General features: G+C 43.2%; 2 protein-coding genes and 1 long non-coding RNA gene across 4 annotated transcripts in view; 1 reads left to right on the top strand and 2 right to left on the bottom strand.

The window, feature by feature from the left end:
* Positions 1 to 39,668: 39,668 nt before the first annotated feature.
* On the bottom strand, positions 39,669 to 41,669 carry LOC126235316 (uncharacterized; the record flags this gene model as incomplete). Its single annotated transcript, XM_049944039.1, has 3 exons — positions 39,669 to 40,685; positions 40,851 to 41,042; positions 41,130 to 41,669. Coding segments are annotated over 3 exons (1,749 nt in total), but the record flags the coding sequence as incomplete, so codon positions are not given.
* Positions 41,670 to 46,139: 4,470 nt separating this feature from the next.
* LOC126234620 (uncharacterized) lies at positions 46,140 to 58,432 on the top strand. The gene is made up of 2 exons (XR_007544750.1): positions 46,140 to 46,209; positions 57,819 to 58,432. It is a non-coding gene; the product is annotated as an uncharacterized LOC126234620 (long non-coding RNA).
* Positions 58,433 to 61,083: 2,651 nt separating this feature from the next.
* The window catches only part of LOC126234621 (uncharacterized), a 55,665-nt gene continuing 44,659 nt past the window's right edge, over positions 61,084 to 72,089 (bottom strand). Inside the window, exons 7-8 of one of the 2 annotated variants that reach the window (XM_049943350.1) lie at positions 62,244 to 62,355; positions 61,084 to 62,107 (exon numbers count right to left, since the gene is read on the bottom strand). In XM_049943350.1, coding sequence (XP_049799307.1) covers positions 61,968 to 62,107; positions 62,244 to 62,355 — 252 coding nt within the window. In that variant the 3' untranslated portion in view covers positions 61,084 to 61,967. Of the gene's footprint in view, positions 62,108 to 62,243; positions 62,359 to 72,089 lie in introns of both variants that reach the window. The other variant, XM_049943349.1, reaches the window with a different exon arrangement.

Raw genomic sequence — 72,089 nt, forward strand, 5'->3', positions numbered from 1 at the left:
CGCCAGTTTTATTTCTCCTCTTGAGTAGTCCCCGCCGGAGATCCGAATGGGGGGCTATTTTACCTCCGGAATATTTTACCCAAGAGGACGCCATCATCATTTAACAATACAGTAAAGCTGCATACCCTCGGGAAAAATTACTGCTGTAGTTTCACCTTGCTTTCAGCCGTTCGCAGTACCAGCACAGCAAGGCCGTTTTGGTTAGTGTTACAAGGCCAGATCAGTCAATCATTCAGACTGTTGCCCCTGCAACTACTGAAAAGGCTCCTGCCCCTCTTCAGGAACCACACGTTTGCCTGGCCTCTCAACAGATACCCCTCCGTTGTGGTTGCACCTACGGTACGGCTGAGGCACACAAGCCTCCCCTCCAACGGCGAGGTCCATGGTTCATGGGGGAGGGGGGGGGTTCTCGTTAGTGTATCATAAATGAAACATTGTGCAGATGATATTATGTAGCACCTTACGCTGCTGTTAGATTTGTCCTTTATTGTACAAATGGTTTCAGTCAAAGACCATTTCCCAGCTGTAACTGCAGTGCATACATCTACCTCTGTATGGTTAAATAATATTTATAGAAGTTATATTTTAGACACTGCATATTTGGATGTACATATATAGTATGGTCAGAAACAGTCTTAAAAGCTTGTAAGTGTGTTGCAGGGTAGGTTGTGCTGAGAAATAAACATTAAGAAAAAAATTGTATACGTTGCGATGTTTCCGAGTTAATTAGCATTGAAGTTAGCCTGTAAGGCCACTACCAGCTCGCAGTGCCTTCTTGGCAAATTAAGTTCATGGCTTCGTGAGGTCTGCGTCACATTCGAACCAAACCATCAGCCCTTACCAGCTGACATTGGGGCTAGTCTGACCAGGCCACTGTTTTCCGATAGTCTAGGGTCCAATCGATATGATCACGGGCCCGATAGAGGCGCTGCAGGCGATGTCGTGCTGTTAGCAAAGGCACTCGCATCGGTCGTCAGCTGTCATAGGCTATTAACGTCAGATTTCGCCGCACTGTCCTAACGGGTTTGTTCGTCGTACGTCCCACATAAATTTCTACGGGTATTTCATGCAGTATGCATGTCTTTTAGCACTGACTGTGTTGTCCTTGGTGAGAGGTAATGCCTGAAAGTTGGAATTCTTGGCACATTCTACACACTATGGATCTCGAAATACAGGATTCCCTAACGATTTCCGAAATGGAATGTTCCATGCGTCTAGCTCCAACTACTATTCCCGTCGTGTGGCCATAGTCACGTCGGAAACCTTTTCACATGAATCACCTGAGTGCAAATAACAGTTTCGCCACTGCTCTGCCCTTTTATACCTTGTATACAGGTTACTACCGCCATCTGTGTATTTTCATATCGCTATCCCGTAACTTTTGTACTTAATTCATTAAATAAGAAATTACAAGCAGCAGGTATTTTCTGTGATTTGTCAAAGGCATTTGATTGTGTGAACCACAGCATCCTTTTAAATAAATTAGAATTCTATGGTGTCACGGGCAGTGCTGTAAACTGGTTCAAGTCATACCACGCTAACAGGAAACTAAGGGTGTCAGTGCAAGGAACTAGTGAATTAAGTCATCAATCACCATCAGAATGGGAAGAAATTACATGTGGTATCCCACAAGGACCCATCTTTGGGCCATTGCTTTTTCTTGTGTACATTAATGATCTCTCATCAGTTACACTGACAGAAGCAGAGTTCGTTTTGTTTTCAGATGACACAAGTATTGCAATAAATAGTATGTCGAGTGTATTCTAGAAAGATCTGCTAATGATATTTTCATGGATGTTAATAAATGGTTTAAAGCCAACTCACTGACATTAAACTTCCAAAAGACTCACTATATGCAATTCAGAACCTGTAAGAGGTTTCCACCCAGCATATGCATAAAGTATGAAGAAGAACAGATAGAAGAGGTTGACAGTCTTAAATTCCTGGGATTACAACTTGATAATAAATTCAGTTGGGAGGAGCACACCACAGAATTGCAGAAACACCTTAACAAATCTGTATTTGCAATTCGAGTGTTAGCTGACATAGGCGACATAAAAATGAAAAAGCTTGCATACTTTGCCTACATTCATTCCATAATAATATGTTGGGGTAACTTTTCAAGTCAAACAAAAGTTTTCAGAGTCCAAAATCTTGTAATATGCGTTATTTGTGGAGTAAATTCACAGACGACCTGTAGAAACCTCTTCAAAGAACCGGGTATACTAACTTCTGCCTCTCAGTATTTTTACTCCTTAATGAAATTTATCCTAAATAATATATCTCTTTTTCCAACAAACAGCTCAGTTCATACATACAATACCAGGATCAAAAATGATCTGCACAAGGACTTAAAAGCACTTACTTTGGTTCAAAAAGGGGTCCACTACTCAGGAACACTTATCTTCAATAATTTGCCAGCAAACATAAAAAATTTAGTTACAAATAAATATCAGTTTAAAAGGAGCCTGAAAGACTTACTAGTGGCCAACTCCTTCTACTCCATTGACGAATTTTTTAATAGAAACAAATGATGTATTGTATATATTCATACTATTAGTATTGTTATTGCAGCTTTAAAAAAATTTACATGTTCCACATCCACGAGGATCTCCTCAGCACGGATCTATGGAAGGAAAAGCTAATCTAATCTAATCTAAAACTCATTGTGCGCGTGTGTATCAGCTTAATGTGTTACAAAATGTTATTCTACAATTTGTAAAAGTTATAGAACACAATCAACAACAAAAAAATGTCGCAGAACAAAGGACCAACCAAAGCAAAACAAAGTATGATTGACCACATGTTGCCAGAAGGAAATTTCATAAAACAAAAGGGGCTATAAAATGTAGTGTTGCACACAATGACGCTTACTGTGGTACTGACAATGACACATAGAGAACATTTGTCACCTGGAGATTGTGTGTCGTTCCCCTGACAAACTGTTCAGAGTATTACTTAAAAATATGATTTTCTTCTCCTTCTTCCACATCTTTCCTTAGTAGTGAAGCCTTGAAAAGTAGCTGCAGCTACGTTTTCTACCTCCTTCTTCATTTTCTTTACCGAGCGATTGGTATATAAGTAGCGGTTCTTACAACAGTCTCAGGCACAGTTTTTAACGAGAGTTTTGTTTCCTAGTATGCCACCTGTAATTTAATGGCGTTGCATATAATCACATTTGCCTGTTTATGAAGAACTTTGCCTGAAACTATGGCGAGCAGAGACTGTGGCGCAGTATTACGTACCAAGAGAGAGCAACGAGGAAGCTCTTTTAAGAGCGGAAGTCGGCAGGCGACAGTCGAATGGAGCGGCCGCCCCGCCGGAATAACAGGAAAAAAATTGGAAATTTGTGGTAAGTTCCTATGGGACCAAACTGCTGAGGTCATCGATCCCTAGGCTTACATACTACTTAATCTAACTTAAACTAACTTAAGCTAAGGACAACACACACCCGCATGCCCGAGGGAGGACTCGAACCTCCGACGGGGAGAGCCGCGCGAACCGTGGCAAAACGCCTAAGACCTCACGGCTACCCCGCGCGGCCGGAATAACAGGTGGACTCGTCCAGCGCTATGGACGAGAATACATTTCTGTAATGGCGCCCCGTTATTTTGCGAGGGCTCTACTCAGAATGGCAGATCCAACGAGACCTACGCTCCACGCTGGCACAAGACCTAAAAGTACCCAAGAAGAATTGGAAAAAAGGTGACCATGGCTGTTGTCCCCTAGATTAATGCTTTCTCTCAGAAGATCGAACGGATTCTCAGAAAACATCTGGTTGAGACAATCTTCTGTTGCTGACTAAAACTGTGGTGCTGTAGTCTGTCTGCAAACTGAAAAGTGTGAAGGCGAGTCCCCACTCCGTCTCAAGGATCGCTGACAAGCTGTAGAACAAAGTTATACTGAACCATCCGCGCAGCGCCTTTTGAATCAGTGGTGATGAATTGCACATCTGGGGAGCTTTTATTTTCCACCAAGTAGATAAATTCTGTGTAGAGGACAGAAGTTAGTAACTGAAATAATTATCGTAAGAAACGCACAATAGCAGACTGTACGTAAATCTCAGCATCTCCTAGACGGGATAGGAATCCGAAGAAGACAAGAAACAAAGAAAGACAGATTAAAGACTAACTGGGGGAGACTCATGACGAGCTCGCCCCACTTCCGGTTCCTATTTTATGCCTACAAGAAAAAGTCTTTCCTTTGGTATGCGACCGTAAATGCATGCTTGTTCTCATACTGAACTGTTTGAGTCTTAAAAGTAGGCCTGTTTAATAAAATATTTAGTGAAATGGAAAACAAATTTCACGTACACCACACCATTTTATGTAACTTTATTGTAATGCCACATAACGCCTTAAATGTATGCTCTGTACAGTAATACCTTCACTAATTAGGACTTCACCATGTCAGGATTCGCGATATTTCCAACTGGTTTTCAGTCGCGAAGAGAAACGTTTCCTTTCTACACCGGACGTTATTCGCGCCCAGCTCATTTGTTGTAAATTTATTTCGTTCATCATAATTGATGTTTTTGGAAAACCTGCAGCTGTGGCATTCATGACTTAAATAATGAAGCACTGCACCAGTTACGTATTGTTTCATGCGTTTTGAGAATTTATTCTCGTTTCCAGGTGCAGATACGTAGGTATTTTATATTATGTACGCCTGTGCGTTGCGTTCAGCCTCTCTTGTTATGCAGTCGTCTTTTTGCGGTATTACCACACTCGACAACGCGGACATCATTTATTGTAAGTTGTAGAACGCATCCCTTCCCTTTCCATTTGCTTCAACCGTGGCTAATAATGAATAATGTATATACACGCTCCAGTCACATTAATGTGGCTATCGCCTTTCTTCGACGTCAACGAGCAATAACTAATAACAGAACGGAGGTAGCAGCACTAGCAGTGGAGGGTATAGCAAACATGTGTGGGGGGACGCAGAAAACAGTGCAGTCGTTTTCTTAATGCAGAAACAGTGTGATTTATTCGACGTCCAAAAAAGGCATGGTCATTGGCTTTTTGGGACAAGTATGGAAATACTTCCGAAACATCTAAGTTTTTTAACTGTTTGTGCACCGCTATAGTTATAGTGTGGATGGCAAAATAGCACCATCCAAAACGGGCGTCGAGGCAACTATGATGCACCACAGCGCATAGCTGACAAGGGTAAATGATGGGTGTAGACATGTGTACGGGCAGATAGAAGTGCAACTGCTGAGCAACTGACCACCAAGACGAACCGAGGGGCTACCAACAGTGTCTCCTCAATGCGAACATTGCTGCTTATAGGCCTCCGCAGCAGGCGCCAGGTTCACGCACCCATGTTGACTGCTTTTCTTTGGCGAAGAAGGCTGGAAACTGCAAGCCAGTAGCGCAAGTGGATGTACACTGAGTGGCGACAGTTGACCTTTTCAGATGAATCATGCTTTATGCTCCATCAGACAGATGGCCGTTGGCGTGTGCAACGTGAAATGTCTGAAACGAAGCATCCTGGAACAATCGTCGGAAGGGTCCAGGCCAGAGGACATTCCCTGGGTCATCTCGTCATTTTGGAAGGCGCAACTAATCAACACAAGAATGCATCTATACATGGGACCTTGTCCTCCACTACATATAGCTTGTTTTTATTCAGCATAATGGCTTCTACCAGCAGGACAATTCAATGTGTCACACAGCTTTCAGTGTATATGCATGGCACCAGGACTAGTTTACCGTATTCTCCTGGCCACAAAATTCCCCGGATTTTTACCCAGTCGAGGATCTGTGAGACCATTTCATTCTCAACCAAGAAACATAGAGCAGCGGGCCCTGTCATGGCACCACATCCCTGTTCGTACTCTCCAGAATCCCATTGACTCTCTTCGTGCACTTCTTGCAGTGTTCCACATTGAAAAAGGTGGCTATTTAGGCTTTTAACGTGTGGTCACATTAATGTGACAGGAAAATGTACCATTTTTGGTTACAAGCAAGCATCAAAGTCAAAAACTACTTCACATGATGAGTTTAGCTAAATTCCATGTAATCGCTTAAAAGTGCATGGCGACTATACCATTAATAACACAGTAAGGGAGAAGGAGAGTCTTTGGTCAGTGTGAAGAGTTCGTGCAACGACATTAGCTTGAGATAGTTTTCTCTTAACAATAGTGTTCATGTTCATGGGCTTTTCTTCTGTTTCGTGGAGCCAGTAGCAAAGTGTATACTATCTAAACTTGCTGCTTTCGTTACAGAGCTATGAGTATATCTACTCAAATCCACCATATTGGTGACCCCTCATTACTCATGTTCAAGCGATCGAGTTATCACACAATTACGGTCCTAGTGAACTATAGGTACAAGACATTGACTTCTATGATGTGTCGTTTAGTGTTTCAAAATAGTAGGAACATATAGCACTATGCGTGAAATAAGAAAATGACGTTTTTATGTCTCGTGTTGTGGGTAACAACAATGGCCCTTCTGAACACAAACAAGTGTGTCGACTGCTGACCTTACAGGCGATTTCAGTAATGAGTGCAGCCCATTTTCATACCACCAAAACACTGTTCCACAGACCATCTCGGATAGACATAGTGGCATGCCATCAGATTACCTGGGGAGAGCCACATCGGGAACATTTCAGGCTCGCCAGCTCATATCGTCAAGCTGACCCCACCTGGCTAAGTCACGTGAGAAGATTCTGGGATTTTCTTCCGAGTTATGATAGAACATGGGGAGCTCGTCTGCTATCACTCTCCGACTTCACGTGCCTGTACATCTACAACACAATTCCTATGGAGCATTTATTCAACCAGAAACTCACCCCAAACTGCCACCAACTGGTGACATGGTTCGTGATCATCTTACGTTGACATCATCAGTAATATAATTCAGAACCTTCCGTTGACGACAAACTTGAAGTGGCAAAGACAGTGCTGCTCCACCGGCTAGTCAAGACACCGAAGCAACAACTATGTCAAGTCATTCAAAACAAACTGTTAGACACCGCCAGAGGTACATATGGCAACAATTTCGCAAGAGGACCAAATGGTGGAACGCAAATTAATTTTGGCTGGTAGTCTTTTAACTATGTTATATCACTGACCATACATGGCGTTCCTGGACGATAATGACAACCATCAGCACAGTCGAGGATCATGCCACGGTATGTGCCCACAGGTAGATGAACAAACCCAAGCATTCACAGACGCTACCAAGGATGACTGCGTCAGCAACTGCCGTGAGAGCTGTGACCTTCAGCAAGTCAATACGAACTCGGTCCCCACTGTAGACAAAATTCCACGCCCAGGCAAGCCAGTGTGGCCTCACCAGTGTTGGTCGATGCACGCTTTGGCGACAAGGGACACAACCAAAACTTGAAACACGATTCCTAATAGGCGTCCTGGATCGCAGGGCTCGTTTAAGTCCCCTACAATCATGACATGTGGGCCAAACTATTTTCGCACCAATTCCATGTGATGATGGCAGACTCTACGCACTGGATCGGTCTGCTGCCCAATTATTTCTCAGAAGTTAGCAGCCCCCCACTTATAAGAACTCTTTGACAGAATGTACTACACGAATAGTCAGACTTATTGCTGCAAACGATTCTCCTATTGTGTTCATGGAACTGTCACTCTAATAGTTGACCTGAGTCTGTGTGATGCAGTCCCACGGCAGCTTTTGTTGCAGATGACGGAGAATCTATCTTGTCGGCCAACTCTCTTCGTCATTTCCATCTCTCTCTCTAGATCTGACATGCAGGAACCTGACGCACCACAGCAGTGGAGAATGTGTGACTGACACCATTGGTGCCTTGCAACAATATCCACGGCAGCCATCAACAGTACCCACCTGTCAGCCATCATACTCTGTCGCTGCTTATGATAGCCATCAATGACTCCTCCATTACTGCCAGGCAATGGAAACAGATTTATGTCAGATCACACAGTGTTATGCAAAATTCAGAAAAGAGACCATCAGCTTACACGAGGAGAATCACAAACTTTCGACCGCTGATGAGCTCAGTGCTGTGGATTCGTGTCTGCAACACCTCACACACAAACAGTCACATCATTGCAGCGTCGTCATCATGAATGGCACTGCGATCATCGATACTTTGACAGCGGACGCAGACACTCACACACACACACACATCACTGGGACAGACTGCAACACATCTCCCACCAATGACAAAGGTCAGTGGAGTGAATTTTTCTCACAGTGCTTGAGCTCCTTCCATGTGCGACCCCCTCCCCCACTCCTCAGTACTCATGGGTGTGCTTGCAACAGAGTGCTATCTGACACGGAACTGAAAATAAGACCTATACTACACTCAGCGACTACTTGCCCCAGAAGGATTTCATGCAACTAAGTTGGCTATCGACGAGTTACTGCTAATCAGAATCGTCAGACAGTCCGCCCTTGGGTCTTACCCATCAATCTTGTCTCGAAAGAGGATGGCATGTATCGATTATATGGCGATATCAGGTTCAAAAAATGGTTCAAATGGCTCTGAGCACTATGGGACTTAACATCTATGGTCATCAGTCCCCTAGAACTTAGAACTACTTAAACCTAACTAACCTAAGGACAGCACACAACATCCAGCCATCACGAGGCAGAGAAAATCCCTGACCCCGCCGGGAATCGAACCCGGGAACCCGGGCGTGGGAAGCGAGAACGCTACCGCACGACCACGAGATGCGGGCGGCGATATCAGGCATTCAGCCCTTGTACAATACTCAATAACGTTAAAGGATCACCCATAACTTAGCAGGTGCTTCTGTGTTCAGTGTTTTAAACTGTAGAAAAGCCTACTTGCATATCTCTGTGTACAAACAGGACATTACGAAGATAGTGATCACCACCCCATTTGGGCGTTATGAATTTCTGTTCATATTCTACGCCCTGAAAAATGCCGCGCAAGCTTGACAGCAATTCACACAAAATATTCTCTTCAAATTCCTTTTCTGTTATGCATATCTAGGAGGAATTTTAGTATTTTCCCCTTCCCTGCATGAACATGAGGAACATCTCACAGTCATTTTTGGAGCACTGAAACACTCCTGTGTTGTGATCAACAACAACAAATGCCAACTGCAAATATCCAAAGTGACCTATCTTGGTCATTCCGTTAGCATTGACAGCATCTGACTAATTGTGCAATGCGTGGAACTAATCCACCAACTGCTGCAGTGTCAGAATGACTACGAATGACACCAATTTTTCAGCATGGTGAATTTCTACCAATGGCGCTTACCCTATGCAGTTGCCATTCAGGCTTCATTGACGAATGCAATGGCAGGAAAATATGCATGCAACACAAGAAATCTTGTATGGTACCTGCAGATGCAGCAAACATTGAATGACATTAAAGTCAATGTATTTCATGCTACAATACTGGCACACTCATTGCAGACCATTTCCCTGTTAGACACACCTAACGTGAGCAATATGGTTATAGAGCAATGCTTCAATGGAGTATAGCAGGAGTATAGCTACCGTCGTGTACTTTATTTTATTTTTCCAAGGAAACTATCTGAGTCTCAGTGCATGCAGTCAGCATATCATAGGGATCTGTTGGAGGTACATGCAGCGTTGTGTCACTTCAAAGGCAACATAGAGGGCAGACAACTTACCATTTGTATCAATCACTGGCCACTAGCGGATTTCATTCGCAGCCCATTGAAAGATTGCAGTGATGGCATTTGCGAAACTAGGATTGTATTACACAGTTTACGACTGATGTCCAATACCTCCATAGCGCAGACAATATCATTCCAGACCATCTCTCCTAGGTAAACATACCCTTGGTGGATATCGACTATGATGCGTGTGCCAAATTACAACAATGGGACGAACAAACAGATAGCCTTGCAGATAACGTAAGTAGGTTGAAAATAGTGCACGACTCTGTGCCTGACTCTTCCGCACAAGTCTGATGCAATGTGTCACAAAATTGTCCCACTCAACGTGAGGAAAACTATTCTTGACTAAATGGCTCTGAGTACTATGGGACTCAACCTCTTAGGTCATAAGTCCCCTAGAACTTAGAACTACTTAAACCTAACTAACCTAAGGACATCACACACACCCATGCCCGAGACAGGATTCGAACCTGCGACCGTAGCAGTCTCGCGGTTCCGGACTGCAGCGCCAGAACCGCTCGGCCACAACGGCCGGCACTATTCTTGACTGACTACGTGGACTGTCATACCCATGAGTACCTCCCGCAACAAAACTAATAATGGACCATTTTGTACTGCCAAACATCAAATGAGACTGCAAAACTTAAGACATAAACTTGTACAGCTTGTCAACAATGTGAGATAGGATGACATACACAGCCAAAACATAGTCAGTTTGTGGTATCTAAGGGCCACTTTCAAAATATTCACCTCGAATTACTCAAACCCCTTCCAAAATCAGAAGGCTTCTATTATGTCCTCTCTCCAGTTGGTCACTCCCTGGGTCGAAGCCACACCTAACCCAGATGTCACGGCAGAAACTGCAGCAAGAACATTTGTGGAAGTACAGATCTCACGTCTCAGCTGTCCTGCCTGGATCACGACCAACGAAGTCGACCGTTCAAGTCATCACTGTTTACCAAACTCTGTAGTCTTTGCCGTGTCCAGCACTTCCACACCACAGTGTATCATCCTACAACCAATGGGATGGTGCAGCACTGGCGCCACAAAATATAAACAGTGCGATTCGACAGAATCTTTGCCGTGGGTACTTTCGGTGTGTGCTCGGCATACAGGGTGTTCATTTAAACTAAAGACATTGAAATATTTCGAAAACTACGCATAGGATAAAAAAAGGTATAAGTCCAATTCCTTTGTGTTGGAGGTTGACATCCAATGACACCACACTCAACCCCCTACCATAACCCACGGATGTGTGACAGGGGGCAACTTTGAAATCTTCAGTGGGAACTCTCGTTTTTTATTGCAGATTACGATTCTAGCTCAAAATCTACATACGTTTTCTCTGAAACAGTTTCTTTGTTTCACCACAGATGGCGCTGTAATCGGATATAATGGGTACATAATCGTATTTCACGACATGCTACTCAATGGCCCTTGAATATCCAATGGTACGTGGGACCCCGCCTCCGTGCTGCACAGGCCAGTTTTCCATAACTTCTAATTGGAAATCTCATTCACAACGTTGTATTCCTCCGACATATCGAAAAAGGTACTAGGAGGCTACTCGACACGTCACAGTGGCTGTGGCTCCAGACGAAAGAAACCCTACTTTCCCAATTAGAGTAAGTGGTCAAACGTAAAACCGCCAACTTCAATAAACTTAGTGATCAGCTTTTCAAGTGACCGTACACAGGACAGAAGCATATTTGCGGGAATGTTATAACAGGCGTTTCTGATGTGGTCGACCATGTCTTCATGGCCTGTTGGCACTTGCTAGTACACCTCATTTTTCAAATATCCTCACAGAAAGAAATCCGACGACGTCAAATCTGGCGACCTAGCGGGCCGATTAATAGGACCAGCTCTGTCAAACCACCGACCAGTGTAAACACAGTTTAATACCTCCTGTGCTTCAATTGCATAATGCGCTCGGCAACGGTCATGCTGAAACCCCATACATTCTCCAACGTTCAGGGCTGCATCCTGCAGTAGTACCGGTAGTTCCTGTTCCAAAAACGATTGACATTTGCGTCCATTCAACGAGCCGTCGATAAAATACAGACCAATAAGTTTGTTCCTCATGATGCCACACCATACATTAACCAACCAAGAACGTTGATGATCCGCTTTCCAAAAAGAGTTGAGAAACGCTATCATGGTTTGTGAATGTAGAATCATCGGAAAATATTACCTCGACAAAGAACGTGTGGATCGTTTGCATTTGTTGATGTGCCCATTCACAAAACTCTACTCGGTAATGGAAATCGGCGCCATGAAATTCTTGGTGCAGAGACACGTGGTACGGATGGTACTTGTGACGAGCAGTATTGTGACAATACTACCTACGGACATACTGGAATCGTGGTGTAATTGCCTGCCGCTTATCCATGGATTGTGGTGTACTGCTGCTAATACAGCTATTTCATTAGCTTCTTCTCTAACACGTTTGCTTCCTTTCTTTCCGCTGGTTTGTACGCTACCGTCAGACATAAAGGCCTTCAGAGCCTTGTAAAAGAACGAACGAAAGAGATATTTCTCTGGAAAACTCTCGGCATACAAGGCAACAACAGCCTCAATGCTTCTCCGACATTTTTTGTAAATCAGGATCAATTCTGTTTCTTCTTCCGTAGTTGTAATATTCATCGTCCACTTGCACATCTGTTCTCTAAATGATACGTAGGTGAGCAGGCAATAAACACTGCGTAAGTATTGTAATATTTAGAGCCCCTGTCTGTTCTACGGCTGCACAATACATGAGTTCCTTGCAGTGTACTGGCTGTTATGATACGTCGTAGTTCACTACACGGCCATGGTGGCACATTGAGTAATCCCCTGTTCGATATATCGGAGGAATACAACGTTGCGATAGGGATTTCCAGTTAGAAGTTATGAAATACTGGCCTGTCGTACCCTCGCAGCGTGGAGGTGGGATCCCACGTGCCATTGGGTACTTAAGGTCCATTGAGTAGTACGTCGTAAATTACGATTCTTCCGAAGAATATGCTTAAGGTAAAACGTATGTAGATTTTTCCGTGGAATCTTAATCTGCAATAAAAAAACTAGGGTTCGCACTGGAGATTTCAAAGTCACCTCCCGCCACCAGCGCTGAGTGAGTGGCCGGTCGAGTCGTTGAATGTCCCCTTCCGAGCCTAACAAATTGAAATTATAACTTTTTTGATCCAATGTGTAGTGTTCGAGATATTTCAATGTCTTCAGTTAAAATGAACACTCTGTATAAGGTAGACCTCCATATTACATTAGCAGAAATCTATACTGCGAGCCACTCATTTCACCAGCTGACTTCATCTTGCCAACAAAACCGCAAACAGAAGAGTAACTACCCATTCTCGTCCACAAAGTGAAACAGCACATGGCAAGCCTCAGAACATCACCACTGCACACACACGGCTCAGCCAAAATTTTAATATGTCCAGCTCTAAAACACTGTGACTGTGTCATGTTAAAGGTTGATATAATCTGCCCAGCTCTGCAGCCACTATATTCAGGCGTCCACAGAGTGACATTCTCTTCCACGGGAAACCAATTTCTATGCAGTGAATCGTCTTAAACCTACATAGATTCTAAAGAATACCAGTGTCATAAGTACGATACACACAAACGGCATTTCTCACGCCTCTCGGGAGTATGCCTGCAATTCTGACACGTTGAACCAAAACAACACTTTCATAGTGATACTTGATATGCAATAATTTCAACCAGAAGACGTGACAATGAAACTTGTCGACGACTTCATTATCGTCGAAGAACACTACGCAAAATAACAGGTCGATGATGGGTCGCTCTCCAGACAATTCACTCGTGGATACAAACTCCCCTACTATGTCGAACTAATCACAATAATGTCACGATTATTAGCTGAAGAAGTCGTTACCATCGCTGCTACTAAAATACCGCTCCAACACATACAAACAGAAGATGAGGCAGCCCAACTGACCCTACAGAGTAGTCCCCCAACCACATTGCAATGCAGACCAGGCCGACCGCTCCGACTACCCTCCCACCATACACAATATCACCTGAGTTGAAAGAGGGGTAAGGACAGTAACACGCACACTCTTTCTGTCTCTCATCGAGACACGATCCAGCAGTGCTCCGTTCAACTGTCAGCTACAGTACTGCTGAGCGAAGATTGCATCATCTACAATGACTCGGGCGGCTTCTCTCCCCCTCTCACCTACTCCTGTGCTGGGAAGGCGGGGGGGGGGGGGGGGGGCAGGGGCTTCTGTGGCGACTCCACCATCTATACCATATCAAGGGAGGACATTCTTTGGTCAGTGTCGAGAGCACAAAATTGGCAAGTGTATCTTTGGTTCAGTTAGTTCACTCCAATACTAGTTTGTGTGTGCATGGGCTTTTTTCTGCGGTGCCAGTAATAGAGTGCGTATTATCTAAACTTGCTGCTTTAGTTATTCTGCTACGAATATTCATATCTGGATCCACCATTACAGTATTAAAATATCCCACAGCGCAATACATTAACCAAAATGAGTTTTATAAGTAAATATAAATCTTTAAATTTAGAGGATGAAAAGATGGTGCTCGATGAAATGTAAGGTGGTGCTTGTGCCCTGATTGTTACGACACTGTGTGGCATCGGCTTTTTATGACATTAAGAAAAATCAAAATAAATTTTGGACTTTGTGCTAAAACCAGACGAACTACCAGGAAAATCAAAACGGACAAATGGAGCAAATTTGAACAGCAGTGATAATGCTTTATAACCATGGTACAAACAAAAACGCTCTGTAGAGAAACGTCGATTTCGTTTAACCACTACCTATGTTATGCTCTAAATTACAGCTTCAGGTAACCACTTTAGAAAATATTTTCTATACTAGGAGCTTTAGTAATTCCTGTGACTCGCCCCAATTATTCCGAATTAGTGAGAGTTCACTATGTCATATCCTGAAAAATATGCAGCTGATGCTGGTGCCAATTAGCAGGAAGATAGTTAACGAAATAGCTGCTTTTGACTTTCATGTTCTAGACGAAAGAGCTGATGAACAGCATGTAAGATTTCCCATTAGGATATTTTGAATCTATTTTCTTTTCTTTCCAAGGAAATGCTTAACAAATCATCAAAATAGCTTTTGAGGATATTTATAAGACTGCCAATGGCTGAACCATCTTGTGGTCATGATTACAGCAAACTAAAGATAATAAAAAAAACTGCTTAAAGTCGAGTATGGGTGGAAACAGACTGTCAAATTTAGCTTTTTTTTCTCTAGAAAACGACATAGCTGCTAAAATTTACTTCAGTGACAGAAGCAATGAGTCTGCTTTGCTCAAAGCGAGAAAACTGGAGGTAAAATCATAATAAAAATACAATGCCTGGAAAACGGATATTTTTTCCTCTTAACTATAGCATATTTTCCTTTCTATCTACTTAATAATTTATAAGGAACAAGTAAAATCTGTTCCTCATTTTACATCAAACTAAAACCAATTCACAGTACCTGCCATAAACAATAGGAAAGAGTTTCTAAATCTGCATTCCTAAATGCAGAAAGGCGGTTTTCCAGAGTTTGAGGGACATTTTTTCAGGAACACGGGATCACTTCAGGAAGGTTCTGCAAAAACAGGCTAGCCAAATACGAACCAACCGATAAACTGTGACTGCATTACATTTTCAGCAACGCCTAAAAACCCACCCCCAGTTTGATTTAGGAGAAGAATGAGATATTCGCAAAGAGGCCAGTGGAGCACAAACAGCTTTCATGTTCATGGTAAACAAATCCTCCGTAGTAGAAAAATACTTTATTCACTGAAGTCCTGCTATTCGCTATCGTAGTTTTGCGGTCTTAGCCCCATCATGAGATGCATCTGAAATCTGAAGTAAAACAACAGTCGTAATCTTCTCCTTTAAAGAATTAATAAACTTTATAAATTAAAGATTAACATTTAAAAACTGAAAAACAAATAAAATGACTAAAAACAACCTATGTAGGAGTAGTAGGACGTCATGTACATGCCCAAACAACTAGTAGGCTGCAATACGACACTGGTCTTGCGATTTGATACGAAAGGCTTCAGGCGACTATAAGTTTACGCCCTGGCAGCAATCACTTTAACTTGTAAGCCTTCCACATGTCTGTCTGGCCATGCATCTACTAAATTGTTTCTGCTCCTTGACAGTGGTTACTGTTGCTAGTATGCATTGGAGGTAATCACTTTTATCAGAGTCTTACGTAAAACTTGAATGCTGAAATAATTTAATGAAATGGCTATTATTCTCGTCAGTTATTAATGGCAGATTAATGTATCAACATGGGATTAATCTTTTATAAAAATACGGCAAAATTTTATTGATCTCAAAAAAGAACAACAACACAAGTTAAGCGAGATGACAAATAAATCATGAACTGTTGGCAACACAAAGAGGCACGACGAAGGACATCAGTCCACTGGGTGGCGACTGGTTGCAAAGACTACGGTTTATCTGTTTACTCTGGCTCAAGGCAAGGATAACGCAATCTGAAATTATTTAAGACTGAATAGATTTTGATGGATTTATTCTACATAGAAGTTATACTACATTGGGGCAGCTGAGCACAAATAGCAAGACAGTGATTCTGTTAGCCCTAGCGATATGATGGCCATGATGCAAGCGTCTGCAGAGTAGCAATGTGCAGTGCCTGTTATTCATTGTCGTGGGCACGAAATATGCAAATTCGCGAGCTGGCGACATGTTAGGCAGATCGCAATTACTCTCTGATGAAGCCTAGAAATCTCAGCAGAATCCACACTCTCATTTTCTGGTCATACCGTGGACCAATATGACACACTCATGTGGCAATACACACAAGGAGATTTAACATCAAGGCAGCAGATCTGATACTAATAAGATTGCCCTCAGCACAGTGATTTGTCCGAGATGACTGAGGTCTAAATGGTTTGTACAGCTAACACTTCACCACAGGCTGCCCAGTCAAGACAAATGTCAGTGCGAGGACACACTCAGGATGAATGTCCCAAGTGCAACCCACTCATAACAAGAGTCAAGACCAGAATTCTCTCCAGACTGGAGTCTGAATCAGAAGACCAAGCTTCTCTGCCCCTCCCTTTCCATCAAACATCGGTAAACTCGCCAAAAGCGCTCACGTAACCACCACCACAAGGGTCTTGTGCCAATCACAAGACTCCATGAGCTCCATGTCTCCCCTGTAACTCATCTGCTCCACCCGCCGTCTAATCCTAATCAAAGCTAATAATATTATTTTCTTGTCTGGAGAAGCAGCTAATACCTGACTCGTAAATTCTCACAAGGGAGCAGAAGACGTTATGCTCCCGTCTTGTTTTCCCCGTGGCCACTTTAGGCAGCATATTTTGAGTTTCCATTTAGGCCTAAAGTGAACAGCACATTTATCACAGAGATCATTATCCAGACGGGCCAAATGTGACAGCATGTCCGACCAGAGGCCTCAACTAAACCAAGTGTCCCAACATAGACAATTTCAGTGGCACCATGAATATTGCGTTCCGTTCTAAATTTCTTTTGAAGACCTGAGGCTTCCCAAAAAAAAACTTGTAACTCGAGAATTCTTATGCCTGCCATCCTCTATATAATGGGCATTTAGGACACTGTCGAAATGCCTTGGCCTGGTGATGTACTTCTCTCTTGCTTCCGTGTCCCTGCCATGGCCAAAGGCGCCTAACAGGTAGATCCAGGTAGGCAGTATTTTTAGCCTCTCCAGTCGAAAACATTGTCTGCATGTGAGTGTGAGAAATTCTTGGAACCAGCGTTCTGTCCCCAGTAAGTGCTTAGAGATCTTCCTCTCCCTAATAGCTGCACACGGCTTGCAAGCCCCAAATGTCTGCCCCTTTCCAAACTGAACACCTTTCTTTTGAAAATGGCGAATAAAGTTGAATTCTCTGTATACTTGGGCATAGTAGACACTGGGAAAAATAATAAAAAAAACTCTGCCATAAAAAATGTAGCGGGAAAACAACTAGCACAATCGTGAGGGTCAGGTTTTATTTCGCCAAAATTATTCTCTGACTTCCTGCCATTTGTTTGATATTATACGTTACCTGAGGAACAGTTATGAATAAAAAATTATTCTTTAATTACTTTTACTTATTAGTTATTATAAAAAATGTTACATAGATTGCAAATCACATTCTGTGGCATAAAAATTAATATTAATTTTTTTAAATTTATTTTGTAACACAAAGTCATGGTTCAGACTGTTTCACTTTTCGTGAAATAATTTGAAACAATCCCTTCCTTTTACAAGACATAAGTACTGATTGCATTTCATGCACTTTGTTCTGGAACTGCAGCGCTCATACTGACATGTTCGTGGCGACAACATATCATCCACTGTCGACCAGTCTTCATACCCATCATATCTCTTGTCCAAACCTTGTTTCGGACGGGGTTTGTAAACTTTTGCCTTTGTGGAGGTACTTAACGTATCATCTAACGGTGTTTCAAACTCTTCAGCTGTTCTCTTTCTGTCTGTACAAGACAAAAGAGCCTCAGCTAGAGACATTCTAAATTTCAACAGATCCATAATGTTCTTTTTGGCAGTCTGGTTTTCACGACAGTGCTCTCTGTAGAGAAACCAGCAGTTGACCACTGAAAGGTCTATGAAATGCAGTAAGCACTTGAGTGACTATTTTCAGGTTCTGAACCACGTTCGGTAACATTCAACCTGCTGGTCATGAACGTCTACGCCACCCATATTGGCATTGTACTGCTGAATTACAAAAGGGCAATCTACATCAAGATAATGACCCTCCTGCTTACACCACCTTTGAACTTTACATTTTGGCTCAATGCCGGCACAAGTGGGTGCTATCATGACCCTCTGACTGTCCTGCCACTCAGTAATTCAAATGGCTCTGAGCACTATGGGACTTAACAGCTGAGGTCATCAGTCCCCTAGAACTTAGAACTACTTAAACCTAACCAACCTAAGGACATCACACAACACCCAGTCATCATGAGGCAGAGAAAATCCCTGACCCCGCCGGGCATCGAACCCGGGAAAACCACTCAGTAATTACTTCGGCTTCATCTGCTGTAACATATAAATGACACTCCCCTCTTTTCATTCTTTCCTCTTTCAAACTAACATTCTTAATACTTTTTACCATTATTGTGCCAGTAGCCTCAATTCCTTTCTCCTTAAGCTTTGCTTAGAGAGGAATTGTGGTAAAGTACCTAACAAAATAAACAAAACTTCCTTGTGGGAGAGTCTGTGTTAGTCGTAAAATAACAGAAGGGCCTAATCCTAATGACTTATAACCCAGAGGTGTAGTAGCCCCCTGATAAATTTCAAAACCAACACTATACCTGATGCTGAGGTCATGATAAAGTTTTTAAGACCTTGGTTTTCCTTCAAAATATTGCTTCAGTTTACAACGCCCAGTAAAAGGGATCATTTGCTCATCAATACTATAGTAGTTAAAGCTACGAGGCAAACTGTGACATCTTCTTCTTACTGTGTCGATCACTGGCTGAACTTTCCACAGTCTATTAGTTTTAGCCTCTTCAGGTGGTTTTATAGTATAAACAAAGTTCACATTATTCCTGAGTGCAAGGAACCGGTCTCTAGACATAGTGTCACTAATAGCTGATAAAGAAATAGATTTCTTCCAGTACATGGGTAGCCTAGGATACCTTATGTACCCTATCATAAAATTTATCCCAAAAAACACCTTGAGTTCAAGAGCTGTAGTCCCTAGGGATTTCCCTGTCTTTGCAACACTATACATATTTGTATATTTTGCTGCCTCTTCAAAAAACTTTTCACTGAAATATTCACAGAAATATTCAGCAGGAGTTCGAATTGGTGAAGGACTCTAGAATTAAAAAGAAGATATTTTAGTAAGAAAACGGGAATGAGACACGAAATAGGTAACTCAGATCGCACCTTTTTGTCACTGACCTCAACAGCACTGTAACTAATGTTTGGTGGATGAAACTTCTGAACAAAATTTGATCTCCGAAAAAGCAGTGGTCTGACACCTTCTGTGACACTGTGTGAACTCCTGCACTCTTCAGGAACCTCAGGAACTTCTTCGGCACTTAAATCATCAACAGACGAGTCGTCTGCCTGCTGAATATTTGAAGGAGAAGGAACAAACTCATCGTCATCATCTGACAAAATGCCACTCAAATCCGAATCCTCTAATAAAGAATGGATTTGATTGTCTGATAAACCTGCATACAATAACGGGAATGTGCATAAAAACTTTACCATTCAAAACTGTATGAAAAGCAGTAATATAAGGAGGCCAATGACACAATCAACAACACCCACTCGAGGATGAAGTTACACAGTCAGCACCTAACCCGCACAATCGTGCTAGTACAAATTTAACGCACAATTACTGTGCAAAGATATGAAGTTACTAATAATTATCAATATCACAACGTTGTACATACTATTACAAATAACCAGATCCAGCAAATCGCCGAAACAATTCAATTTAACTTAATTATGAGCTACTAACCAGGCGCCGGCATAAAGCTCACTTCTCGATCAACTTGACCAACATGTGCTGCAATCTGTTGGCACCGAATAGCAACATAAACATGAGAAACGCGTAGTGCACAACCGGAACGATCGTTGCAGGTCGGCTGGAAGCAAGGCAAGAGATTCAGTTTGTCGTAAAAAAATAAAAACCGAACCCGCACGATCGTGTGGGTTCGGGTGGAAACGGCTACTGCAAGGTTTACTATTAATTAACCTACTTGTTCCCAACTCCAGAAGATGGAATTCAAAGGATAGCCATCATAAGGAGCCCAATGCATTAGCAATGTTCATGCTTTCCACCAATGACTGGTCATGTTGATAACTTCCTGTCATCTCACAAAAATATCTGTGATGCAATAACAACAAAAGTGTAGCCTCGAATATAAAAATAAGAGAAAGAGTGACTCGTTCTCTCTCACTCCCCCCCTCCCCCCCCCCTCCCACCTATGGTTGATTTCTGCATGTATAGTGTCTCAGTTCAAAATGTTATAGTGTGACATGTAACAGAGTAGTATTGAGATCTCGCAATGAGAACGTTAGAGTTGGGCGCGAATTTGCCAACCAAGACAGTGCATGAAAAAATAATTCAGCACATGTGTCACTCACTCACACAAAGCTGCATTTGTACATCACACTTTTCAAATAGAATTTACATAAATGCTTGACAAATTTCGTTCACTAGAGTAGCTATAGCAAAAAGAAAATCATTTTCACAAGAAAATATACAAATTTGCATGAGAATAAGGGTCACAAAACATCCTATTGCTCCGTCCACAAGGGTCCCTCTGGAGACAATATAAATTTATAAACTCACACATATAGAACATGGCACTAAACACCCACACAAATGGTCTCTGGACTGTCTGGAGCATCAGGGAGCAGCAAGGTTGCGCCAGAGTGAGGGTTGCAGTTCAATCAGCACTTGATGTAAGAACAGCATCAGATGGTTCTGGTTCCCCATCATGTCCATGGCAGCACCAGTAAGGCATCTCTGACCCTGTCTTGTCTCTCGACCTGGTAGCTGAAGGGGGGCAGTCTTCCCTTGGATTACGTGGTGAGACAGCATTGCATCGGGTGTGCAGCCTGTCTCCTAGCGATGATTTCTTGCCTCTCAATGTGTCACTGGACAGCAGGTGATGTCTCCGCAGTCACCAGTGCCCATCTGCGTCATGGTGTATGACTGCAGGAGCCACCCATCTGGATCAGGCCAAATGATTCTGCACGCTAGAGGGGTGTGTCTTCCTGGGAGATTCCTCCGGGCCTTGTTGGGGCACTGGCTTATCGACTTATCTGCAGGTTCTTTGAAGGCATGGCATGAGATCAGGGGTGAGCCTCCCAATCAAAATTGCTCAGTGGGTGGTTGCCACTGGCCGTCTGTTCCTCAGCACCAGGCCGTGCATCAGGCCGTCGAGGGAGTGACATGACATCAATGGAGAGCTCCCTTGTCCAGCAGCTGCCTCCATTCATAGCCACTCAGGGTAGGCTGGTTTATGGCAACCACGGTGTGTGGCATAGTTCCCCCTCCACCTTCACTTTTGTTTGGCTGTGAAGGTGGTCAGTTGGCCCCCAGCTGTCCCAGCATTCTTTCAGCGCTGCCAACCGGTCCTCCACTCGGCATGTTTCTGTGCCACCCATGCCACAGGCATTCTCCCTCAAGCTTCCACATGGTCTTCGTCGCTGGCCACAGGGTGCTGCATCAACAGTGGGTTCGACAGCTCACAAGATCTGCACAGTCGTTGTAGTATGCTTCAGTGCGAGGTTTTACATAGATTTTTATAAATAATCTCTTATGAATAGCACCAACATAAAAATAGGGTTTTTGAATGAATACAGTATGAAAATAGGAAATATATTCACTAAACATGACATCCTTAACAGTTACAATTGTCTTAAAAATGTGGTGTGAAGTGTCTCTGGTCTGTGTGTGAAGTTGTGTTAGTTCCATTTCCCATCATGCGTACCCCTATGATAGGCTGGCACTGCATCCATTCATCACTCAACGTTTTCATTCCATACAACACTTAGTATTAATTTATTTTCTTTACCTAACGCCTGTCAACTTCACCTTTAAGCCCTTTCTACTCTTACATTATGACCATGCTACAAGTTCTCCTCCTGTTTTTAGTACTTCCGGAAGCGTTGTCACCCGATGCCGAAGTGGTCTGAAACCACACTTCCATTTGTCTTCTGCATAGATGCTCTGTCTTATCAGAACTGCTTCTGTATTCGCAGATCTGAAACTTATGAATGTCATTACTTCTCACATGTGTGTTACTTTACATGTAACAAAAAATGCCTCCAGTTTTTTTCTTGATGGATCGCTGCTGTAATGAAATACGAAAAGGTAAATTAGTCTCCGATATAAGCTGATCCTAATCCTCACTAGTGGTCCCCTTCTTACTACTGCCTTCCCTTTCTTGAACCTGAGGTGCGTCACACCACCGTGATTCGCACTATACGTGCTCACACCTCATAATACATTTTGCTCATGGCGCTCTCATGGCGCCAGTAAAACATAAACACTCGAGAAAGGCTTCAGCATACGACTGGCGATGGCCCAGAATCCCAGCAGAATTAACGTCTCCATGCAACTAATGCATGGGCAGCTAATACCATTCATAACACACCCGAAAATCGAGACAAACATGTGCAGTCGTATGGCCAAAATCTCATTATTGCTAAACAGTGGAAACCAACACACACTAGTCTTTTGGGCAGTACATAAGATACCACAGAAAAGGACAGAAATAATCTCACAGACCATAGTGGCGTTATAGAAGACACTGCTATGGGAATTATACAGCTGAATTAGATGTTCATAATGTGATCGTTTCTTGACTGACATTCTTATTCTCCTTGGAGCGTGATAATGGACGATGACAATGCGGTCCCAGGACATAATAGTCATTTGTAACAGAGATAAAATGCTCGTTCGACCCAGAGCTTAATTCAGTCAATGTGCAGTGGTTATCACGCCATAAAAAGCTGTCACTTTATACGAGGAGCTGTCACTTATGACCAATCTCTATTCAATCCTGACTTTGATTTTCAAGCAGGCAGTGAATGTGTTGATATGAAGATGTAACAACCGCGCAACTCATTTGACCACGTTTCTCAAGGAGCCATACCGTAGCTAATAAATGGCATTTACAAATACATCAATTACAAAAATTCAGTTATATAGATTGCACTACACGGTATCACTTAGAATTTGCTAGTCTATTGAAGTTGCATGTACAAACTGTTTCTAACACAAATGAACTACTATAAAGAGCAATTCTACAAGTGGTTTTACATGAAGAATGTGGTGAATACCAAGAGATTTCCTTGATTTCAAGGTTTCCAGTTCCAGTGTGATTATGTGAGTGATCCTGCGGATTTGAAAAGATAGGGTAGAATCTGTGGCACAGCTGTTTCTGCTCGTTAGACAGACGTTTGCCTTTCTACCCCAGATCTATTTTCGTTTCACTACCACCTCACGTAGTCTGCTGAGAGCCAGGTCAACAATTTGCTTGTGTTGCATTAGGGTTCTAGAGGGGAAGTCTACGACTTCACAGATAAGATCTCTGTGTTGTCCTCAAGAACAGCCACTGTCGCTATCTTAGTGGCTCCATATGACAACTAATTCATCGTATCCTGGAAGTCGAGAAGGAAAACATCCCAAGCGGCGTGTCGTTTCGTGCAGTATATACGGCAAGTATGCATATATTGGATTAATCCTTTGTTTTCTTAATATAGCTTTCCATCTCTCTGACCGAAACTGGGGTCCACTGTCGGAGATAATCCTGGCTGCATGACCTACCTGGGTTAGGAAATCTTTGCGCAAGGCGCAGCACACTGTCTGTTTGGTTATCTTTTTCAGGGGGGTTGAGGTGACAGATGTCATCTCCACTACTACCAGGATGTACCTATATCCCCGCAGTGTGCGCACAAGAGGGCGCATTAAATCGGTTTCAGCGGGATGTTTTAGTTTATATGGAATTATGGGATGAATAGGTGCCTCCATTGTCACCGTATCATATTTTGGTTTTTGACAGTTTTACATACTGCCGAAACCCTCCGAATTCGTCTGTCCATATCTTTAAAGTGGCACAGTGTGCGTAATTTCAGATAGCATTTCCTGGCTCCAAAATGTGCAGAGATAAGGTGAGTGTGCCAGATGACCTTGCTCACAAATTCATCTGGAATGCAAATACGTCAGGGTGCTCGTTCCCCTTCACTGCAAAAGAACAAGATTCCCTTTCTCAGAATGTAGAATTGCCTGATGTTAGTTTCCGTCCTGACCTTTAACCTCTTCTTTAGAGCAAACAGAACTGGGTCCTTGTCTAGTTCCCTGCTGATGTCCTTCAGGCTCGTGGTGACATGATTCTCGAGCGCCACTTTTTTAATATAATACATGCTGTAGTGTTCTTCTTTCGTGGGTTTACGCTATTTGTTTCTAATTCTACAGGTGAACGAGACAGAACATGCGCAATGATGTTCTCCTCCCCTGGTACATGCATAATTGTAAAATAGTACACCTGTAGGACGAGTGTTCATCTCGTGAGTCTCTTATTGTGGAGCTTCGCCGTGAGTAAGAACTCTAAGGCTTTATGATCGGCGAAGACTCTTGTTTTTCTACCACGCAAGACAAATCAAAATTTTTCTAAGCCGGTCATGACCACCAATGCTCCCAACTCGGTTATTGAGTGATTTCTCTCGCATTTACTGAGGACGCGGCTTCCAGAAGCGAAGGTCTTATGCACCATGTTTTTCCCTTGTTGGTAATATCTCTGGAAGATAGCTACACCCAGACGAGAGTATGAGCTGTCTATTTCCATGCAAAATTCCTCCGCTATGTTGGGGTGCAACAAAATCGGTGCAATAACCAGTGCGGTTTTGAGAGTCCGTAAATCATCTTCCATCACATTGTCCCAGTCTCACGGCGCCTTCTTCATGAATCTTTTGTGAAAATCTACGACACCAAGAAAGCCACGGAGTTGTTTCTTAGTTGTTGGCGATGCAAATCTTGCTGTCGCCTCGATCTTGTCTGGGTCTGTTGAGATTCCTTCCGCGATGATGATATATGGCTGAGAAATTTTACTCGTGAGGTCCCAATGCGTGAATTTGCAATGTTGGCAGTTACTACGCATTCCTTGAAAGTCTGTAGATTTCCATTAAGATCAAATTGTGTCTTCTCCATGATGGTTCTACAATTAAGAGACTGTCTACGTAACTGGTAATTCTTCATTTTTATGGAATCCTTTAAGATGCTATTGAGTTCCCTAATGAAGGCTGCTGAGGAAACGTTTAACTCAAATGGCAGCCATTTTGAATGGGTAGCATCTACCGAAAGCGAGGAATGCCGTGTACTTCCTGCAATCTGGGTGAGTGTAATTTGCCAGAAACTGGACCGCAAGTCGAGGGACGAGAAAACTGTTACGCCATGGAATGTTTGTAAGAGTTCCTCAATCTTCTCTGATTCTATGATGGTATTAATTTGGCGTGAATCCAGCACCAAACAGATTGAGCTGTCAGACTTTACTACCGCTGTGAGTGGGTTGTATGTGGAGATTGCAGGTTCAGTGATGTCATCGTGTAGCATCCTCTTGATCTCTAAGAAAACTTTGTAATGGTCGGCCAGTGGAATTTTGTGTGCTCACTCATTCGGGATGCGTATTCGAAATTACGCATAGCTCCTGTTTTCGCAGAAGTACGAGTACATCCTCGTTTTCAAGTAAGATTTCTTCCAGATCCTCCTTGCCATTCGTTGGAATGTTTTCTAAGTAGCCTAACATGTTGTCAATAGCATAGCACACGTCCTGTCGAGTTTGTTCGTCTTTTTGCGTGGTGCGACTACGCTCACGACGCCACGATTGATTCTCATGTTCCTCCCACTTCGCGGTGTAATTTATGTTGAGGCATTCGGCAGGAGTTTGAGCACATATTGCGTGATCAGCAAACGTAATTTTTCTGTCAACATCTTTTTGCAGTGTGAGCTCTCTTCGTCCCACTCCTATATGGGCAGATCTTGGTTTAGGAAATCCATGCTGAATATGATTTCAATTGCCAACGAAGGGCTGACCAAAGTATGCCCTTGGCAGCCGAACATCAATTGCGTTTGTGTCCGCACCTCCGTGTACTTTCCTTACAGTGCACCAGTGACTTTTGTTTTCTTCAGCGTTAGTGCTGTCCACTGTCCACGATTCCGGTAAGATTGATGTTGCCTACGGTGACGTAAACAGTAGGATGCAGATCCGGTCGTGTCATGACTTCTTTTACCTCACGGAATATCAAGATATTCTAACATATTGACGTTGCTCGTTCCAGTAGTTCCTATGGCCTTGTTTTGAGCTGTATCTGCAGCAGCCGAGCGTAAGTTTCTATTTACACTTCTGCTACATTTCACTTGTGACACGTTGCTGACATTGACTGTTGTTCTGATAATTGTTTCTTTGCTGCTATGGTTCTCCAGTATCCCACTGAAACTGGTTTGGATTTAGTTGTTCTCTCCAATTTCCGTTTTGCCGCTCATTTTAATTATCGTTGTAATTGGCTCGTCTACCTCTGTTCTTCCCTGGTCGCTGGTTATTCCCTCTATAGTTCTAGTTGTTGTTTCCCTGTGATCCATAATTTCCCCCATTTCGTCTGTTGTCGTTCCTTTATGACGAGCCTTGCCAGTTGTGGTAACTTTTTCTGTTCCTATCTCTTGCGTTTTGTATTCCGCTGACATTGTCTAATTCGCGTAGCGCTCTCTTGAATGATTCAGCAGAATCGTTGCACCGTCCGAAAAAAAAAGTCTCTGAGCACTATGGGACTTAACTTCTAAGGTCATCAGTCCCCTAGAACTTAGAACTACTTAAACTTAACTAACCTAAGGACGTCACGCACATCCATGCCCGAGGAAGGATTCGAACCTGCGACCGTAGCGGTCGCGCGGTTCCAGACTGTAGTGCCTAGAACCGCCGTCCGATAAAGAGTTGTTGGTGATGCAGAGATAATTTAACATAACAGTGCCTCATAATTTCCTTGGGACTGTACGGCTGGTCCAAAACTCGATTCTTCTTAACAAGCGAGTCAAAGAACTTCGCCGGACTACAGAATCCTGACGCTTATAGGTCTTCGCCCAGGCTAATCTCCTGTTTCTTTCTTTCTTGCATGTCCTGCGACTACTGTGTATTAAGGAACGCGTCCTTGAACTCTTTGTATGAGCCACAACACTCAGCAACACTGCGCGTATGTTCCGCAATCGACCCCGCTAAAGATCCGCAGATAAATTCCAGCTTGTTTTTCAGTGGGCACGATTCCGGTAGCACTTTATTGTACTGAGGTATCCAACTTTTTGGATGTAATGTATTGTTATTCTCTTTGTACACTTGGAAATTTTGAATGGACAAGAAATTTTCGTGGTCGATTGGTTCGACGTTTCCTGCGAACGAATTTTCCTCGTTCCTGCAGCACGCTTCTCCATAAATCGGCGTCCAAACGATCCTTGTGCACTGTTAAGGCCTACGCTTGTGTCATCGGATTCACGGAGTAATGTTTCTGTGCGCCGAACACCTACACAGTTGTATTCTGGTTCGGTTTCTGCCGTACTTTGCGTCACCGACGGCCTGCGCTCTGTCGTGTGCCCCATGGGGGCTGGTTTGTTCTACTGCAGCATTCGTCTTTGTGTGGGTGATGCAGCCTCTTGATGAGTATCGAAATATCGTAACAAATGCCCTTCTCTCCTTCCATGATCACGAGGGAGTGCTGCCGTACGAGACCGTGATTCTAATTGCGCAACCCGATGACGTTCTCGCTGGACGTCTTTGTTATCTCATTTTGCTGTGAGGTGATCCGATCCTGTTTTTCTTTAACCTCTGATATTTATGCCAGTTTTTCTGGATCTGTCCGATGTACTCTACGTTCTCGCTAAGTTTTTCTTGCGTTTCCTAGACGACACTTCTTCCCCGTTTTTGGAGCGTGGCAAGAACATTTTTCGTTTTGCGCATTTAGGTTTTGACCTGTTTTACTTGTTTTTTAACAAACAAAGCGTTCTTGCGTGCACCTTGGACTACTACTCTTGCCCTCCTGACATCGCGTTTTGCCTCTATCCCGACCTCTCGTGTATCTATCGATGTTTTCCTGATGCTTTCTATCTCTTCTTTAACACCGCGACCTCTTTCTTAACCTGTTCTATACTTTCACGAAGCTGTCCAGCTATCATCCTTATCTCATTCGTTTCCTTAGTGACTAATTCCTTCATCTCCTTTGAGGTTAATTCCTTCATCGCCTTTGCGTCTATCTTCTTTTTCCGCTTCCTACATCTTCTTCTCTGCTTCCTATATCTTCCGTTCCGTTTCCAGCATGAATAGCATGAGGGCCTCAGATTGAGATCCTCCGCTAATACATCCAGGACTAGACGAACACGATCCCATCGCTCTCTGACATTTTGTTCGTGAGCCTGCTCAGCCACTCTCACTGACAGTACGTCTTGCCATGCCGGCAGATTCTACATGGCGCCCTGCTGCGGTTTCACTTTCGCTCTCGTTATCTGACTGAAATACCTCGTAATAATCAGAAAATTATGCGTCCGATATATTCGCAAGGTCAGCTACTACATTCGACTGAGAATTTGTGTCTATTGACACACAGTCAACATGGGTTTAGAAAACATCGTTCCTGTGAAACACAACTAGCTCTTTATTCACATGAAGTGCTGAGTGCTATTGACGAGGGATTTCAGATCGATTCCGTATTCCTGGATTTCCAGAAGACTTTTGACACTGTACCACACAAGCGGCTCGTAGTAAAATTGCGTGCTTATGGAATATCGTCTCAGTTATATGACTGGACTTGTGATTTCCTGTCAGAGAGGTCACAGTTCGTAGTACTCACGTTAAGTCATCGAGTAAAACAGAAGCGATTTCTGGCGTTCCCCAAGGTAGTGTTAAAGGCCCTTTGCTGTTCCTTATCTACATAAACGATTTGGGAGACACTCTGAGAAGCCGTCTTCGGTTGTTTGCAGATGACGCTGTCGTTTAGCAACTAATAAAGTCATCAGAAGATCACAACAAACTGCAAAACGATTTGGAAAAAATATCTGAATAGTGCGAAAAGTGGCAGTTGACCCTAAATAACGAAAAGTGCGAAGTCATCAAAATGAGTGCTAAAAGGAACACGTTAAACTTCGGTTACACGATAAATCAGTCTAATCTAAAAGCCGTAAATTCAACTAAACACCTAGGTATTACAATTACAAACAACTTAAAGTGGAAAGAACACACAGAAAATGTCGTGGGGAAGGCTAACCAAAGGCTGCGTTTTATTGGCAGGACACTTCGAAAATGTAACAGACCTACTAAGGAGACTGCCTACACTACGCTTGTCCGTCCTCTTTTAGAATGCTGCTGCGCGGTGTGGGATTCTTACCTGATAGGACTGACGGAGTATATCGAAAAAGTTCAAAGAAAGGCAGCACGTTTTGTATCATCGCGAAATATGGGAGAGAGTGTCACAGATGTGATAGGGGATTTGGGCTGGAAATCATTAAAAGAAAGGCGTTTTTCGTTGCGACGGAATCTTCTCATGAAATTCCAATCTCTAACTTTCTCCTCCGAATGCCAAAATATTTTGTTGACACCGACCTACACAGGGAGGAACGATCACCACGATAAAATAAGGGAAATCAGAGCTCGTACGGAAAGATGTGTTCATTCTTTCCGCGCGCTATACGAGATTGGAATAATAGAGACTTGTGAAGGTGGTTCAATGAAACCTCTGCCAGGCACTTAAATGTGATTTTAAGAGTATCCATGTAGATGTAGATGTAGAACTTTCTCTTGGTCAGTGCTACGGATCTGATATTGATCCATCTGTGACGAGTTTCGAATATTCTCACTACTTTGGCGCAAACGTACCTAACTTCTAGTGAGCATGCATTCATATTCCTACTTCCAAGAGGTTTCAATTGTTCCTCATCACAATGCCACACAATTCTACCCCGAAATTTACTTTAGAGACCCACTAAGTCTGAATCCCTGACAACACGTATCAAATAAAAACAACTCTAATCTGTGATAACTTACACTAGCCTCAAATAATCTACCATCCTACACGTTAACACAAGGTCGTTGTCCGTCAGGAACAACCAACAAGTGTCACAGAAATCACAACAACAAATGAATGAAAATATAAACAAACAACACACACAAATTTACAAATTATCAATGTATTTAGCGTTAGCAATTCTTATGGTCACGCGAAACTAATGTAGCTCAGTGTACCAACTGAATTTCAACATGGAAAAACAGAATCCTTGTAGCGAAAATAGCATCTGAAAGTGACAGAAAGTGCCATCCGTTCAGGATCCTAGGCAGCAGTCGCCAAGTTGCAAGACTACTCTGGTTTTGCGGGTTGATTGGAAAGGCTACAGGCAAATTTACACCCTGGCAGCAATCACTTTAACTTGTAAGCCTTCCACATGTCTATCTGGGCAAGCATCTGATAAATTGAAACTTCCTGGCAGATTAAAACTGTGTGCCGGACCGAGACTCGAACTCGGGACCTTTGCCTTTCGCAGGCAAGTGCTCTATCATCTGAGCTACCCAAGCACGACTCATGCCCCGTCCTCACAGCTTTACTTCTGCCATTACCTCGTCTCCTACCTTCCAAACTTTACAGAAGCTCTCCTGCGAACCTTGCAGAGCTAGCACTCCTGAAAGAAAGGATATTGCGGAGATATGGCTTAGCCACAGCCTTGGGGATGTTTCCAGAATGAGATTTTCACTCTGCAGCGGAGTGTGCGCTGATATGAAACTTCCTGGCAGATTAAAACTGTGTGCCGGACCGAGACTCGAACTCGTGACCTTTGCCTTTCGCGGGCAAGTGCTCTACCAACTGAGCGACCCAAGCACGACTCACGCCCCGTCCTCACAGCTTTACTTCTGCCAGTACCTCGTCTCCTACCCCCAAACTTTACAGAAGCTCTCCTGCGAACCTTGCAGAACCAGCACTTCTGAAAGAAAGGATATTGCGGGGACATGGCTTAGCCACAGCCTTGGGGATGTTTCCAGAATGAGATTTTCACTCTGCAGCGGAGTGTGCGCTGATATGAAACTTCCTGGCAGATTAAAACTGTGTGCCGGACCGAGACTCGAACTCGGGACATTTGCCTTTCGCGGGCAAGTGTTCTGCAAGGTTCGCAGGAGAGCTTCTGTAAAGTCTGGAAGGTAGGAGACGAGGTACTGGCAGAAATACAGCTGTGAGGACGGGGCGTGAGTCGTGCTGGGGTAGCTCAGATGGTAGGGCACTTGCCCACGAAAGACAAAGGTCCCGAGTTCGAGTCTCGGTCCGGCACACAGTTTTAATCTGCCAGGAAGTTTCATATCAGCGCACACTCCGCTGCAGAGTGAAAATTTCATTCTGGAAACTTCTGCTAAATTGATTCTGCCCTTTGACAGTAGTTGTTGTAGCTAGCCTGCTTTGCGGGTTATCACTCTTATAAGAATCTTACACAAAACTTGAATGCTGAAATAATTTAATGAAATGGCGGCCCTCTCATTATTCTAGTCTATTATTGATGGCAGATGAATGTTTCAACATGGGATTAATCATTTATAAAAAAATTATGGCAGAAGTTTATTGATCGCAGAGTAGCACAACAACGCAAGTTAAGCGAGATGCCAAATAAATCATGAACTGTTGGGAATACAAACAGACGCAACAAATAATCATCAGTCCACTGGGTGGCAGAGCCTAAGGTTTATCTGTTTACTCTGGCTCAAAACAAGGATAACGCAGTCTGAAATTATCTAAGACTTAATAGACTTTTATGGATTTATTTTACACAGAAGTTATACAACGTTGGTGCAGCTGAGAAAAAGTGGCGGGACTGTGATTCTGTTTGTTCTAACAAGCTGGTACAGCAATACTGTGCCCTTTTCTCGATGTGTAGCGCTGTCTCAGGTGACAGTCTTGGTGCGTGCGTCTGGAGGTAGCGATGTGCGGCTCCTGTAATTTGTTATCACTGACATGAAATATGCAAAGTCGAGGGCGGCGATCTGTTAGACGCATTGGAATTACTCTCTGACGGAGCCTTGAAATCTCGGCAGATTCCAGCGTCTGACACTCCCGTTTGCCGATCATTACCATGAACCAATATGACTCGCTCATACAGTAACATGCACAAGGCGATATAACGTCAAGACTGCAGACCTGATATGAATGAGATTGCACTTCGCACAGCGAGTTGTCCAAGATGACTGAGGTGTAAGCTCTCGGTACAGCTAAGACTTCACCACAGGCTCCCCAGTCAAGACCAATGCCAGTGCGAAGTCACGCTCAGGATGAGTGTCCCATGTGCAACCCATCATAATAACAGTCAAGACCGGAATCCTCTCCAGACAAGAGCCTGAATCAGAAGACCAAGCTTCTCCGCTCCTCCATTTCTACCAAACCTCGGCAAACTCGCCAATCACAAGACTCCACGAGCTCCTTGTCTCCCCTCAAACTCATTTGCTTTACCCTTCGGCCAATCCAAACCAAAGTCCATAATACACTTTTCCTGCTGGAGATGCAACCAATCCCAGACTCGTAACTTCCTGCACAGGGAGGAGAAAACAGAAAATAAGTCACTCCCTCGCTTATTTTTATATTCAAGGCTGTTCTTTAATGTCGTTATTATACCTGTGATAGTACCCCTCTTCAAGCGTCCCTGGGGATTCAATTTACATTTACAAAGTCATACGGATAGAACATGCCACTTAACTCACACACAGATAGTCTCAGGACTGCTGGAGCATCAAGGTGACAAAAGGTTGAGCCAGAGTGAGGATTGCCCTTCACTCAGCACTTGATATAGGAGTAGCAGACGAAGTTGCTATTCACTACCATCTCCCGTTGTATCTGATATATGAAGTAAAACAACAGTCGTAACCTACTCCATTAAACAATTAATTAACTTTAAAAAATTAAAGATTAACATCTATAAACTGAAAAATAAAAAATTATTAAAGTAGCTTGCCTAGCAGTAGTAGGGCATCATGTCAGTGGTCAAACAACTATTGGGCAAACATCTATCGTAGATGGACCATCAAGTAACATTCCAAATTGTGGCTGCAAAGAGACTCAACTTTCAATCGCAGCCCAGAAAAATGTCACTGGGCGTGCATCCTAGAGCCACCATAAGTCACTAGGTGAAAGTCATGCGTTAAGCCAAAATTAAACTAAGTAAAGACCAGAAAGCTCAAATCAACTTACAACATGATACGAGTAACCACGCGAAAAAGCCTACATTCGAGGCCAACACTTACCGAACCATGATACAGCGCACATATGTGACCCGTGAGGCTACGGGAAGCGAATTGAGGAGTTACACCGCGAATGGGACGCATAACACAGCATGGAGAGCAACTAAGGTACAAGCTAGTACTAATTCCAAAAAAATGCAAAAGAAATAAAGGTAATAACCGAAAGTAATGGAAGTTCAATACGAGAGATTTACCCTTAACAAGCAAATAATAAAAAGGAACATTAATGATAACGGAAAAAGTGCAGCAAAGCAACACACGCATGGCGTGGAATGTTAACATAAATCATACCATAAGCCAAAGGCCGAAATACATAAAATTGTCAAAATCTGCATGTAATAGCAGAAAAGTGCAAAATGACAAATGACAGCTTATGAACCAGTGAAATTAAAAGAAAAAACGTTTAAAAAACAAAATTGGCAAATCTGCATCCAATAGCAAAAGCGTCCTAACGTAAATTAAATGTAAAAATGTGAAAGAGTAAAAAAAAAAGATTAAAAATTAAAAAAAATTGAAAATAAAAATATGTTTCTTCAAAGTAATAAACCATCTGATATTATTGCAATAAAAGACATATAGACGCAGATTAAGCGGCCGTTCGCAGTGTGACTGGAGTTTCAATGGGCAAACTGGAAGATCTCTTCAGACTACGTTAACAACCCCAAATCATCAATGTTTTTGCACTAAGCGTTAAATAATCTAAAACTAGGGAATACTGAGGAGGATCTTTTTATACTTCACGTCTTTGATAAGAGCTTAACTTTAAACATTTTGGGGGGAGATCGAATTTTTCAAATGTAGATTGAATAATTCTGATACTGCTCTCAACGAGCAAGTTGACCTCAAGCATAAAAATCTCCCGAATAACTTTGAATAATGCTTTCAATAGCCAGTTTTGGATGTAGCTTACTGTCTTCTGTGCTAGTATTTCATAACTCTACCATGACTCCTTAATCTGTGTTCCGTATATCTTTTATTGCAATAGCATCTAATGGTTAATTCCAATCAAAAAATTTTCATTTTTAAATTCCTTAAAATGCTTTAAAAATTTTTTATTCTGTCAAATGTTTTAATTTTACTTATTCACAACTTATCATTTGTTGCGTCAGGACTCTTCTGCTATTAGATGCAGATTTGCCAATTTTATTTTTTAAACATTTTATCTTTTAATTTCGCTGATTCATACCTATTATTTGTTATGTTCGTGCTTTTCTACTATTACATGCAGATTTTGCCAATTTTATGTATTTCGACCTTTATTTATTTTTGTATATTTATTTTGGTGTTCCATGTCATACGTGTGTTGCTTTGTTGCACTTCTTCGATAGATATTAGTCATGCTGCTTTCTCTTGTTAAAGCAAACATCTCTCGTATTGGACTGCCGTTACTTTCGGGCCGGCCGGTGTGGCCGAGCGGTTCTAGGCGCTTCAGTCTGGAACCGCGCGACCGCTAAGGTCGCAGGTTCGAATCCTGCCTCGGGCATGCCTGTGTGTGATGTCCTTAGGTTAGTTAGGTTTAAGAAGTTCTAGGGGACTGATGACCTCAGATGTTGAGTCCCATAGTGCTCAGAGCCATTTTCGTTACTTTCGGTCATTACCTTTATTGCTTCTGCGCCGTTTCGGCATTCGTACGTGCTTGTATCTTAGTTCCTCTCCATGCCGTGTTATGCGTCCCCTTCAAGGTGTTTACCTTAAATACGGCCCACAGCGTTGCTACTCAGTCCGCTTCCCGTAGCCACACGGGTCACGCAGTAAGTGTTCGCCTACAATGTAGACATTTTCTTGCTGTTCGCAATATCAGAATATAATCTGATTTATGTTTTCTGCAGCGTAGGGTCTTTACTTTATCTTTGGTTTAGCACCGAGCGAGGTGGCGCAGTGGTTAGCACACTGGACTCGCATTCGGGAGGACGACGGTTCAATCCCGTCTCCAACCATCCTGATTTAGGTTTTCCGTGATTTCCCTAAATCGTTTCAGGAAAATGCCGGGATGGTTCCTTTGAAAGGGCACGGCCGATTTCCTTCCCAATCCTTCCCTAACCCGAGCTTGGGCTCCGTCTCTAATGACCTCGTTGTCGACGAGACGTTAAACACTAACCACCTACCTACCATCTTTGGTTTAGCGCGTGACTTCCACCTAATGTTCTATAGTGGCGTTATTTTTGTAGATTGCATGCATTCCTGGTGGCAATTTTGGGAAAAGAGGCATTTTCTCAGGCCGCGATTGGAAGTTGAGGCTTTTTGCAGTCACAATTTGCAAAGTTATTTGATGGTTCACCTACGGTATATGTTTGCCTACTAGTTGTTTGGGCTTGGATGTGGCATTCAACTACTGCTACATAGGCTATTTTTCAGTCATTTTATCTGTTATTCAGTTTCTAAGGTAGTAGTGGTAAATTCCTATGGGACCAAACTGCTGAGGTCATTGGTCCCGAATTTCTAAATGTTAATATCTAATTCCTTAAAGTTTCTTAATTGCTTAATGGAGCAGGTTGTGATTGTTGTTTTATTTCAGATTTCAGATACACCTGATGATCGGGCTAAGACCCCGAAACCATTGTAACGTATAGTGACTTCTGTGGTCCAAGACTTTGGTCAGTGAGCTATTTTACCACTGTGGTAGGTTTTTTCTTCATGAACCTGTTGCAGAACAGTTGTAGATGTCCCATAAATAAAAATTTATGCAAATACTTTCGCTGGCGCTGCCGCAAATACGGCCACCGAGTTGGCGTGTGCCGCTAAAGGATAGCCGCTCCGGAGACACGACAGGAGAGAATAGAAACCATCTGCATATACCCAGGCGAAGGTAGCACACCTCAAATGGCGACAGGGCTGCTCTCCAAGATTTTACGCAAGTTCAAGAGGGGTGGAGGACTATGCAGGCACTGGTGAGGGTCATAACCGCGGTTGCCTGGACCTCCGTTTGCATATGTGGGAGGGGATGCTGCTTAGTAGCTGTGAGTGAATTGTCTGGAGAAGAATCCATTGTCGACCTGCTGCTCCCTCGTGTCACCCTTCGACTATGATGGAGTCGTCATCCAGTTTCACCGTCACCTCTTCTGGTAGAAATTGCTGCACATCGAGTTTCACTACGAATCCGTTATTTTCGTTCAACGTGTCAGATGCGCAGGCATGCTCCAGAGGGGCGTCAGACCCACCGTTTGTATGTTATACTTTCGACATGTGGGAAAGAATCGGCAGTATAGCTGTGGGCTGTTCGCTCAAGGTGTTAAACGATAGCCATTAACTGGGTTTTCCACAGGCATGGATTTCTTACACGTGGATCCCCCCAGCACTATCCTTACATGCAAGTTAGTGTTACCACAGTCTAGTATATACAGTCGCGACACTCACTGCTGTGAAAGTTGTTACCATTTGACAGGTCAAGCGACACTAGCGCCTCTAGCGGCCAGAAAGCTCGCCTTCCTCTGACGGCAGATGCGACGTAAAAATAATGTTTGTTTTTAATTCGTTTTGTACGTAATTTACAAAATAGTTAGTATATTTTTGCGTCACAAGTGTTAGGAGAACTGCGAGAGACATAAATAATCGTGAAATATAAGTAAACAGAGCACGAACTATTGAATGAAGTGACGTAAGCTGCAACATATTCTTGAAGAAATAATTAAGAAGTAACATACAGTCGCACTTATTCCACTGAAAGTAAGAGAATGCACACTGTATATCCCACATATGAAGTATATAGGTGCTCTTCCTTGTGTAAAAATGAAGCGACATATCTCTTTTAATTACGTTCTGCTTTGCAGTAAGCCTGCTTACAAAAATACAATTTACATCTTATTCTTTGTGGTACAAGGTTATCTCAATAAAAAGCATGACTGTTTTAAAACTTTATTATATCCTATTGATACATTTAACGAAAGTAAAATTAAATGAATGACTCAGTCCTAACACTTTAGCAACCCAAATGAGCCAGCTTCATCACTTTTTTATTTCTTCTCTTGCTCCTACAGACTAAGTCTTGATTCCTGAATTCAATAATGTAAAAGAGGATCACTTTCACAAACAGGCTTATTAACAGCACCTTGGTTTCAGCACAGCACCCAGGTAGAAAATTGGGGATGTCCAACAACATGTTCACAAAGAAAGCACCACAATTACTTATGTGAGCATATTCATCAAAAATGGAAGTCATCTTAGTCTCACGATGAGTTAAAAATTCTTTGACATCTTCTGTACAAATAAATAGGCTTCCAAAGTTGCCTTCATAACGTTTAAAATGACAATAAACTTTATCATTTGTATCTAAGTCTTGGCTGCCATCTACAAGTACTGTCCTACTTTTATAACAGTTATGAATTGTAAGCAGTTTCTTTAATACATAACCAAACACATATCTCATGCTGTTTGCCTCTCCGAGGTCTGTTTGGACTTCCACATTTGGTAGTCTGATCACTGAACTCGTGTCACTGATGTCCAGCAGTGGTGAAACAAGTAATTTGGGCGCTGCTTTCATATCCACTATTGTCTGACCCCAGTTGATCCCCTCACAATTGGAGGTAGCTACACTGTGTGTGTTCATTAATTTGCTTAAAGCACAATTATTGAATGCAGCACAAAACTTTCGTGGTGATGGGTTGCTACAAAAACCACTTCTATGCTTTATCACTGAGAAAACGTTTTCCAGTGGATCTTGATTGATTTTGCGTGTTAATAAATATAACTTGGTTCCATCCAAAACATCATCAACAAATATGTTCAAAGCGCTTATGTTACCCAGAAGTCTTTTAACACACTTACTCCTAGATGAAAAATCTTTCCCATCAACATCTACAAATTCCCGTGACTGTATCCATGGCTTCAGTGTCTTTAATATTTCCAAATGTCTTGACGCACATGTAATGCAGTTTCTTAAGGATAAAGGCCCTTTACCACTTTGTGCATTAAATATGTCAAAAATATCGTTTACTTTTTGGCAAAAATCTGCAGTAGCAGTAGCAAATGATGATATGGTGTCACAAGTAACAATTGTTTCAATGCCTGCTGCTACTGTATGACTCAACACACGAACTGCAGTGCTTACCTTCATTTTTGAAAATGCTGGCAGTTGAACAGCTCTTTTAGTGAGCATGGGGGCCAACTTATACTTCCTTTCACAATCACTTGAGTACAACTGACAAATGTCCTTCCATGAAGCAGTGCCAATCCATCCTTCATCTGTTGTGTGGATAATGTTATACCTGAATAAATTATTACGTAGGCTTTTTATCAAGTGTGGGGTGTCATAAAACAGTAGATCTTACTCTCTTCGTGTACTAGCCATGGATTAACTGATGTGATACCCAGTCTGTGCCTCCACTCCACAAAATTTGAGCCTTGGTCAGTCACACATATTTTTACAACCAAACCACTCTCTGTGACTTTTTTAACAACGCGCGTCAGATGGGTGGCTCCTACTGGTCCTTTGGAGAAATAATATTCTAATGGCTGTTTAAAATTTGAGAATATGCTGTTAATCATTATAACTAATGCAGTATTGGCAACTACAGATGTACGTATAAAACCCATGTCTTCAAATCCAATAACACGATCCCTAGAGCCACCATATATCAAATTTTCCATTAGTGACATCTCATACATAGGCAAATTAACAATTATATCAGTTTCTGGTAACTCCTGCACTTTCTGCTTTAAAAGATGAAATATGTTGTTATTTATCCCACAATTTAATTGTATATCTTCCACGCCCCTCTGTAAGGTACGTACTGATGGAAGGCTAAAACAGTGTGATAAAAAACTGTATGCCTCAGTACTATAATACAACAAATTAAGTGCAAATAATTTAGTTTCATCTTTCCATCTCGCACCACGTTTTCCATTCAATGGTATACTGATTTGGCTTATCAATAAATCGAGAGCATCTTTTTTCAAGTTCTTGGAACCAATACTTTTTAAAATGAGCTTGTCCTTTTGTACTTGTGTCCTGTGACGTTGCGGTTGCAGTTTATTCTTACGATGGGCACTTTCCTTGTCATGTAGTAATTTTGTACGAAGTTGTGGGTGTTGGAGAAAACAATTCCTTTATTCCCACATACATTTAGCAATAACTGAACACTACACACATGAATGAATTGTGTAGACATGAACAGCACGCAATAACTAACAAAAGCTAAGTCAAAGAATAACTATATCACTGCATGTAAATTAACACTTCACGGAATGTTTATGAAGCACTGTACACTTGTAGGGATCGATTGTCAGAAATAGGTCACTACATGACTCCCCCCTTTAATGCTAACGATACCGCAGATTAAATTTCACACGGCGTCCAGCTCTTGTAACTACTTCTTTCTTGAAACCGGGCGGTGCGTCACGTGTGTCAGTGGTTGTGTCAGGAAGTGGTGTAGTGGTCCTCGACGTCGGTCTTGGTGTTCGCTGAGCGTTGTGGTGTTCATGGGGTACAGGAACACATCTTGTAGCTTCTCCTGTGTTCTCTGGTTTGTGTTCAGTGGTAGCTGTGGTGTCTGTTGCGTCCAGAAATGCAGGCTTGATACGGTCCACTGCAACTGTGGTGAGTGTACCGTTAATCATTATGCGGAAAGTATTGGTATCCCTACTGACTACCAGATATGGTCCGTCATATGGTGGCTGCAGTGGTTTACGCACAGTATCATTGCGTAAGAATACATGCGTGCACTTGTCTAGCTCCGCAAAAACGAACGAGTGTCTACCAAGCTGGTTTCTGGGCATTACTGGTCTCAATTGACGTATATGCTCTCTTAATCTTGTGGCGAATTCTGAGGCTGTGATTGTATCATCTGCCATGCTGTGCAGAAATTCTCCTGGTAGGCGTAACGTTTGTCCATACACCAGTTCTGCTACTGTTGCTTTCAGATCATTTTTGAATGACGTTCGTAGACCCAAAAGTACGATAGGTAGTGTCTCTGTCCACTTCGGTGTTGCGTGACATCTCAGTGCTGCCTTTAACTGTCGATGACGCTCAACCATGCCGTTTGATGCGGGGTGGTATGCCGTGGTGCGTATGCGTTTCGTACCCAATAACGTAGCCAATGCTTTGAAAACGTAGGCTTCAAATTGTCGTCCTTGATCAGTTGTAATTCTCAGTGGAACTCCAAACCGGGCAATCCAACCACGAAAAAATGTTTGAGCTATAGTTTCTGCAGTGATGTCCTTCATTGGAAATTCCTCAGGCCACCTAGTAAATCTGTCAATCACCGTGAGGCAATAACTGTAGCCTTCCGATGTCGAGAGTGGGCCGATGATGTCAACATGCACATGGTCAAAACGCTGATTTGGTGGAAGAAATGTGCCTAATGGTGCCCTGACGTGCTGTGTGATTTTATTCCTCATGAGAGCGAGTGGAGCATGCGCAACAGGGTGTGCTAAATGTGCGGCCTCTGCTATAGCTTTTTTTATAGCGTGAAACGCGGTGTCCGCCTCGATAGTCCAATGCACACTGTGGTTAGGTTTAGGTGCGCCTTTAAGTAGTTCATTCAATGGTGCAGTTATCAGTGCATGATTGCGAATGAAGCGTTGGTAGAAATTCACTACTCCAATGAATCGTCGTAATTCTCTGACTGTGACAGGGCGGGGATATTTGTTTATGGCCTCTACTTTACTATGTGGCAGTCGAATACCCTGTGCATTCACCAAATATCCTAGATAGTGGACCTCTTTCTCACCAAAAACACACTTGGAAGGATTAATTACTAGCCCATGTGTGCGTAGGCAGTCAAACACTTGTGCCAAATGCTGTAAGTGCTCCTCTTCCGATGCAGACGTCACCAATAAATCATCTATATACACATAGCAAAAATCTAAATCTCTTGTAACCTCATCCATAAAACGTTGGAAGGTCTGGGCGGCATCACATAGTCCGAATGGCATTCGGGTGAATTCAAATAGACCAAATGGTGTTGTCACCGCTGTTTTAGGAATGTCTTCTGCAGCTACAGGGATCTGATAGTAAGCTCGAACTAGATCAATGGTAGAAAATATAGTCTTACCGTGAACATTTGCAGAAAAGTCTTCTATATGTGGAACTGGGTACCGGTCTGGAGTGGTCCTTGCGTTGAGTTGGCGATAGTCACCGCAGGGGCGCCATCCATTCTTCTTTTTAGGCACGATGTGAATTGGGGATGCCCAACTGCTACTAGAAACTCTGCAGATACCTTGTGACAGCATGCTGCGAAATTCCTGCTTTACCACTTTCAGCTTTTCGGCCGTTAAACGTCTAGGCCGAGCGTGAGTTGGCGGCCCTGGCGTGGTCAAAATGTGGTGGACGGTTGTATGCTTGACTGGTGGGAGAGTAGGCGATTGTTGTGTGATCTCGGGGTATCCTTTCAGTAATCGTATATACGAGGTGCATTCAAGTTCTAAGGCCTCCGATTTTTTTTCTCCGGACTGGAAAGAGATAGAAACATGCACATTGTTTTAAAATGAGGCCGCGTTCATTGTCAATACGTCCCCGAGATTGCAGCACCGTACGGCAGATGGAATTTTACCGCCAGCGGCTAGAATGAGAACTTTTTTATATACTTAAAATGGCGACGTTTTCCTTACTTGAACAGCGTGCAATCATTCGTTTTCTGAATTTGCGTGGTGTGAAACCAATTGAAATTCATCGACAGTTGAAGGAGACATGTGGTGATGGAGTTATGGATGTGTCGAAAGTGCATTCATGGGTGCGACAGTTTAATGAAGGCAGAACATTGTGTGACAACAAACCGAAACAACCTCGTGCTCGCACAAGCCGGTCTGACGACATGATCGAGAAAGTGGAAAGAATTGTTTTGGGGGATAGCCGAATGACTGTTGAACAGATCGCCCCCAGAGTTGGCATTTCTGTGGGTTCTGTGCACACAATCCTGCATGACGACCTGAAAATGCGAAAAGTGTCATCCATGTGGGTGCCACGAATGCTGACGGACGACCACATGGCTGCCCGTGTGGCATGTTGCCAAGCAATGTTGACACGCAACGAAAGCATGAATGAGACCTTCTTTTCGTCGGTTGTGACAATGGATGAGAAGTGGATGCCATTTTTCAATCCAGAAACAAAGCGCCAGTCAGCTCAATGGAAGCACACAGATTCACCGCCACCAAAAAAATTTCGGGTAGCCGCCAGTGCTGAAAAAATGATGGTGTCCATGTTCTGGGACAGCGAGGGCGTAATCCTTACCCATTGCGTTCCAAAGGGCACTACGGTAACAGGTGCATCCTACGAAAATGTTTTGAAGAACAAATTCCTTCCTGCGCTGCAACAAAAACGTCCGGGAAGGGCTGCGGGTGTGCTGTTTCACCAAGACAACACACCCGCACATCGAGCTAACGTTACGCAACAGTTTCTTCGTGATAACAGCTTTGAAGTGATTCCTCATGCTCCCTACTCACCTGACCTGGCTCCTAGTGACTTTTGGCTTTTTCCAACAATGAAAGACACTCTCCGTGGCCGCACATTCACAAGCCGTGCTGCTATTGCCTCAGCGATTTTCCAGTGGTCAAAACAGACTCCGAAAGAAACCTTCGCCGCTGCCATGGAATCATGGCATCAGCGTTGTGAAAAATGTATACGTCTGCAGGGCGATTACGTCGAGAACTAACGCCAGTTTCATCGATTCGGGTGAGTAGTTAATTAGAAAAAAAATCGGAGGCCTTAGAACTTGAATGCACCTCGTATGGTGTGTCGCCTGTGACTGTGCGTACCTCTAGTGGTGTGATACAACGGACTTTTCCTGTTGTATGCAGACTAGTAGTCAAATCTATCAGTCCTGGCGTCGCAGATCTGGCAATAAGTCGTAGAAGGACAAAAAATCTGCTCCGATAATAGGCTGTGATATATCTGCCACTGTAAATTGCCATTCAAACACACGGCGTAGCCCCAAATTAAGAAATAATGTTACTCGACCGTATGTTCTAATTTTGGAGTCATTGGCGGCGTATAGATAACAGTCGTCGCAGCTCCGGCGTGATAGGCGGTTTGCTGGATATACGGACACTTCTGCGCCTGTATCGACGAGAAACTGTAGTTTTGTTTCGTGGTCTGTCACAAAAAGTCGGCGAGTGTTTGCACTGCAATTTATCGCTGCTACGGTGTCTGCTTCGTGTTTCCACTTGCAAGGTGGCGTACACTTTCGTGCATCATTACCAAATGTCTTGTGGTACCAGCATAAGTTCTGTAGTGATGGTGATCGATTGCGACTTCGTGGCCGTCGGCGGCGTGGCCGTTGGCGTTTGTGCGTTGTTTGTAATGCAGCTACCTGCGCGGTCAACTCTGCCAGTTGTGATTGTAGGGAGACTAACGTCACTGTGGGCGAATTTTCTTGTTGTGGCGTTAATGTTGAGACACTTGATGTGGGATACATTTCAATTAACCTGTCGGCTGTTTGTGCCAGTGCGTTTAAATCGCCTGCACATACCGTGAGAATTTTTTGAGTATCTGACGGCAACCGAGACAACCATATATTTCGTAGCACATCATCAGTTACAGTGTTACTTGCCAGTGTGCGCAAACGTCGTAAGAGTTGTCATGGAGTGCGATTGATTGTTACAAACGCGTTATTAATGCGTTTTTAATGGATGCATAACGATCGGTATCCGGTGGTGCGACTAGGATATCTTGTACTTCTGCTGCTAGATCTTCTGTAAGTGCTGCAACCACATAGCTGTACTTAGTTTCGTCCGCCGATATTTGAGCGAGGACGAACTGGCTTTCTAACTGGGCAAACCACAATAGAGGATTATCTAACCAGAATGGTGGAGGTTTTATCGTCACCCTGTTAATTGCAATGCTGGCTCCAGGTTGAATTGAGACTGGCGAATCGTTCATTATCGCGCTGAAACGAGCGCGACGCGGCTGGCGCGGAAGTTACAAACGTGAACGTTGCGGAACTTCGTTAAACGCTGAAGCCGACGCGGATGTTAACGTAGTTCGTCGGGTGTCACCAAATGTGGGTGTTGGAGAAAACAATTCCTTTATTACCACATACATTTAGCAATAACTGAACACTAAACACATGAATGAATTGTGTAGACATGAACAGCACGGAATAACTAACAAAAGCTAAGTCAAAGAATAACTATATCACTGCATGTAAATTAACACTTCACGGAATGTTTATGAAGCACTGTACACTTGTAGGGATCGATTGTCAGAAATAGGTCACTACAAAGTCTAACGATTTGCACGTTTTTACATTTCACGCGATTTTCCAACACGCGAATAATTTCACGAAATCTAAGCATTTCATCTTCAAAAGATGTCTGTGTTGCAGATTCCGTTGTTAGTGATTTTATATACGTCTCTCGTGTAGGAACACTTGTGGTAGCTGTTTCTTCTGTGTCAGGAGACAGTTTTATTGTTTTTGCAGTAACACTTTCACGTTTGTATGGCAATTTTCTCTTCATCGTCGCTAGTTGTGGCTTATTCGGCACGTCAAATAACGTAGGAACTGCATTCCATACCAATGTCCTCTTTTCCGCGCTCATGAACTGGTTTGACTCGAAATGTAATGCACAAAACTTCACGTTATTGTGCAAATAAAGGACATCTTTTTGCAGCAGGTCCTGTCTTCTACTATTTATTAACCATTTCTTGATCCTAAAAAGGAAGTACAAATTCAGTAATTCAATACAATTTAGAAACAAATAGTAAATAAAGAGCGCTCTAATGTGATGTTTCATACCTCTCAGGGTCCTTAGGAAACCTGAAGAATGTCAAATGTGGTGTCGTCTTCCTATTATTACTGCAACTGATTGCGCTAGATACGCTGCCTTTCGTAGAAACCATGTTAAAAATGAATATAAACGATCTAGCGGTTCTAGGCGCTCAGTCAGGAACCGCGCGACTGCTACGGTCGCAGGTGCGAATCCTGCCTCGGGCATGGATGTGTGTGATATCCTTAGGTTAGTTAGGTTTAAGTAGTTCTAAGTTCTAGGGGACTTATGACCACAGCTGTTGAGTCCCATAGTGCTCAGAGCCATTTGAACCATTTTTTTGAATATAAACAATACTGTTTACATTTACTGAATACCATATTCAGCAGCATAGCTTCTCCACCGCTTGGGGCGCTGTTGTCGCGGTGTATAACAAAAATCAGCGAGAGTGTCGCGACTGTATATATTAGACTGTGGTGTTACCACACTCAGAAATTGAAAACGCTACTTGCGCGACTTTAAATATGGCGGCAAATCAAATTATTCCTACAGGAATTGCACAGATTCTAGCGGAAGAGCTTGTAACGTTGACGAAGAAAAAACTGGCTCATAATGTTGGGTATGGAAATGGCATCTCGTAGGTATCGTTTGGGAAATTCCAATAACCTAAAAAGGGACTTCACTGCCAAGGAGAACGTTTATTTCGAAAATCATTGTCGAATGACTAAAATCAATTTTGAAATCTTTTTCAGTCATATTTCTCGCTCTGTGGAAAAGTGTAACACACATATCTGAGATGCCATGCCAGTAACACTGAAATATCTGACAACTGCAGTCACTAATATATGTATTGCATTGCAAAGGGCACTGTTTCTAAATTAGATACGTCAGAAAGTAGGGATTTTGTCACAACAGTTCAGCTCTGTTTATATTTTCAGGGTTAGTCAACGTTCTGATAAGCCACAGGGGCTGTAAATCTACATTTCTTTTTTAAAAAAATCTCTAAAGCCACAAATTACCATTTCATTGTAATACTGACGCTCAATGACTAAAACTAAAAAAAATTGTTGTGTTATCGTGCGCTATCGATACCACGGCGCGCCAGTACATGTCTAGAAGTTGGCAGTGCACATTAATAACATTTTAAAGAAAATATATTGTGAGTAAAAGTCAACAGTTAATGAAATTTGCATTTTTAAATTTTGTTAGTAGTCATTAAATAGCTTGGTAATGTATGTCATTGAAAATGTGTTGACATTGCTAATAGTGTACTAAAAGATATTTTCAGGTTAGGAAAAATACATACACGTCAGTACCTCTTTGAAAAGTATGTTGTTAATCTAAGTCAACAAAAATTAACGATTTACCTTTTTTATAACTTTTTTGGTTGGAAATAAGGTACCCCCCTTCGTTGTGCGCGTCATGGAAAATGCATTGTTATTGCTAGGGTTATAAGACGCTGCACCAAGCTCTAGTCTAAACTGTCAGTTCATTTCTGCTTGTGTATTTTAAGTGTTGTCACTCAACCTGTGTTGCTATTTTGGAACAAACCATTCACACTTTTTATTAAAATTCACGACCAGTTTCGCGCCGCTAGAAGACGCATTCTCAGGTGATATAGATTCTTTTTAACAGGTCATCGTCGAAAGGTAAATGGCTTAGGGCCACCCATATCGCTCACGTCATGTTGTAAACAAATCGCGCGCTAAAAGCGTCAGTATAACAAAGGCGACAGCAAAACCGCGTCACAGGCTGGAAGGTGGTTGGGCGGCAGCAGGCAAAAATGTATGGGACCCTAGCAGATGCAAAGAGACTCTTGAGTATCCTCATCCTAGCTTGCAACAGATTTTGGAATTAATGGAACGTCAGGATTCGTATGACAGTGCAGTGGTAGACTTTTATTGCACTCCTATTTATGCAGTTCAGAATAATGGCAAACAGACTATGCCCTTACGCTCGTGCGCCGAGGCACACAAAATCACAGCTAGGGCAGCATCGTAAACAAAACCAGTGTGCTAGGCAGCAGGCTAGAGAAGTTAAATACTACCCTTGGTATTTCACGGCAGACAGCCTCAGGCATGCCCCTGTAATCATGCTAAGTGCTGTCATTACGGCAAGCACGGCCACGTTTAATCTGTCCGCAGAAACGCAACTTTAACAAGGACTCTAAATGTCTCAATGCAATATTTTCAAATCCAGGTAGTTATTCGAGGATTGATCAGTGCAAGTCAAGTGCAACAGCGAAAAAACCACACACTTCTTGCATCCAGCATTAGACTAATAAATTATGACTTCTCAGATTGCCAAATATAAATCACAATTCCAACTGGACACGGCTGCATCTATGACTCTCTCGAATAGAAACTCATATGAACTGTTAGTCAAGCGCAAGCTACTTAAATCACAGGCAACTATTTCTGGGTGCGATGGAGATGACATACCTGTACTGGGTATTTGCAGCGTATCTGCCGTATTTAATTACTAAAACTGTTTCGATCACGCCGGCCGGGTTGGCCGAGCGGTTCTAGGCGCTACAGTCTGGAACCACGCGACCGCTACGGTCGCAGGTTCGAATCCTGCCTCGGGCATGGATGTGTGTGGTGTCCTTAGGTTAGTTAGGTTTAATTAGTTCTAAGTTCTGCCGGCCGAAGTGGCCGTGCGGTTAAAGGCGCTGCAGTCTGGAACCGCAAGACCGCTACGGTCGCAGGTTCGAATCCTGCCTCGGGCATGGATGTTTGTGATGTCCTTAGGTTAGTTAGGTTTAACTAGTTCTAAGTTCTAGGGGACTAATGACCTCAGCAGTTGAGTCCCATAGTGCTCAGAGCCATTTGAACAATTTTTTTTTCTAAGTTCTAGGCGACTGATGACCTCAGAAGTTAGGTCCCATAGTGCTCAGAGCCATTTGAACCATTTTTTTGTTTCGTTCACATTTTTTTGCCCACATGAAAGTGAAAATATTTTTGCTATTGACTCTTTTGATCTATTTGGCTTGCACATTCAAGATAGTGTTCTCTATGTACCTACGGACAGGATAAATGAACTTTGTCATGAGCTTAGTGACATTTTTCGAGATGGCGAGATAACGAAAGACAATATGCAATCAATGTTTTGCCGAGTTCGGTCCGTCCATCAAACTATCAGACATCAAGTGGCACAGGAACTCTTATCTTGGCAGGACAACGGTGTGTTTTGCACTGTAGCAGTCAGTCAGTGGGCATTCCCTCAGGCAATTTTAAGGAAACCTTAGGAAAATTACACTTATGTGCAGGTTTCGAGGCAATAGTAAATCCACAGACTGTGACAACCGCTTTTCTTTGACTCAGAATGATGAACTCATGGCCAAGCTTGGTGCAGGTCGCTTCTTTCTTAAGATTGATCTTCATGATGCTTATTTGCAGCCTCCCTTCAATGAACAGTACCAACAAGTTTTTGTGATAAACAGCCGCATGGGGTTATTTCCGTTCTTGCGGTTTTCGATTGGTAGTGCTTCCACACCCGCAATTCTTCAACACTACTTATCACAGTTGACTGCTACAGCTCCTTCTTGTTCGAACTATTTGATCATCATCTCTCTCTTTGAACATATCCTCCCCTCTTTCTGTCCACCTCCTCCTTCCCCTCCTCCCTGTCTTTACATTCCCTCCTAGAGGTAGAGTAATATAAATCCCCCATGTTGGTCCTCTTGGGGCATGGAGTTTGTTTCACATAGGAGATCTTACACAAAATACATATGCTCTGCTTTGCGTATTAGGTTAGTGGATAATCCCGTAGCATATTTGTTTTGCATGTTGGTATTACGGTTGCTATGTGTTTATTTGTCGCTTGTCTATTTTTATTTGTTGCTAGCTGAGTTTACATATTGTTACTTTGTGATAGCGAGTGGAGCTCTGGACGCTAGAAAATGGAGTGACAAGTGGAGAAAGCGGAACATTTTGGACATACTCTTCTATCTGACCTCAATAGAGGGGTGACAGCAGTGGAGGCAGCCAGAAATATTTGCGCTGTCTGTGGGGATAACGCCATCGAACAAAGCACGGCACGACAATGGCTTTCTCGTTTTAAGCTGCATCGTTTTGACATTAGTGACTATCCATGTTCAGGAAGACCTTCAGGATTTGATGAAGATCGTTTAAATGCATTAACTGCAATGATCAACGTTAGTGTTATCGAGAACCGCAAATCTGACGAACTGTGATCATTCCACCATCTTGCGACATTTGGATGCAATGGCAAAGATCCAAAAATTGGGTGTGGGTGTAACCAGAAGTTGCATTTCACACAGAGAATCCCTTTAACCACACGTTTTTTTGCATTCTTTACACTCTGAGCTGTTATGAAACTTCTTTTTATCTGAGACTGAAGTGTCACTGCACTGTTCTACCAGCGCCATCTTGTGTGATGCGGATCCCACACTGCACCACAGTGCTCAAGACGAGAACGTACAAGTGTAATGATGGGAGTCTCTCTAGTAGACCTGTTGCATTTTCTCAATCCTCTGTGATGCGGATCCTACACTGCACCACAGTGCTCCAGAAGAGAACGTACCAGTGTAATGTCGGCAGTCTCTCTAGTAGACCTGTCGCATTTTCTCAGAGTTCTGCCAATAAATCGTAGTCTTTGATTTGCTTCACCCACAACATTACCCATGTGATTGTTGCAACTTAAATTATTCATAATTGAAAACCCGAAGTATTTTGTTGAATTTGCAACCTTTAGATTGGTGTGATTTATCATGTAACCAAAATTTAGGAGTGTAGCGACACCACAGTTTAAGATAGGGAAGTTAGATTTCGTGCAATATTTCGGAGCGCACAAGCTATAGCCAGGTGCATGCAGGATTGCAGTAAGTTACGCTGACCAGCGGCTGCGAAATGGAATGGAGGCCACAGGGCCATCGAACCTCTGAAAAGCTTAAACACAATGGCTTGCATGTTGCAAGCTATAGGAGGAAGGGGCCCACAGGCACAACCAAGGTGTGGGGCGTACGTGACTGAGCGATGCGTTAGCAAACCAGAGGGGCGCGTGCGGCCATGTATAAATAGTTGCCGTTTCCTAAAGAGATTCATTGAAGTATGACAGCTCTCCTGGATGGCGGGGCGTGTCGCACCACCAGCTACACCAGGCAACAGATGGGGTGCCAGCGTCCCAGTCCACGGCGGGTCGTTGGTTCGACCCTCTGAGGCCGTCACAGGGTCCGCAGCTAACCAATGCGGACCACTCTTCCGCTCGCTACCGCGGACAATCATCTCAGCTCCCGACACATTCCGGAGACTTTCGTGGCGAGGGGCCACAGATTCGGACGCCGGATCATGTGTGGTTGTTGCCGCCATGTTCCTAGCTACGCAAGCCGAGGAAGAAGCAGCAGCGGGGCCAGCCTACGGCTCCTGGCGGAGCAGCGCGGAGCCAACGGGGACAGTGGTCGCTGAGTCGGCTGCTGGCGCAGCCATCCTGACATAATCGGAACTCTACAGCTGGCGAACAAGGCCAGCACGACACAGCGTTGCATTGCACAGGTCACTGGGGCAGTGGCCTCAGCATTGCGGGGCCTGTGACGTGGACCGAGGAGAACTAAGCTCTGTAGTGGAAATGAATAAATCATTTGAAAAGCTCCGACGAGTTTTAATACGGCACCTCCGGGCACCCACCCACTACATTTGGTGTCAATACGCCGCATTTGGCATCTGATACTACTACATTTGGTATCAGAAAAGCGGATATCATCTGTCCAATACGACGTTCCAGCCCACGGCCTACAGTACAGTCACAAGATGTGGTGAGTGCTGTCAAAATTGTTCTTTTGAGTGTTGGGCGTTTTCTTTCTTGTTGGTGTTTGAGTATGGCTTGCCAGGAGCCAAATTTTAGTTTATACACTCCTGGAAATTGAAATAAGAACACCGTGAATTCATTGTCCCAGGAAGGGGAAACTTTATTGACACATTCCTGGGGTCAGATACATCACATGATCACACTGACAGAACCACAGGCACATAGACACAGGCAACAGAGCATGCACAATGTCGGCACTAGTACAGTGTATATCCACCTTTCGCAGCAATGCAGGCTGCTATTCTCCCATGGAGACGATCGTAGAGATGCTGGATGTAGTCCTGTGGAACGGCTTGCCATGCCATTTCCACCTGGCGCCTCAGTTGGACCAGCGTTCGTGCTGGACGTGCAGACCGCGTGAGACGACGCTTCATCCAGTCCCAAACATGCTCAATGGGGGACAGATCCAGAGATCTTGCTGGCCAGGGTAGTTGACTTACACCTTCTAGAGCACGTTGGGTGGCACGGGATACATGCGGACGTGCATTGTCCTGTTGGAACAGCAAGTTCCCTTGCCGGTCTAGGAATGGTAGAACGATGGGTTCGATGACGGTTTGGATGTACCGTGCACTATTCAGTGTCCCCTCGACGATCACCAGTGGTGTACGGCCAGTGTAGGAGATCGCTCCCCACACCATGATGCCGGGTGTTGGCCCTGTGTGCCTCGGTCGTATGCAATCCTGATTGTGGCGCTCACCTGCACGGCGCCAAACACGCATACGACCATCATTGGCACCAAGGCAGAAGCGACACTCATCGCTGAAGACGACACGTCTTCATTCGTCCCTCCATTCACGCCTGTCGCGACACCACTGGAGGCGGGCTGCACGATGTTGGGGAGTGAGCGGAAGACAGCCTAACGGTGTGCGGGACCGTAGCCCAGCTTCATGGAGACGGTTGCGAATGGTCCTCGCCGATACCCCAGGAGCAACAGTGTCCCTAATTTGCTGGGAAGTGGCGGTGCGGTCCCCTACGGCACTGCGTAGGATCCTACGGTCTTGGCGTGCATCCGTGCGTCGCTGCGGTCCGGTCCCAGGTCGACGGGCACGTGCACCTTCCGCCGACCACTGGCGACAACATCGATGTACTGTGGAGACCTCACGCCCCACGTGTTGAGCAATTCGGCGGTACGTCCACCCGGCCTCCCGCATGCCCACTATACGCCCTCGCTCAAAGTCCGTCAACTGCACATACGGTTCACGTCCACGCTGTCGCGGCATGCTACCAGTGTTAAAGACTGCGATGGAGCTCCGTATGCCACGGCAAACTGGCTGACACTGACGGCGGCGGTGCACAAATGCTGCGCAGCTAGCGCCATTCGACGGCCAACACCGCGGTTCCTGGTGTGTCCGCTATGCCGTGCGTGTGATCATTGCTTGTACAGCCCTCTCGCAGTGTCCGGAGCAAGTATGGTGGGTCTGACACACCGGTGTCAATGTGTTCTTTTTTCCATTTCCAGGAGTGTATGTTTTGCGTATGCATATTATTTATTTTGCCAGAATAAGTGTTAGTTTATTTGGGACAGTAAGATGATTTTCGTGGCGTTTGATTACTTTGTATTGGTTTATGATGCTACTGAGTATGATACAGAGTTGTAGGAACTCAGATTATTCTTGTACTTAGTGCCGAAACAAAAAGACATACTGAGAACGAAAGCAACACAATGGCATAGTCAAGAACGCAAGGTGTGTCGGAACCAGAAGTGGTGCGGGTTTTGATGGAAAAGATAGCAAAATTGACAGCGGACAATACTCAGTTGAGAGTGAATTAACATCTAGAAGTGAGCGGGAAACCGCAACTGATCAGTCGTTGTTGCCTAGGGTGCAGGGGATTGATCCAGCCGCCGCAAGTTTGATTATTCCGTTTTCTGGCAAGACATCCGAGGATGTGTGTTCGTTTGTGGAGGACTTGGAAATTTCAGTTTCGATGAATGGTTGGTCTGATGAGCAGTTGTTACATGTAGCCAAGATTAGACTAGCGGATGATGCGAAAACATATGTAAGGTGTTCTGAGGCCTTAAGGAAGGCACGACAGTTTAAGTAGTTAAAGGAAGGGCCTTCACAAAGGTACAAGAAACAGAATAGTGCTCGGTATTTTAGGGAGAGGTTAAGTACAATGACAAAGAGACAGGGGGAGACAGTGGAGAAATTTGCGGACAGGATAAGAAATTAACGAGTATACTTACGAGTCGGGTCAGAGAGATGAAGCGAATAGTGTTCCTTTGCAGGAGGCCGAGCAAAGGGCACTTTATGTATTTTTGAGAGGGTCACCAGTGCGTATGTCATGGAAAGTGCGTGAAGGGACTCCGAAAGATTTGTATTCGGCCATTCAGCTGGCAATTCTGTGTGAGGAAATAGACGCGGCAACAGGGGTACGCGAGAGGCAAACAGTATTTGCAGCGGGTATAAAATGTTATAAGTGTGGTCGTACGGGACATCTGCATAGGCAATGTACCCAGTGACCAAGGAATAGAAGAAGGGGTGGAAATCAGCAGCCTGGAGGATGGAGATAGGAGAGGTGGACAAATGTTAAATGACAGAGGGGGCCGAAGACACACCTAAAGGAGCTCTCATTTAATTTCAATTCTACGAATATGTATGCAGAAGTGGAATGTTCAGTGGTAGGATCCGTAGGAACTAAAAAGTTTAAGGTTTTGTTGGACACGGGGGCGCAAGTGTCAGTGGCTACTAAGAATATAATGGGATGAAGGAAGTTAGACCCACCACGTTATAGGTTGCGTGGAGTGGGGGATAAGGAGGTCACGCCTTTGGGGTCGGTGACAGTTGACTTTTGGATAGGGAAAGTCCAGTTTATTGTATGCATGGAAGTAGTACCATGGGTGAGTGACGGCTACGACATGATCCTAGGAGTAGATTTCTTGCATCAACATCATGCCAAAATTGACCTTGGACAACGAGCTGTGGAACTTGGTGGAATGTTATATCTGCTAGGGGAAACTGTTGTCAATGCAGAGCTGTCGCAAGGGGTGTTCAACATAATGAACAAACCAATTGAATCACGTACATTAGCATTAAGGCTTAATTCGCATGAGTGTGTGTCTTGTGGAACCGGGAAATCGCTTTGGTTAAGTGTGGAGTCTAATCTATCTGTGGGTACAATATGTGTTACTGAACCATTGGAGGATAATGAAGATTTGGGTTCATTGGGCTATTTTGTGAAACGTAGTGTTGTACGCGTACAGGAGGGGAACAAGGTGCGAGTAGTTAGCGTGAACGTGGATAATTTTAGCGCTGTAGACGGGAATTTGAGGAAAGGAGTTTTAGTAGCAAATTTGGATGTGCCAGATGATGAAGACTGATGTTCGAGAGGTGGGCGAAGCGATCAACCACTAACTGCCGATAGAACTGCATTGCGTGACAAAATTTAGCATTTGAAAGGAGAAGAAAGGGAGCAGATGGATGAATTATTGTGGGAGTTTAAGGATTTATTTTTTCCATATGGGCCGTTACCAGCAACTCCATTAGTTCAACACAGGGTACCAACAGGAAATGAAGACCTGTTTACCATAAACCATACAGAATACTGAGGTATTTGCAGCTGATTGTAGAAGATTTCATTGATCAGCAGCTTGCGGACGGTATTATAGAGCATAGTAATAGTTGCTGGGTAGCAGGCATTGTCGTTGAGCCTAAAAAAAATCTGTGGATGGAACTAAGAAATACAGGTTCTGTTGTGACTACCGATACCTCAATAATAAGACAGTAATTGAGGCATACCCCTTTCCAAACATATCGGAGACTTTGGATCACTTAGGACAGTGCCAGTACATTTCTACGATGGATTTGACAAGTGGTTATCACCAGTTAGAGGCGGCTCCAGAGGACTGCCCAAAAACTGCTTTCTCTACACCTGGAGGCCATTACCAATACATTAGAATACCATTCGGTTTGAAAAACACTCCGGCAACGTTTCAGAGGTTGCTAGACAGTGTATTGAGGGGTTTGAAACCACGGCAGTGTCTTGTCTATTTGGATGACATTATAGTGTTTTCAAGTAGTATGGAGCAACATAGACAGCAGTTAAGGGAAGTCTTTATGAGGTTAAGAGCAGCTCGTTTGACGTTGAGCCTGGAGAAGTGTCATTTCGTGTTAGAAGAAGTAAATTATTTGGGTCATATTATCAGTAAGGACGGAGTGCGAACAGATGCAAGGTTGGTACAGGCTGTAAGGGATTTTCAGGAACCAAAAACAGTTAAGGAAGGACAGTCATTCATCGGAATTTGCAATTTCTATTGAAAGTTCGTGAAGGGTTTTGCAGATTTAGCAAGCCGTTGACGCAATTGTTACGGAAGGGTGTGAAATTTGAGTGGACAGAAGACTGTCAGAAAGCGTTTGACAAACTGAAAGAAGTGTTAACATCAAGTCCGGTTCTTGTGTTTCCAGAGTTTGAAAAGGAGTTTATACTAGCATGCAATGCATCGAATCAAGCATTAGGGTGTGTTCTCAGTCAGGAAATTGATGGGAAAGAACATCCTGTAGCCTATGCGTCTAGGCAGTTGAATGCAGCAGAGAATAATTACTCAACAACAGAGAGGGAGATGCTTACTGTAATCTATGGAATCATATATTTTAAATGTTATTTATATGGGAGAAGATTTTGGGTAGTGACTGATCATGCTGCATTTAAGTGGTGGTTGGGGTTGAAGGATCCGTCTACTAGACTCACTCGATGGGCTGTGAGGCTTAATGAATTCGACTACGAGGTGGTGCACAAGCCTGGGAATAAGCACGGTAATGTGGATGCACAAAGTAGGAAGGTGGCAAAAGTAGAAGTCATAGGTTACGACCTAGCAGTATGGCAAAAATTACAGGACGCGGACAACAATTGTAAATTGTATCAGACAGCCCCAGTTTAATGTGTATGACAGTCTTCTGTGCAGGGAAACGAAGTTAGGGCCAAGGGTAGTAGTGCCAGCAGAACTGAAGGACGAGGTTTTAACGGAAGCTGATGATCACGTCTTATTCGGTTATGGAGGGTGTAGAGCGCCGAACAGGAGAGTGGTGGAGAGGTATTGGTGGAGAGGTAGGAAAGGAGATGTGGATCAGTATGTCAAGAATTGCATACCATGTGCGCAGAGAGCAGATTTGAGTCTGAAACGGATACAGCTACAACGATTACCGGAGGCAACATGTCCATTCTCTTTCCTGGGGATTGATGTCTTAGGCCCTTTTAGGTGAACACCATCGAGGATAGATTCGTTCTCACAATAATAGACCATTTTTTGAGGTATGTGGAATGGTGGCTATGCCAAATCAACAGGCAGCAAAGGTCACGCAAGCATTAGTAAATAACTGGATTTTGAAGTTTGGTGTACCAGAGACAATAATTACTGACCAAGGGACCAACTTGATGTCGGATTTAATGAAGGAACTATGTAAATTGATGATCGTAAAGAAGTTGAGGACGAGCGCGTTGCATCCACAGGCCAACGGAAGGACTGAACGGGTACACAGAACAATCGGGAAGATGCTCAGTTTTTATGTGGACTCTCATCACTGTCAGTGGGACGAGTATTTGAAGCATATTGTATTTGCATACTACAATGCAAAAGTCCATACAAATACCGGTTTGTCTCCATATGAGGTGGTGTATGGGTGAAAAATGCCGTCACTGTTTGATTTAGTGAAGCTACAGAAAAGGACTGGTGAATCTGTGTGTCAATTCGCAAGGACAATTCGGGATGTTTGGAAACGGGTACAAAAGGCAAATACAAAGGCTTTGGAAAGGCAGGAAGACACAGTAAAGCAGAAAGGAAGTTTACTGCAATATAGGGTGGGGCAATGGGTAATGCTGTCCAGCCCCTATATGCAAAAAGGGAGAACGAAGAAGTTCCTCACGAGATATCAAGGGCCATACAAAGTTGTTGAAACCACATCTCCTGTTAATGTTAAGCTTCAGCTGCAAACTAGAACGACGATAGTACACGCTGGGCGATTACGGCCATTTAAGGGTTGCCCGGATGTGATTCCAGGCATGTCACAGGAAGGAACAAGGAAGAAAGAGAGTGAAGAGAGGTGTTAAGCACAGAGTAAACCAGGAGGATAGAGTACAGCATGAAATACCGTATGCTTCACGTTCTAGAAAGTAGTAGAGTATTTGTAGTTTTTTTTTAATTTTCTGGTTATGTATCATTGGGTTTGTGTAGATTCATTAAAGCGTTGGATTTTGATGTGTTTTCGAGTATTGTGGGCCTGCTAGGGGCAGGAAAGGTGGTGGTGATCCCTGTCCACAGGTCACTGAAAAAGGAAGTGTAGCATCTGATGTATGTAGAGTGTTGTTGGAGGAGAGATCAAATGCAGTTCTGGAGAGGTAAATACGCCGGAGTAAATAAATATGTGTTGAAAGATGTCAGAGTCGTACGATTTCCTGTTTAAATTTTTAGTTATCGACATTTCTGGGTCAGAAACATCATGTTTGTATAATGTAAATTTAGGGATGAAAGTAGTCACACAATCGGTGTTGAGTTTGAATCTTCTCCACCTACGAGAATTTGGTAGTAGTAGCAAGTTGTTTTGAGCAAGGAGTGTTTACGGAAGCAAAACGTGTAGATCTCGAAGGAAGTGGAATTTAGATCAATGGAACTAAGTGTAACATAATAGGACTAACCTTCCATCTGCCCACGTCAATTTCAGGAGTCATGCAGTTTAATGTTACGCAGCCACAGCTGTACTGGCCAGAAACCACTTCATGGTTTTTGCCAAGGCAGAATCTGACCTTGTTAAATCAAACTCTGGAACCAGGTCTGTTGAGATCCGTAAACCAGTTCATTTCAGAGCAAGAGGGGCGCATATCAGCCGAAAGCTTGTGCAACGTCACGCAGTATAGGGAAAGCCAACGGCAAATAACGATCATTTTGAGCACCTCTGTGCCAAGTGTCATTGCAGCCTTAACTTTGTTATGTGTTGTTTTCTTTCTGATCAGGTGGAGAGCCACTTCCCAGAGGGATCCGAGGGTAGACCAAGTCCCAGTGGATTGGATACCGAGGGCGTTCATTGAAGTATGACAGCTTTCCTGGATGGCGGAGCGTGTCGCACAACCAGTTACACCAGGCGACAGATGGGGCGCCAGCATTCCAGTTCATGGCGGGTCGTTGGTTTGACCCTCTGAGGCTGACGCGAGGTCCGCAGCCAGCCAGGGCACGCCACTCTTCGGCTTGCTACCGTGGACAGTCGTCTCGGCTCCCCACACAAGACAGAGACTTTCTTGGCAAGGGGCCGCAGATTCGGACGCCAGATCGGGTGCAGTCGTTGTCGCCACGTTCCCAGCTACGCCAGCCGAGGAAGAAGCAGGAGCGGGGCCGGCCTACGGCTCCTGGCGGAGCAGCACGGAGTCAACGGGAACAGTGGTCGCTGAGTCGGCTGCTGGCGCAGCCATCCTGACGTAATCGGAACTCTACAGCTGGCGAACAAAGCTGGCAAGACACAGTGTTGCATTGCACAGGTCACTGGGGCAGTGGCCTCAGCATTGCGGGGCTGTGACGTGGACTGAGGTGAACGAAGCTCTGTAGTGGAAATGAATAAATCATTTGAAAAGCTCTGACGAGTTTTAATACGGCAACTCCTGGCACCCACCCACTACATTTGGTGTCAATACACCGCATTTGGCATCTGATACTACTACAGGGGATTCCTTTTGGTACTATTATGGATTAGTTCACACTTTCCATTATTTAGAGTCAATTTCCACTTTTCGTACCACACAGATACCGTATATTAACTAAATCATTTTGCAATCTTCAGATCATCTGATGACTTTACAAGACAATAAATGACAGCATCATCTGCAGACAATCTAAGAGTGCTACTCAGATTGTCTCCTAAATAGTTTATGACTTTATGCAGATCAGGAACAGCAGAGAACCTGTAACACTTCCTTGCAGAACACCAGATATTACTTCTGTCTTACTCTATGACTTTCCATCAATTACTATGACTGTGACCTTTATGACGCAGAACCACGAATCTAGTTGCACGACTGAGTAAATAGCCCATTGACATGAAATTTGATTACAAGTCGTTTGCGAGGTACAGTGTCAAAAGCTGCAGGACTAATCCTACAACAGAAACAGGATGGAATTTGGAAGCCTACTGGTTTATTTTTGAAGACTTTTCCCTCGTCCATAACACCTACTCAGCTAATGATGGGGAACTTCTCGATATTTAAATAGCAATAAAATAGTTCAAATAGCTACCTGACAGAAGAAAATTTTATACAGATCATATGCCAATAACTTACGCATTCAAAAAGAAGAATGAAAAGGTTTCATCATTGCAAGTCGATTGTTTCCAGTATATTTCTCAGTTCACAAGTGATTTGCATTGTGTGTCTGGCACAGAAAACAAACTGGCTAGTGATTTGTCAAGGCCGGAAGATTTAGAGATGATAGACTATGATGAAAAAGGTATTTCACCAAAGAAACAGGAAGAACTTCAACATATGTAGTCAAGTTGCAGCACTTAACAGAAATTTAATGAGTTTAATACTCTTGATCAATTAAGACTTCCGTGTGACTTCTCATCTGAAACCATTTCTCCATATATTTCCAAACAATTTAGGACCACAGTTTTTAAGCATTACTATAACATGGTTAATTCAAGTGTGATATCTTGAGTAAAGCTATCATTCAGATTTGCCTTGCAAAACCTGAAGGATAGTCAACAATCGATTAAGGCATATACAGCCTCTCAGAAGAGCAAAACTGCAAGGTATACTAAAGCACTAACTGGAAAATTTCCCATTGTCAGTGAACGTTTTCACATGGTACCTGTTGATCTAGTGAGACGTCTACCACACTCCAATGGATTTATTTACTGTTTAATTTGTACTGATAGACTCACCACCTGTACAAAATCTGTCCCCCTTCGAAACACTGAAGCGAAGACCGTAGCAACAGCCTTTAATTCTTTGATTATCAGATTTGGAACACCACAGCAGATGGCAACAGAGCAAGGAAAACAGTATCAATCTAGTATATTCTGAACCTTAAAAATATTTGTGGGTGTAAACTGACTAAAAATAGTGCATAAACCCCACAGACTAATGGAAAAATTGGAAGATTTAACCATACATTGAAGAGTACTTGGCTTGCTTTGCTCCTTCTGAAGTGAAAGAAAGTCTACAACAGTAGAAATGCTGTATGGTACTACATTGAAATTGCTGGGAAACTACTTCCAATAACTTGATGTATCAATTAACACTGGCCTTCCAACTTTCATAATTTAACTGAAGAAAAGAATGAATCACATGAATTCTTCCGAGTATTCCTGTATGGCCAAAGAAACTCCTTTTATCCATAAGAATCTTGAAAACACAAGTCATGTGTTTATTAGAATTGATAAGTTAAAGCCTGGGCTCTCACAGCTATATATGAAGGTCCTTATGAAGTGATTCAATATTTATCCAAGTACTTCACTACCAAGATTAAACATAAACTAATCAACAGTTTCATTGATTGAAGCTACCCTTCTTTCTTCCTGATAAGGAATGTGTGTACCCAAAACCATAAATCCACTACTAGCTGACCAGAATATGAAGTGTTCCCAAGAACCCCAGAAAGTTACATTGAGTTACACCCACACTGAGTGTGGAGTGATGTGGGGATATATAATAAATGTACATTGTGACTAAAAAGAAAATTATTTATTTCAAGGAGTCCAAACTGAATGTTCTCTTGTAAGTGCAAGGACAGTAAAAGGGGAGTTGCGAAATAAAGTGTTGTAGTCTAAAATGGTGTTTGGTTTAGTTAACATTTCAAAGTAAATATCTCTCTCTCTCTCTCTCTCTCTCTCTCTCTCTCTCTCTCACACACACACACACACACCAAAAGATTTCATGTTTAAGCACCTTACTTTCTTGATAATTCCATATTTTCGTTATGTTAATAGTTATGATTTAATTCAATATGGGACCATAGCTATAACGTGGAAACACTTGTTATTCATCCTGCTTGTCTTATAGTTAGGCCAACGATAAGCAATGTGCCTTTCTTGTTATTGCAACTCTAAGTACAATGGCATATTGCATGAGTCAGTCAACTTGAAATTGGTTGTTGCTTCCCAGATAGCCTTACTATTTCTCACAAACTGTGTTGGTGCTTAAACCAATGCATTTAAATTTCCACAATAAGTGTTTACTGAAGATCTTAAGATAGGTGTCTTGGGTGCCCTTTAATGGAAAATATAAGACCTTAATAAAACACATATTTTATTTAGACAGTTACAGATTCAACAACAAACAGATAAATTACAGCTGTTATGTAATAAAATGCACGCACGTGCGCACACACACACACACACACACACACACACACACACACACACACACACACACACACACACACTTTCAAAGATTTACATGTCCACAGACACTGTACAACCATTCAATGACGGATCACAGATATTTAATCAAAAAGATTGATTCTAGTAATCAACTAAATTTGAAACTAAAAGATATATCTACTGTTTATCACAGGCTTGGAAAAAAAATACTTTTCTCACAAAATAAAAAATTGGAAAGAATACACAGAAAGTAAATGTAAGTATCTATGTGTACCACTTACAGGAACAAAAAAACTGTCATCTCCCTGTTCTTTCCTAAAAGTTTTCAGGCATAAATCTTGTTCTCATTTCACAAATAAGTGCATTAAATACATCATACATATTAGATGCCATTTAACACAATGTAAAACACTTCACATAAATAGCAGAATATCTTCACTATACTGATGACCATTTCTTGTTTTAATTGAAAATAAATTTTCTGCAGTATACTAACATTCAATCCTCCAGTAAGTATTTCTACTTTTCAATGATGTAACTTGTGTGAGTAAATGAGCACAGAAAAACAAAAATTTCTGCAACCATTATACCATTTCAAGACGACAATTATCATATGACAACTGATGGTTGAGCAACAAGAACATTTAAGATAGTATTACAACTATAAATTAACTTATTAATAGTTTTCACTGCTGCTCAATTTGTGAATAACAATCTAAAACCTTATATGGATGATGACAAGTAATGGTTCTGGAAGCAAGTCACATCTGGCCTGTTTACTGCTAAAAACATGTTACGATTCATGCAGTAAAATATTTGTTGCGCTGTTGATGTCATTGTTCGCACTTCGCAAAGCACTCAGAACTCTTGTTCGTTCAAATCCCATCTCAACTAGTGTTTGGACTTGTTCTTCTGACGGCTGAACATTGTTCTCTGAAATGATGCCAATCGTTGTTATAAGAATTTAATGTGTTTTGAACATAAAAACTCCTTGAACCACTGATATTTACAAAAAAACCATAACAAAATCATTACTATAAAATAATAACAGGCAAACACATATACCCACCTTCAGGTACAGCATTTGGTCGCCTATTTCTGAGGAAACCTCCAAATAATGTTCCATTTTCCTGTGGCCAATAGTTGTCAGGTCCAACCAAGGTTTCAGCAAAGCCCTGACCCTGCTACAGAAAAAGGGATGCAACTGATCATGACCAGCATATTTACACTTATTATAATATGTAAAGCTAATTTTTATCATCCATTTAGCTTCATTCTAAAAAATCAGTAATAACCCTAGATTTTCTTCACAGAAGCACCCTAAATACACTCCTGGAAATGGAAAAAAGAACACATTGACACCGGTGTGTCAGACCCACCATACTTGCTCCGGACACTGCGAGAGGGCTGTACAAGCAATGATCACACGCACGGCACAGCGGACACACCAGGAACCGCGGTGTTGGCCGTCGAATGGCGCTAGCTGCGCAGCATTTGTGCACCGCCGCCGTCAGTGTCAGCCAGTTTGCCGTGGCATACGGAGCTCCATCGCAGTCTTTAACACTGGTAGCATGCCGCGACAGCGTGGACGTGAACCGTATGTGCAGTTGACGGACTTTGAGCGAGGGCGTATAGTGGGCATGCGGGAGGCCGGGTGGACGTACCGCCGAATTGCTCAACACGTGGGGCGTGAGGTCTCCACAGTACATCGATGTTGTCGCCAGTGGTCGGCGGAAGGTGCACGTGCCCGTCGACCTGGGACCGGACCGCAGCGACGCACGGATGCACGCCAAGACCGTAGGATCCTACGCAGTGCCGTAGGGGACCGCACCGCCACTTCCCAGCAAATTAGGGACACTGTTGCTCCTGGGGTATCGGCGAGGACCATTCGCAACCGTCTCCATGAAGCTGGGCTACGGTCCCGCACACCGTTAGGCCGTCTTCCGCTCACGCCCCAACATCGTGCAGCCCGCCTCCAGTGGTGTCGCGACAGGCGTGAATGGAGGGACGAATGGAGACGTGTCGTCTTCAGCAATGAGAGTCGCTTCTGCCTTGGTGCCAATGATGGTCGTATGCGTGTTTGGCGCCGTGCAGGTGAGCGCCACAATCAGGACTGCATACGACCGAGGCACACAGGGCCAACACCCGGCATCATGGTGTGGGGAGCGATCTCCTACACTGGCCGTACACCACTGGTGATCGTCGAGGGGACACTGAAGAGTGCACGGTACATCCAAACCGTCATCGAACCCATCGTTCTACCATTCCTAGACCGGCAATGGAACTTGCTGTTCCAACAGGACAATGCACGTCCGCATGTATCCCGTGCCACCCAACGTGCTCTAGAAGGTGTAAGTCAACTACCCTGGCCAGCAAGATCTCCGGATCTGTCCCCCATTGAGCATGTTTGGGACTGGATGAAGCGTCGTCTCACGCGGTCTGCACGTCCAGCACGAACGCTGGTCCAACTGAGGTGCCAGGTGGAAATGGCATGGCAAGCCGTTCCACAGGACTACATCCAGCATCTCTACGATCGTCTCCATGGGAGAATAGCAGCCTGCATTGCTGCAAAAGGTGGATATACACTGTACTAGTTCCGACATTGTGCATGCTCTGTTGCCTGTGTCTATGTGCCTGTGGTTCTGTCAGTGTGATCATGTGATGTATCTGACCCCAGGAATGTGTCAATAAAGTTTCCCCTTCCTGGGACAATGAATTCACGGTGTTCTTATTTCAATTTCCAGGAGTGTATAAAGCACAACTAACATAAAAAAGCTGAAGCATGTCTTGACATACTAAACACAGACTGTTACTATTGTTGTTATAAAAAAATCTGACATTTCAGTAGTACAGAAACATGATAAATATGTTTAGGCAATGTGTGAAATGGAATGTGGCATGGCTATCTGCCATACATTTGTTATATAGAAAATAACACTAATAATATGTCAGTGATCAGCTTTTCATTTGCACATTATCACGTGAAGATTATTTTTACTCCTTTGTTAATGGAGAATTGTTTTTGCTCTAATTACTACCTCACATAGAAAAATCACAAACTGGTTGCAAGAACATGGCAATGCGTAAGCTAATATAATATTTTTGCTATTTGTACACAGTTATGATTTCTGATAACACTGGCAGTGAAACCAGAATGTTCACATAGCGCGTGGGGCATAGACGGAACAAATTACAAAAACAGTGTTTAAATTATGAGTTGTGAATAACGGAATGTAATGATGAAAGTGTTGCTGCAGCAATGATGTCATAGATGAACGAACAGCAAGAAAGGTGCAATCGAACTACATCTGAAGCAGATATATCAAAAAATCTCATTATAAGAGGAATTAAGATAGAAAATGCTTTTCACATGACAAAGTAGGTCACTTATCAACAAACTATATGGCAGATTTGGTTAGTTTTATGCAAGAAAAAGGGCCATGATCAAACAAGTGCCCCAGCATATGCAAAATAAAGGTATGTGCTATGTTGTCCACTTGCACAAAATCAACAGGAAGTTCAAGATATTGCAGATGCATAAATACTTAAAGTTTTAATGGTGAGATACATCAATTTTTTCTGTATATATAAACAAACTCGACTGTGGTGAGTGGTACACTGTCAATAGTGGGACACATCACATCACACAACACAACGGAACATCAAATTGATTTGTACACCATGTATCAGCCATTTAAAACTCTAACATGGACAGTGCCAGAGATGTACAAACTGAAAGATTTGATAAGGGTTGAATTTATGCACAGGTTTTCAATGGACAGAGTAATATTTTGAAGATAATTGGTTTTGTCAGGTGGATATTTTAACTTTTTTCTGTTAAGAAATCTGCACAAAAAGAGTAGATGAAATAATTAAAAGAATGGCAAGTCATTTTTATTTTTCAAAAACAATATTGCAATTGCTTTTTCTGCATCCAGTGGTTGAAACGAGCTTTATAGTCTGGCTGCGAAGGTTGTTAGTCAAGGAAAGTCTTGTGTTGTACCTGAAACTCATCATACAAAGATTGTATGATAAAATGAGTCATCACAATAAATGCTATGTGCACCAGTTTTTGAAGGCTTGTGGTATAAAGACATTGATTGATAGCAGCTTTTGTGAGGAGAGTGTACATGGTGGTAAACATCAGTGGATCAAGTTTGGTGAAAAGTGTAGAATCCCACTAAACATGGTGAATTAGTTTATGCAGATGTTTGTGGACCAATACAAGTAAATTATTTGCAAAGTCATCAATACTTTGCTGTTTTTAAGAATGATTTTCCCAGTTTTACAAAACTATACCTTTTGCAACTCTGTTTATTAAAACGACAAAGGCTAAAGCTGGAGTTTCTGTGAAAGAATTATGTACATATGTTGGCAATGAGTTCCATAATGAAGATGTACATAGGTTTTCTGGCTCAAAACTGGACCGAAAAATTCAATTACTGCACTATATACTTCTCAGCAGAACGGAATCCTGTGTATGATGGCACATTTTTGGTTCTGGTTTGTTGTAGACTTCCCAAAAGTATTATGGAGGAAGTAATTCTGCCTGCAACACAATGTTGCACAATGGAATAGTTGGTGCAGAAATAAAAATTTATTTACAAATAACACGGACATTTCAAAATGGTGTGAGTCTGCCAGCAATGGAATGGTGACGTAGCCGAATTTCAACTTGGGAGGGCTGAAGTACAAACAAGCTGGGAACTCACATCATCAGATTTTGTGAGATAGAAGACCAGAGCAAGAGATTCAGCACTCTGACAACAGTGTGTAACAGAGAGAATGTGCTATTATAATGCAGCTAAATGTAGTAACTTCAGAGATGTTACAAGAACACCTTCAGTATGCAAATATTACATAAAGGAACACATTGAAAACCTGAAGTTAAACACTTGACCAGCTGAGAGTGCCGTCAGGCTCAGGAAAGGGGAGCACATTTGGTCACAAGAGAATTGGGAGAGGGTGTGGGGGGAGGAGATCAAGTCATTGCCTCCGCTCTCCTCAGGCTCGTTCTCAGAGTTAGGCCATCTCATCTGTGGTGGAAGACCAGCCCTATGAAACCACGCTCTTGTGAATGCTGCCAGCTTGGAGTCCCCTTCTGCAAATCCAAAGCCATCCGCCCCTGGAGGGGACTTCCGTTCTGCAGGTCACAGTCCTGCCAGTCACAAAACTGACTGAGGACGAGGGCCAGGACGATCTTCCATGGATGAAGAACCAATCTGCCCACCTGCAAGCTGTTCAACTTAGATGCTGGGAACCTGTGTCACCATCCCTGGGGCAGTACAAGCACCACCCTTACAAGCTGCATGCTGGGACCATCACTTGGGCCGTCCATGTTGCTGCTAGGGCTTCTGCCTACACGCCATCTCAACAACTGACAATAGGGGCTTGCAAATATGTGGGGACGAGCCTAAGTGCAGCTTCACTCCTCCAGAGTGCTGAGGCTCTGCCGCATGCACAACCATATCAGGCTGCGGGACACACGGACTGCATCCTCTTGCGAAGGGGTTGCAGCACTGACTGCAGGCAATGCTAGGATCTGAGACTGATAGTTCCCTTGCAGGAAGCAAAGATTAGGGCCATGGGCAGGTTTGTGAGAGGTATTTCAGCACATATATTGTGAAGGGTAAGGATGAAGAATTCTAGGGATTTGTCCTCAGCTACCAAAATTTCCACTTAGTTTAAGGAAACAGATTGCAACCCAAAGAGAGAGTGACCAAGGTATTTTCTCCTCTTGACATTAAATACTACAGCTGTGGACAGCAGGCCACATGAAGAGGCAATGTTGCCAACCACAGGGTGTTGAATGTGGTCAGGTTGGACATAATTTGTGCGATTGCAAAAACAATAAATTACAATAAGAAGCAGCTTGAGTCAAATGCAAAAGGGACTGCCTTAACTGTCAAAGGTCATTTCCAATAAAACAGTACACTGCAAGGATGAGTGCAGAGGCAGACTGTTACTTGATCAGCACAGTAGGGAATAAGGAACATAAATTCTTGGTCAACACAGGTGCCTAAGTATCATTTGTATGGACAACTCAGGTAGGAAGAAACTTCAGTCTCCATGATGTAGGTTATGTGAAGTGGGTAACAATGAGGTAGAATCCTTTGGGACAATCCTGCTCACTTTTAGCATTGGGGCTGGAAAGTTTAAGAAGCATATGGAGGTATTACCACATGCTGGTGAGGGCTCTGTGCAATTCTCAGACTCTTTATTAATAAACATTGCACAAAAATTAATCTTTTGTGGACTATGATAGAACTTTATGAAACTTTGTTTCCGTTAGGGGAGAAGACTGCTAGTTAAACAATGTACCAAGGTGTGCCTGTCATGTAGGCAGTACCAGCTAAACCTGTACATGTGCACTAAAGGTTAATTTGCAGGATAATCTATCAGCAGGTACAGGAAAATTGTTCAGAGTTGTGATTTGTAGAACCACTGATGTGCAATAAAGAGATAGGTAAAATTATTTAATTGGATAGATAGCGGTGGCAGAACACACACATAAAAGACTGTTGTAATTGGCAAGCTTTTGGAGCCAGTGGCTCCTTCTTCAGGCATAAGGAAGAAGGGTGATGGAATAAGACTGGAGAGGTCTAGCAAAAGGGGTAGATATTGGGGAAGTCACCCAGAGCCGCAGATTAGGGGAGACTTACTTTCTTTCCCATTCTGTACGGTGAGTCTCCACTGATCCACAGTACTGGGTGACTTTCCCAAAATCTACCTCTTTTCCTAGACCTCTTCAGTCCTTTCCCTTCCTCTTCAACCCTTCTGCCTGAAGGAGGAGCCACTGGCTCCAAAAGCTTGCAAATTACAACAGTCTTATGTGTATGTTCTGCCACCACTTGGTGAGTAGATTTTCTATCTATCCAATTAAATAGTTCATCTAAAAACAAAGATGATGTGACTTACCGAACGAAAGTGCTGGCAGGTCGATAGACACACAAACAAACACAAACATACACACGAAACTCAAGCTTTCGCAACAAACGGTTGCTTCATCAGGCAAGAGGGAAGGAGAGGGAAAGACGAAAGGATGTGGGTTTTAAGGGAGAGGGTAAGGAGTCATTCCAATCCCGGGAGCGGAAAGACTTACCTTAGGGGAAAAAAGGACGGGTATACACTCGCGCGCACACACACACACACACACACACACACACACACACACACACATATATCCATCCACACATATACAGACACAAGCAGACATTTGTAAAGGCAAAGAGTTTGGGCAGAGATGTCAGTCGAGGCAGAAGTACAGAGGCAAAGATGTTGAAAGACACGTGAGGTATGAGCGGCGGCAAATTGAAATTAGCGGAGATTGAGGCCTGGCAGATAACGAGAAGAGAGGATATGCTGAAGGGCAAGTTCCCATCTCCGGAGTTCTGACAAGTTGGTGTTAGTGGGAAGTATCCAGATAACCCAGACGGTGTAACACTGTGCCAGGATGTGCTGGCCGTGCACCAAGGCATGTTTAGCCACAGGGTGATCCTCATTACCAACAAACACTGTCTGCCTGTGTCCATTCATGCGAATGGACAGTTTGTTGCTGGTCATTCCCACATAGAAAGCTTCACAGTGTAGGCAGGTCAGTTGGTAAATCCCGTGGGTGCTTTCACACATGGCTCTGCCTTTGATCTTGTACACCTTCCGGGTTACAGGACTGGAATAGGTGGTGGTGGGAGGATGCATGGGACAGGTTTTACACCGGGGGCGGTTACAAGGGTAGGAGCCAGAGGGTAGGGACGGTCGTTTGGGGATTTCATAAGGATGAACTAAGAGGTTACGAAGGTTAGGTGGATGGCGGAAAGACACTCTTGGTGGAGTGGGGAGGATTTCATGAAGGATGGATCTCATTTCAGGGCAGGATTTGAGGAAGTCGTATCCCTGCTGGAGAGCCGCATTCAGAGTCTGATCCAGTTCCGGAAAGTATCCTGTCACAAGTGGGGCACTTTTGGGGTTCTTATGTGGGAGGTTCTGGGTTTGAGGAGATGAGGAAGTGGCTCTGGTTATTTGCTTCTGTACCAGGTCGGGAGGGTAGTTGCGGGATGCGAAAGCTGTTTCAGGTTGTTGGTGTAATGGTTCAGGGATTCCGGACTGGAGCAGATTCGTTTGCCACGAAGACCTAGGCTGTAGGGAAGGGACCGTTTGATGTGGAATGGGTGGCAGCTGTCATAATGGAGGTACTGTTGCTTGTTGGTGGGTTTGATGTGGACGGACGTGTGAAGCTGGCCATTGGACAGGTGGAGGTCAACGTCAAGGAAAGTGGCATGGGATTTGGAGTAGGACCAGGTGAATCTGATGGAACCAAAGGAGTTGAGGTTGGAGAGGAAATTCTGGAGTTGTTCTTCACTGCGAGTCCAGATCATGAAGATTTCATCAATAAATCTGTACCAAACTTTGGGTTGGCAGGCCTGGGTAACCAAGGCTTCCTCTAAGCGACCCATGAATAGGTTGGCGTACGAGGGGGCCATCCTGGTACCCATGGCTGTTCCCTTTAATTGTTGGTATGTCTGGCCTTCGAAAGTGAAGTTGTGGGTCAGGATGAAGCTGGCTAAGGTAATGAGGAAAGAGGTTTTTGGTAGGGTGGCAGGTGATCGGCATGAAAGGAAGTGCTCCATCGCAGCGAGGCCCTGGACGTGTGGAATATTTGTGTATTGCCCTCACCCACCTAATCCTTCACCTACACATCAACTCCCATTGCCCTCACCCACCTAATCCTTCACCTACACATCAACTCCAAACATGCCTTCGCCCTAGCCAGATTACACTCCCATATTTTATTTTCTCAGGCTTGCCCTAGTGCGTAAGAACCCATACAGTGTCCCAAAGCAATTAACAATCGCTAATGGTGGAATTCACTGAACACCAGTTGGCTGATGGAATCACTGAGGACAGTGATAGTCCCTGGAGTCCAAACATGGTCAATGTGCCCAAAAGTCACCGGATGGTACCAAAAAATATAGGCTCTGTTGTGGTTTTTGTTTCTCCAATGCAGAAACTGTCAGCAATGCATATCCCATCGCAAACGTCATGGGGACAGCCGACAATCTGGATCAACGCAAATACATTTTTGACTACAGATTTGAAGAGTGGCTACCACCAGCTTGAAGCAGTTCCAGAAGACCAGCCAGACAGCTTTTTCCACACCTTGTGGACATTATCATTATCACAGAATGCCATGTGGACTAAAAAATGCACAGGCTACATTTTGGGGACTCTCAGATGGACCACTTCATGGATTGAAGCCTAGGAAATGCGGGGTGTATCTTGATGACGTAACTGTATTTGCAAAGAATATGGAAAAAATGTGAAACAACTGGAAGAAGTCTTTAAGGGGAGCCAGAACGATGAAAATAACAAAATTAACGTTTTTTTGGTTTCTTTCATTATAAAATTATTTGGAGTTTTCTGAATAAAACAAATCAAGTTTCACCCTTCTAAGTGAATCCTAAGTGTGTTTTTTATTGCTCCTAAGTGTGTTTTTTATTGCTGCAAAGTGTATGGCTTGCGTTGAATTGGCAAGGGCAGTGCTGCAGGGACAATTTTACGTGGAATTATGAACTTGCCAAAACCACCAACCAAGTTTGGATTTTATAATAAATTGGTGGGATTTTCTGCTGAAGATGGTGCTCAAGAAATAATGAAGAAAGCAGTTGAAGAAGCTGTAACAGATAATGGGAATTGTAGAGATTTAACTGTTGCTTTAGATGGATCATGGCAACATAGAGGTCACAAATCTCTAAATGGAGTTTTGACAGCTACCAGAGGAGACTGTTGCAAAGTAACTGATGTTGCTATTATCTCAAAACATTGTAGATGTAACAGCAATACCAAGGACGAATATAGTGAAAGTTGTGAAGCAAATTTTCACGGCACGAGTGGAGTGATGGAAGCACAGGGAGTGAAAACAATTTTTTCCAGATCACAGGAGTGGTATAATGTATGATACACTAACTATCTAGGTGATGGTGATTCTAAGGAATATAAAGTTGTAGAGGAACTCAAACCTTATGGTAATGAAATTCACATTAAAAAGCAGGAGTGCATTGGACATGTGCAGAAGTGCATGGGAGCTCACTTGCGCAAACTAAAGCAGACATTAGGACCCCACAAGATTAGTGATGTCAGACCCTTGGAGGAAGAGGAAGATTGACAGAGGAAGCTATTGATAGATTACAGAGGTATTATGGGTGTGCAATTAGGCAAAATACAAGAAGCATTGAGCACATGAGGAGAGCAGTATGGAAATTACTTTTTCATACTGCATCAACAAATAAGCACCCACAACATGCACTGTGCCCCACAGGCGATGACTCGTGTAAATACCAATCAGGAAAGGAATATGCCCATAAAAACAGTTTGCCAAATGCTGTAATTGATGTAATTAAGCCCATTTGAGATTTATCACAGCCAAGTTTATTGGATAAGTGTTTACATGGGAAAACACAAAATCCCAATGAAAATGTAAGTAATTTAATTTGGATTAGGATTCCCAGAGGAAAACATTGCACTTTGAAGTGTAGGACACAGTGGCAACAAACAATGAAGGAAACATTATCAAATGTGATGTGCTGAAACGTTTAGGTTTCCAACCAGGACAACAACATTTCCACAATGCGCCTAATTGATGAAGAAAGACTAAGAGGTGCAGGAAGAAGAGACAAAAGCCTACAACATGCAGCAAAACGGAAGAAAAGACCAGTGAAAAGGAAACTAACACTGGAAAAAGAAGAGGATGCTGATAATCCATCATATGTGGCAGGAATGTATTAAAAAACTTGGGAAGCCATTTCTCGTAAACTTTAAAATTTTCATCTTTGAGGAATATTTTCTCAAAAACTGCTAACAGTTTATAAACAATATTGTTTACTTCTTTTCCTTCATTTTTATTGTAAAAAAATATTAT

Source organism: Schistocerca nitens, chromosome 2 (assembly GCF_023898315.1).
Source record: "Schistocerca nitens isolate TAMUIC-IGC-003100 chromosome 2, iqSchNite1.1, whole genome shotgun sequence".
Taxonomy (NCBI): Eukaryota; Metazoa; Arthropoda; class Insecta; order Orthoptera; family Acrididae; genus Schistocerca; species Schistocerca nitens.